We start from the raw sequence: 72089 nt of genomic DNA on the forward strand, positions 1-72089 counted from the left end.
AGAGACTGGCATTGTGTGGATAAGGTCCCTCAGGCTAAGATCTTTCCTGCTCCCCCCTCTCTTCCAGCTGACATCACTGTTAATCAGAAGGCATTAGTGGGATATACCTTCCCTGTTTCTTACCTCTGAGAAGGGTGTCCTCTGCCTGAAGGGAGCCTTGTCACTTAGGGCTCTTTACCCAGAAGAATGCTGTGCACCATCTGCAGTATGTCCAACTCCATTGGTGGGAAAGGCACAGGGAGAATGTCGGGGGATCAACATGGGGGTTTGAGGAGGTAGGAACCTCCATGGGTTGCACCCTGTTCCTGAACTAACTCTCTCTGTCTCTCTCTCTGTCTCTGTCTCTCTGTCTCTGTCTCTCTCTCTCTCTGCAGCCCAGAGGAGCAGACCAGAGGATGGTTAGTTGGTCTCGCCTAGCACCCTGAGGTTTAGCATTAGAGTCACCTGGACGGCCATTGGAGGCTGACATCTTGCAGGGATGCCAGAAGGAACAGGGATGCTCTTGGGATGGCTGAGGCAATTCCAGAACATTCCTTGTCATGTTGAAATCCTAGAAGCTACAGGTGGTACCTGCTGGAGTAAGGGAATGACCTAAGGATCCTGTGATCCACAGCAGTTCTCCCGACCCAATTTTAGACCTGCTTCTCTTTGACTCATGAATTACTAATAGATTCCAAAGTTATTTTCACCAATAAATTACTTGGGTTGTCATTTATGTTTGATAAACTGGAGGAGGATCAGACTTTCTTAAGATGAGAAGACTTGATGAGGTTTACTGTCTTCAGAGAGAGGGATGATTATTTCTTGATTTGCAGAGATGGTGAGTGAAAGAGAGATGACCCTACTTTTAACAAATAATGGTACTCCACCCACTCTGCTCAAATAGATTTTATAACTATTAATAATACATGCAAGTATTCAAAAATAAATAAGAAATACAACATATAAGTAAAGAAATCTGTTGGCACACATTGTTAGCAAATTGGCATGGTATACACACAATGATTAGGTTTCAATCCAGAGTCTTTGTCTGAATCAGGTGTGTAACGCTGAGCAATTTTCTTAACACTTCTACAGTTCTCAGTTTCCTCTGAAGACAATGGCGATAATAGTACTTCTCTGACAGACTTTTTTATACCGTGCAAAGGATTATTTAACACAACTCTTAAAGGTTGGAAATGGCAAAGCTGAGAGACCTGGTCCCAAAGTTCCTCATTTGCAAAATTTGATTTTGAAGGAAAAGACAGAGGTATGTAATGGGTATTAGATAAAGAAAGAAAGCAAGGAAGGTAGAGAGGTGGAGGGTAAGGGACAGGAAAGAAGAGGAGAGGGGAAAGAGAGATGACTGTATTTCCTAAGGGCCCCTTGGATTTGACTTGAGTTAACGTTTATAGCCGAGTTCTTTATGTAAGTAACTTCACTGTTGACACTGGGATGAGAACACATTTTGTCCTCCAAGTGTCAGCAAGGTGGTCCTCTTCCCACACATCGTGTGAACATCCAGCGTCCACCCTCTCTATAAACTTTCAGGCTCCCAGGAAATGGAGTTATCTTGACTTCCGCCCCGCCCGCCCCCGCCCCCCCCCCCCCCCCCCCCCCCCCCGCCCCGCTCCGCCCCGCTCCGCCCCGCCTCCGGTTTTGTGCGGTTTTCCCATCACACACACCCAGTCATGCCAGCTTCACAGACTAAGTATTTCTGGAATCCACTTCACCCCTTCTGTGCTGACTACCATGGCCCTAGTTCAGGGCCTCCTCATCTCCGCTGGATCATTACCACTCCTTCCCGACATAGCTGTCTTCCCCATTCTTGTTTGATTCAAACCCATCTTCTGCATTGCAGTCAGAGAAATTTCTCAACAAGTCCGAGCTGACCCTGTCACCTGCCTGCCTACAACACTTCAGCTTAGCAGGATAAGTCCCTGGTCCAACACACAGCCATCTCTTGCCCTCCAGACCCCTTCCTTGTTGTTCCATCCATTCCTTGATCCATGTGCAGTTACAGTATCAGTCTTCTGGTAATTTTCTCACACATCATCTTCTTCTCCCTGCAGGGCCTTTAGTCATCATTTTTACCTGGATACAGTGGACACCATTCTCAACAAAGCCATCACTTCAGTGAAAAGCCTTTCTGGATCCCTTCCACTGGGACAGGTGTCGCACCTGAGAGTCTCCTGAAACTGGCTGAGCCTCACTGATGATATCCATCCTCCCTCAGTGGGCTTTCCACTCACCTGCTTCTCCCCCAAGCCTGCAGCTCTTCCGCCACAGGGACTGTAGCTTCCCCATTCTGCACGTGGGACACGTGGCCAAGACCTGAACAGATCAGATGCGGAAATAGTATCTGTTGAATAAATAAATGGTTTAGGTTCCTAAATTCCGTTATCTTACATGAGCTTCACAACAGTCTTGTGACTTCCCGGGAGGAAGACCATTTTACCACCTCTGAGACAGAAGAAAAAAAAAAAAATAACACTTAACTGCAGTGCATTCTCTCTCCTTCCTCATTCCCCCACCCCACCCCTCACCGCCTGCTGCTGACTATTCTTGTGTGCTACTGAGTTGCATAATGGATAAAGAGGAGGACATAAAGAATTACAGAAATCCCAGATAGGTTAACACTAGGATGGACAGGACAACACTTGCAAAGGAAAACAACTGAGCTGGAAATGGGGAAGGATGGGCAAGAGAAACAAAAGCAGCAAACACTGAGCAAACACTGCTCTTCGGAGCATAAAGGAGCAAGTGAGGGAGAAATACAGGCAAGATGTGAGAAGAGAAGAGGGGAGAGGACAGGGCGGGAGAGGAGAGGACTGGAAGTTAAGGGCAGTGGCTATGCAAAGGTGACTACAAATTTAGGGAAATAGGTAAGGAAGATTTAAGCCTTTTTTTTTTTTTTGTCATGTTTCCAGTTTGCCACTTTTGTTTCAAATTTAAATTCAAATTAGCTAACATACAGCATAGTATTGGTTTCAGGAGTAGAATTGATTGGCTCATTCATCACTTACATACAACACCCAGTGCTCATCCCAAAAAGTGCCCTCCTTAATGTCCATCACCCATCTAGCCCATCCCTCCCCCACCTCCCCTCCAGCAACCCTCAGTTTGTTCTATTTAAGGGTCTCTTATGGTTTGCCTCCCTCTCTGTTTTTCTCTTATTTTCCTTTTCCTTCCCTTCTCCTGCGTTCATCTGTTTTGCTTCTAAATTCCACATAAGAGTGAAAGCATACATTTGTCTTCCTCTGACTGATTTATTTTGCTCAGCATAATACACTCCAATTCCATCCATGCTGCTGCAAATGCCAAGATTTCATTCTTTTTAATCACCAAGAAATATTCCCTTGTATATGCACCACATCTTCTTTATCCATTCATCAGGCGATGGGCATTTGTGCTCTTTCCATAATTTGGCTATTGTTGAGAGTGCTGCTGTAAACACTGGGTCCAGTTCGCCACTTTGGAAATACACATTTAAATTAACTTTAAGCATTTTAATGAATTTTAACATTGTTTTTCTTTCTGAGAACTTGTATTGGTTTTTTCTTTTGAATGCAACCCTGAGCTAAATCCAGAACAAGATTGTTCAGCCCTGTTTGAGGTCTATTTTGTGAATTATTGCTCAGGTTCGAGCAATAAAACCTCAGGTGCCAGTGTCATCTGAATCTTGAACTGAATCATGACCCTGGACTCAGCAAGGGGCCCCTGCCTACTATTAGCTGGGCTGTTAAAGTATGGAGAAGAGGACTGAGATTAATATCATGCTCACTGTGAATATACTTAGGCATCAAATGGACAGAAGTTGTAAAGACTACTCAAAAATCAGAAATATAATCTCAGGATCCTCCCAGTGTTAAGTGACATTTCTAAATGGACAATGCCTACAGTCTCCCTCATGAAATTAGAGAACAGGAAACTGCACTTTGCCCAGTGTCCACAGATATCAATAGTCCTAGGAAAGGAGTGTCTTCTGCTGCATGAAATGAGTGACCCGCATTCCTTTCCCTCCTGCTGCAGAGGTGCTGAGCACTCTGAAGCCTCCGCTTCTGCTCGAAGGCCACATGGACGGTGCGATTCTGGGCCAGGAATGTGGGAGGAGACAGACCCATGACTGAGTCATCCCACTGAAATGCAGCCCCAGGGCCCCGGCTAGTGACCAATGTGAAATGAGGGATGGCAGGGTCCTGCCATGGAATGGGAGCCTCAGACTCCACAGTCTGACCAACCCAGACCTCTGACTTCGATCAGATCCTGACCACAGCCAACCTCTGCTGAATCAAATGCCTTTTTGGGTAAACTATGTATGTTTACCAATGTGCTTGCCAACATTTTATTTTAATTTCTATGTCACATAAAGTCTTAGGAGCCCCTCAGTACAGGGAGTTTGTCTCATTCAGTCTGGGGCCTCAATGTCTACCCTAGAGCATCATGCATAATCAGGATCTGCTAGCACAGGTCAGGAATGGCCCTCTGGGTCTGCCCTATCTGCAGTCTCCCAGCACATGGTCCATGCAGGGAGACCAAGCAGGGAAGGAGCTAGAAGTTTTGTCATGTGAGGCCCCATGGACGTGCGCCTGGGAAAGAAGAGGAGGCCGGGTGAGTCAGGGCACCAGCTGTCCCACCTGATTCCCCCCCTCCCACCCTGGACTAAAGAGTGGAGCCACAGGCCCGCAGCTCAGGGCGCTGAGGTTTGCTAGGTTCAATGTAGAACAAGAAAGACATTTCCAAGTCAGAGTTGCCCCCAAGGCTGGGACTGTCACTGGTCGAGCCATGAAACTTCTGCCTGATGCAGAAATCGGGCTTTAAAGCGAGAACGTAGTTTTGAATCTTGAAATAGGGTCTTATAGGCAGCTGCAGGACTCCAAGTTACCTGAGGAACTGACAAGCACAGGGCTCCAGAAGCTCAGTGTCCTGGAAAAAAAGAGAAGCAAAAGGACACTTGAGAGATTTAATGTATTTTACTAGTTTTGTGTGGGCTTTTTGCTGCCATTTTTAAGTCGATAAATACAAAATTAAAGAAAGGGATGCTTCAAATGAGAGATTGGATATGATCCTTTACAATTTGGAATGAACCAACAAACAAACTGAAGCTTGGAATGTTTCTAACAGGTGTAGAAGAATTGCTAAATACAGCTCCTCAGGAGCCTTGTGAAGCCCGCATAGGCTGTGTATGTAAGAGCTAGGAGCTTTCCTACTGCTACCTATAGCTACCATCTCTCTCCCTAGGGCAGCTCCATGGTCTTTGATCAGCCTTGTGAGACAATCGTAGTGTGGGAGTGCCCAGGTGGGCTTGAGGAAAGAAGCTGAGCTGTCTGCCTAACTCTGGCATGACAGTGGGGTAAATCGGGTGTCATTTGTGACGAAAATGACAAGGCCAGGATAAAAGCTGTGCGAAACCATCCCTGTGATTTTCCACAAAAATATTTGAGAACTGGATTATGTGTGCCTGTGTGTTTATGTGAGGGTTTTGTCAGTATACCCGCAGGGTATATAGATTCTTATATTTGATATGTTAATTATACTTGGATAAAAAAAATAATAATAACAAGATGAAATCCTATCAGCCGGAATAATCACTATCAACATCTTGGTGTGTTGACTGCTTGACATTTTTTTCTTTAGTTTACTCTTTCTTTGCTTTAAGCTTTTGATTTTGAGAAATTTAAGACATATATGGAAATACTGAATATCTGCATCACTCAAAATGAGTAACTAGTGATATCATGTGATACCTGGTCAGAATTTTTCACCTGTAATTAATTTTTAAAATTACAAAATGCATTTATATTGTTTCATTTGAGAGAGAAATATAACTATAAAGAAAAGCCTAAGATACCTTTGACTCCTCTTCTAACTCATTCCCAGAATCAAATAATCATGAGTGTCACATACAGTATTTCATTTAAAAATGTACCTATTGAAGTATAAGTAGCATCGAGTGTTAGATTAGTTTCAGGTGTGCAATATAACGATTCAACACTTTGATACATTACTCAGTGCTCCTCACAATAAGTGTGTTCTCAATCCCCTTTATCTATTTTGCCCATCCCCCCACCCACCTTCCCCCTGGAGACCACTAGTTTGTTCTCTGTATTTAAGAGTCTATTTGTTTTTCTTCCTCTCCTTTTCTCTGTGTTTGTTCTTTTGTCTTGATTCTTAAATTCCGCGTATGAGTGAAATCCTGTGGTATCTGTCTTTCTCTGACTTCCTTCACTTAGCATTATACCCTGTAGCACCATCCATGTTGTTGCAAATGGCAAGATTTCATTCTTTATAATGGTTGAATAATATTCCATAATGTATATAAATTATATATAAATATATATAATCTGTACAATTTTATATATAAATCATTTATATATAATAAAATTTAATTATAGTTATATATTTATATAATATATAGTGTATAATTATAATTATATTGATATGATTATAATAATTATATTGATATAGTTATATATATAAATATATGGAATAACATATAATTTATATAAAATAAACACCCCACCCACCCACACACACACACGCACGTGTGTGTGTGTGTGTGTGTGTGTGTGTGTGTGTCTGTATACACATCTTCTTTATCCATTCATCTATCGATGGACACTTGAGTTGCTTCCATATCTTGGTTATTGTAAAGAATGTTGTAATAAACATCGGAGGACATATATCTCTTTTTTTTAAGATTTTATTTTTAAGTAATCTCTACATCCAACGTGGAGCTCCAACTCATAACCCTGAGTTCAAGAGTCGCATGCTCCACTGACTGAGCCAGCCAGGTGCCTCAGGAGTGCATATGTCTTTTTTGAACTAGTGTTTTCATTTTCTTTGGGTAATGGATGGATCCATTAAATCCAGTAGTGGATTTACTGGATCATATGGTAATTCTATTTTTACCTTTTTAAGGGACCTCCATATTGTTTTCCACAGTGGCAGCACCAATTTGCATTCCTACCAGCAGTGCACGTGGGTTCCTTTTCCTCCACGTCCTGGCCAACACTTGTTATTTCTTGTGTTTTTGATTTTAGCCATTCTGACAGGTATAGGGTGTAGTTTTGATTTGTATTTCCCTGATGCATAGTGATGTTGAAAATCTTTTCATCCGTTTGTTCCTCTTTGGAAAAATGTCTATTCAGGTCCTCTGACCATTTTTAATGGGATTATTTTTGCAGGTGAAGGCTTTAAAGATTTTGGATATTGACATTCTATCAGATACATCACTTGCAAATCTCTTCTCCCATTTCAGTAGCTTGTCTTTTCTGTTTTCTTGACGGCTTCCTTTTCTATGTTAAAATATTTTGTTTTATTACTATATGCTATTTTTATATATTTCATATATACATGTGCCTATAAAAATAAATAGTATTGATTTTTGTGTCTATTTTTGTTTTCATGGGCCACTATCTATCTAATCCATGTAGACACACACACACACACTCACACTCACACACACACACACACACACACAGATTTTATTTTTAAAAAGCTTTCGATGAATTTCTAAAGTTACTATCATTAGTTAATTAATTTTTCCTAAATTCTTCGTTTATTGTAAAAGATGTTACTTACAGGTAATGGCTAATTCAAGTCATTGGCTGTTAGGTATAGAGGATTTTTTGATGAAAACAAAACAGGGCAAACAAACAAAACAGGCTGTTCATGGACATAATCAACTGAATTAGGGATTTCAGCACATTTTTCTCAAACTCTATCTCCCTCACTCCCTCTTTTTCTGTATCTATTCACATATATAATATAATATATAATCAACCTATTAAAAAATCACATAATCCTGTTGAAATAAAAAAAAATAACATAATGGTTACACAGTATATACTACATAGAGTCAGATTTACATGCCTCTTTATGTACTAAAACATTATAGTTATTAATGTTTATTAAGTACCTACTAGGAGGCAGGCACTTCTCATTTAAAAAAAAAATTTTTTTAACGTTTATTTATTACTGAGAGACAGAGCATGAGCATGGGAGGGGCAGAGAGAGGAGGAGACACAGAATCTGAAGCAGGCTCCAGGCTCTGAGCTGTCAACAGGGTGTCTGATGTGGGGCTGAAACTCACAAACCAGGAGATCATGAGCTGAGCTGAAGTTGGACGCCCAACCTACTGAGCCACCCAGGCGCCCCAGGTACTTTTCACTTAAATTAATCATCATAGTAACTCTCAGGATAAATACATTATTTTCTCCATTTTCCAGAGAAGTGCAGAGGCATCGCCTGGTTAAATGACTCACATAGGATCAGTCATACAGGAAGCCGTAGATTGAGGCCTGTGTGTCTCCAAAGCCCCTGGGTTTCTGTTACATAACATGCAGCTGGCTCTGGTATCACGTCAGCTTCTATTCAGTCACATGCTCAGGATTTGGTTTCTCTGCCTGCCTGACCATGTATACAATCTATTTCCCTTCCTTAGTTTTCTTCTTTAGTATGCTTTATATAAATTGTACAAGTTTATACAAATTAAAAGAGGCAGCATGTGTCAACGGCAGACATGCTTACTCGTGTATTACACACGTGTTCCAGCACGGATCACATTTATTCTGGTGGTTTAACGTCCATTTGCCAGTTTGCAATGATTGGTCCAATACATATACGAGGAAATGCCAGCAGCTTTGTTGTCTTTGAAGAGTCTTTCCCCTCTGTCTTCATCATTTCCTGTGGATCATCTGCTCTGCCTCTTCCATCGTATTCCTCTTTTCCCCATGGCCCACCTTCCTGCACACTTGCCAACCAACATATGCTGCTTACTGGAAAGCTATTTCTCCCCAAGTGGGCTCACTGCCCATTGCATCTTTCTTTCCTTTTTTTTTTTTTTTTTTCCTTTGTCTTCTTGGATCCTTGAGTCTGACAACTGGTAAATGGTTCCCCACAAGGTGTTATATGGCTGGTATTAGTTAAACTTCTTCATTGTGAGGCATCTGGACATCACTGGTTCCTCTAAAGAATCTCATAAAATACTAATAATCTCATCATCAACACTAGGAACAAATTCACTGAGGAAAGCATGATACTGTCATGCTTTCATTACATTTATATTACATTCATTACATATGCATGTAATATAAAGCTACAGTCAATGGAAGGACTCACTGAGAGACTGCTAACAGTGATTCCCCAGGGTGGGAAATTGAGTGGCTGAAGGAAAGGAGTAAGGGGCCATTTTCATCGTGTATTATCTCTGCACCATTTGAATTTTGCCAAGTGTGCATTTCTTATCTACTCAAAGATTAAAAATATCCAAGAGCATTTGCTCATGCAAATAACAAGTTGTTGAACTAAGTAAGAGTCCTTTTCTCTCTCGATCTCTCATGAAATTTGTCTACCATGTACTTGCTCAGTGATCCTGGAGCTTTTGCGAGTGCTTGCACATTGGTTCGAAACCAAAAATTTAAAGACCCCAAACAGCAAACCTGCTAGTGACAGAGAAGAGAAAATGATTGTACCACTTTTTCAAACCAGGTTGTCCTAATGGAGTTTCCAGTTTAGCTGCCTAAACGTGATTGTTGGAAGGGTGGTAGTAGTTTTCTTTTTGCTTTCTGGGAATGTTCAGCAATGTTTCTCCTTATCCAGCTCTGAATTTCTTTCTGAGAAAATCATAGGGAGTTCATATACGTTTCACGGTAAAAGACTGACAGGGCAAGAGTTGAAGTGGGGAAGGAGAAAATAACTTTTCACCTATAAGTCTGTTGTAAGGAAAGATGAGTTAATGCACATAGGGTTCCTCACACAATGCTTGGCACATAGCAAACCTTCAGTTAGCTGTGCCTAAAATCTCAAACGGTAGTACAGTTGATTTCCTCTGCATGGTGTAAGAGATCCACATTTACATATGTATTTATATATACACACATGTAACTACATATACATTAAATATAAATGTAGTTATATTGTACACATGGTTTGTTACTTGCCCTTTTCATATAATACACACTCTTTTAGAAGATCACTTTTCATTTTTGCCTATTATTTTGTCATGTGGATCCATAAATGATCTAATCAGAAACCATCCCCATGAAAGCATTAAGAAAATATGTTTTGATCAACTCTTTCAGTGTTTGCTTGTTTTTCATAATATCTTGACATTTCTTAGGGCAGGCATTACTCATGACGTCATAGAAGCCCCAAACCCAGTAATGGTGAGCCAACTGCCTGAATACTCGAATGCTTTTGAATTTTGATCATTTTTGTCAGTTTCCTTATAGTGATGGTTACTTAGTAATACCCTTAATAATGAAAAGGAACACCTGTCTACTTGTTCTTGATGGAAGTAAACAATGGCTTCAAAGGTGCAAGGAAAATAGGCTGAGTGCTGGGGTTCTGCAGGAGGAAATCAAGAAGGTCAAGGGAGATTTGATGGCGTGGCTGGTAATTATTGACTTTAACAATGGAAAGCCCAGTGGAAGGTTCTAGGTCTTCTAAGTATTAGGAATAATTCTTGTCAATGTTAGCTGTAACTAATAACAGATGTACGAAGGCAGAGGACGCTGAGAAAATATTTTCCCGCATCACAAAGCTAGCTAGTGACGCCCCTAGGTTTAAACTCCTGTCTTTGGATGTCTCCTCTAGGACATTTCCAGTGTACTCTGCTGCTTCACTGAATATTGGAAGAGGTGCAAGGCAGGTGATGGCTGGTTACCGTGAGATGTGTAGATATTGATAACATTAATTAATCTATTAATGGATAGGATATTAATAAAAATAAATAAGGGGCTGTAAGCATAGTGATTACAGTACTAAAGGGTTTATGTAAGCTGTATTTAGAACTTACTGGGAGATTTTAATGCCAACCACCCTGCCTTTATTTAAACAAAACCACAGATGAGTTCACTTGGAAGGTGAGGAGGAATCAGTGGATTGAGTACTCCCAGGGATGTTAAGAAAAGGTAAGGCAGGGAGTTTTGAAGCCTCTGCTAACACCCTAACTCATGTTTCAGAAGTGATCGCAGGTCTGTTGAGTGACATTCAATAAAAACAAACATTTCAGTTTCTCTTAGTGAGCTATGAGTTGAAAATTCCCACAGGATTTCAAATAAGAGAATGAAAATCCTGGGACGAGCATATGGTAGAAAGTAACCTTGGCATTCTAGCAGACATTAAGTGGAAAATGGACCAGCCCCATGTCACCATTGACATGAGGCCACACAGTCTTGTTCTCTACAGAATAGCACAGCCTGTGTTGTGCTGGATCCTGGCTTCAGCTCCTGCACAGGGAGCCCTGTCGCTCCCTGTGGAGACCATGCATTCTCTTCATCCATATTAAAAGGAACCAGTTAATGTGAGCAGCCAGCCTTAGAGTAAGTGGAAGTGAGTTATAAGTGCCTGCGAGAGAGACAGAGCATAAGCCATGTTGCTAGCCTCTGAGAACCCAAGCTTCTGTCATTCTAGAACACAAAGCTAAATGACAGGCAGTTGAAAAGTAAATGGACACACAGGCTTCTGATACAGGCATGGGGCAGGGAGGTAGGTGAAGGTAAGCCCAATCAAGGAATGACCTCTTGGGCCCCCAGTTTGAGAACTGCCCCAATTCTTCATCTGTCACATGAAACTGGAACTGCTGGTCAAGAGAGAGCCTCAGGCAAATCACTGAGTTCTTGCCCCAATGGGGACAATCCCAGAGCAGGAAGTTTCCAGTAATCGAAGTGACAAGACATTTTGGGAATTTCAGGTGGATTGCATTTGGTTTCCAAACAACTGGTCCAGCCCAGCCTTAGGCTTCTTCACTTCCTGAAGGTGGGCGCCACCGAGCCATATAAAGGGGACACCTGCCACATTGTTGCCACCCTTTTCGTGCTCAGCTCCCCAACAGCTCTGGAGAATCAAGTGAATCTCATGGGGGGTGGGGTGGGTGGTTCTATATGCTTGGGGGATATGAGATGATGTTTGGAATTAATTTATAAGCAGCAATAGCTGGTTTTCCTCAACGACGTGCATACTCTTCCCTGGGGAATTGAAAGTTGTCAGGCCAAGGATGTAAGTGAGCTAATTTTTGTTGATGAAGTATGTGTCTTTCTATTACAAGGTTGAAATTCTTAAGCAAAACCTAATTAAGGGAATAATATTGAGCTGAAAGCAAGTGAGGGCAAGAGTTTCTCTTTGGTCATGACATATTAATATAAGAGAGAGCATCCTAATGTATTGCCAGGCTCTCCATGAGCCCTTTGAGGGCAGGCCTACACTTTGGCAATTCTCCCTGAATAGACTTTGTCTTAGCACCCAAAGCAGCTTACTTCAATCTTAATCAGGGCCTCATGGGAACTGATGTGGTAGAGACTTGCTTTGGTATTGGCCAGGAATTCAGCATCTTTTTTCTTGAGATTGTATTTGCATACATCCACTGTCTGTTGCTATCTCAAGACAGAGAAGACAATTTTGTCATTGAAAGAGGTCAAGAGAAGGTGAGATAAAGTGGCCCCAAATGGACAGGATACTGATGAGGCATGATCCTAACAAGAACAAAAAGGGGAGCCACACAGTCTAAAGGAGAGAGTCAGAGACCAAAGTTTGTCCTTGGAAATAATTGATGGGTTTTGGCTTGCTCTATCTGCAAGAGTGATCCTCTTGTAAACAATGACACTTGCATTTTGACCTTTGCATTTTTTTTAGGTTCTCTGATATCCAGAAAGATGTCCTATCAGCAGCAGCAGCAATAGTGCAAGCAGCCCTGCCAACGACCTCTTGTGCTCCCACCTCCCAAGTGCCCAACGCCATGCCCACCGCCGAAGTGCCCAGTGCCATGCCCACCTCCAAAGTTTCCACCTCAACTCTGCCAGCAGCAGTGTCCCCCTGTGCAGCCACCACCGTGCCAGCAGAAGTGACCACCCAGAAGCAGTAAGAGCAAAAGCCATCAAGACCATCGTGCAAACAAATCACAGGTCTCCCCCATGCTCCAGCAGCACATCTTCTCTCCGAAGCCTGCCCTGGTGGCAGATGGCATTCTCTGAATCTCTACTCTGCTCTTCCTGGGCTGAGGTTTGCCATAGAAGAGACTTAATCCTGAAGTTGTTCTCTTTCCTCTTAGGGTCAGGCTCCTCTCTGAATTAGGACCACTCTCCCCCAGAGCCCCAGGAAAAGCATCAGGAACAAGTCTACCTTTCTTAAAATACAGCCTTTCTTCGATCTGTGCCTAAGACCTGGGCAAGGATTATTTTCTTTTCCTTTCTTCTTCTTTTTTTTTTTTGGGGGGGGGGAGTGGGGGGATTTGGATAAATAAAACTTTACTTCTCCTTCCCTAATAAAGCATTGTTGATGATGGAACATAAGTGTCTTTCTTCTTTTTTTTTTTCTTATTCTGAATTTTATTAACTACATCTTGCAGCCTTTGTATAAGCCACAGAAGTTGGTGTGCCAATGAAACAAACTTAATTGCCAATCCTAATAAAATATAAAAATCAAAAAGATTATTTGGGTTGTATTTGTTACAAGCATCTAGATTGAAAATACCGTATTTTCTTTTTTTTTTCTTTTTTTTTTTAATATATGAAATTTACTGTCAAATTGGTTTCCATACAACACCCAGTGCTCATCCCAAAAGGTGCCCTCCTCAATACCCATCACCCTCCCTCCCCTCCCTCCCCCCATCAACCCTCAGTTTGTTCTCAGTTTTTAACAGTCTCTTATGCTTTGGCTCTCTCCCACTCTAACCTCCTTTTTTTTTTTTTTTTCCTTCCCCTCCCCCATGGGTTTCTGTTACGTTTCTCAGGATCCACATAAGAGTGAAACCATATGGTATCTGTCTTTCTCTGTATGGCTTATTTCACTTAGCATCACACTCTCCAGTTCCATCCACATTGCTACAAAAGGCCACATTTCATTTTTTCTCATTGCCACGTAGTATTCCATTGTGTATATAAACCACAATTTCTTTATCCATTCATCAGTTGATGGACATTTAGGCTCTTTCCATAATTTGGCTATTGTTGAGAGTGCTGCTCTAAACATTGGGGTACAAGTGCCCCTATGCATCAGTACTCCTGTATCCCTTGGATAAATTCCTAGCAGTGCTATTGCTGGGTCATAGGGTAGGTCTATTTTTAATTTTCTGAGGAACCTCCACACTGCTTTCCAGAGCGGCTGCACCAATTTGCATTCCCACCAACAGTGCAAGAGGGTTCCCGTTTCTCCACATCCTCTCCAGCATCTATAGTCTCCTGATTTGTTCATTTTGGCCACTCTGACTGGCATGAGGTGATATCTGAGTGTGGTTTTGATTTGTATTTCCCTGATGAGGAGCGACGTTGAACATCTTTTCATGTGCCTGTTGGCCATCCGGATGTCTTCTCTAGAAAAGTGTCTATTCATGTTTTCTGCCCATTTCTTCACTGGGTTATTTGTTTTTTGGGTGTGGAGTTTGATGAGCTCTTTATAGATTTTGGATACTAGCCCTTTGTCCGATATGTCAGTTGCAAATATCTTTTCCCATTCCGAAGTTGGTTGCCTTTTAGTTTTGTTGGTTGTTTCCTTTGCTGTGCAGAAGCTTTTTATCTTCATAAGGTCCCAGTAATTCACTTTTGCTTTTAATTCCCTTGCCTTTGGGGATGTGCCGAGTAAGAGATTGCTACGGTGAGGTCAGAGAGGTCTTTTCCTGCTTTCTCCTCTAAGGTTTTGATGGTTTCCTGTCTCACATTCAGGTCCTTTATCCATTTTGAGTTTATTTTTGTGAATGGTGTGAGAAAGTGGTCTAGTTTCAACCTTCTGCATGTTGCTGTCCAGTTCTCCCAGCACCCTTTGTTAAAGAGACTGTCTTTTTTCCATTGGATGTTCTTTCCTGCTTTGTCAAAGATGAGTTGGCCATACGTTTGTGGGTCTAGTCCTGGGGTTTCTATTCTATTCCATTGGTCTATGTGTCTGTTTTTGTGCCAATACCATGCTGTCTTGATGATCACAGCTTTGTGGTAGAGGCTAAAGTCTGGGATTGTGATGCCTCCTGCTTTGGTCTTCTTCTTCAAAATTACTTTGGCTATTCGGGGCCTTTTGTGGTTCCATATGAATTTTAGGATTGCTTGTTCTAGTTTTGAGAAGAATGCTGGTGCAATTTTGATTGGGATTGCATTGAATGTGTAGATAGCTTTGGGTAGTATTGACATTTTGACAATATTTATTCTTCCAATCCATGAGCAGGGAATGTCTTTCCATTTCTTTATATCTTCTTCAATTACCTGCATAAGCTTTCTATAGTTTTCAGCATACAGATCTTTTACATCTTTGGTTAGATTTATTCCTAGGTATTTTATGCTTCTTGGTGCAATTGTGAATGGGATCAGTTTCTTTATTTGTCTTTCTGTTGCTTCATTGTTAGTGTATAAGAATGCAACTGATTTCTGTACATTGATTTTGTATCCTGCAACTTTGCTGAATTCATGTATCAGTTCTAGCAGACTTTTGGTGGAGTCTATCGGATTTTCCATGTATAATATCATGTCATCTGCAAAAAGCGAAAGCTTGACTTCATCTTTGCCAATTTTGATGCCTTTGATTTCCTTTTGTTGTCTGATTGCTGATGCTAGAACTTCCAGCACTATGTTAAACAACAGCGGTGAGAGTGGGCATCCCTGTCGTGTTCCTGATCTCAGGGAAAAAGCTCTCAGTTTTTCCCCGTTGAGGATGATGTTAGCTGTGGGCTTTTCATAAATGGCTTTTATGATCTTTAAGTATGTTCCTTCTATCCCGACTTTCTCCAGGGTTTTTATTAAGAAAGGGTGCTGGATTTTGTCAAAGGCCTTTTCTGCATTGATTGACAGGATCATATGGTTCTTCTCTTTTTTTTTGTTAATGTGATGTATCACGTTGATCGATTTGCGAATGTTGAACCAGCCCTGCATCCCAGGAATGAATCCCACTTGATCATGGTGAATAATTCTTTTTATATGCTGTTGAATTCGATTTGCTAGTATCTTATTGAGAATTTTTGCATCCATATTCATCAGGGATATTGGCCTGTAGTTCTCTTTTTTTACTGGGTCTCTGTCTGGTTTAGGAATCAAAGTAATACTGGCTTCATAGAATGAGTCTGGAAGTTTTCCTTCCCTTTCTATTTCTTGGAATAGCTTGAGAAGGATAGGTATTATCTCTGCTTTAAACGTCTGGTAGAACTCCCCTGGGAAGGCATCTGGTCCTGGACTCTTATTTGTTGGGAGATGTTTGATAACCGATTCAATTTCTTCGCTGGTTATGGGTCTGTTCAAGCTTTCTATTTCCTCCTGATTGAGTTTTGGAAGAGTGTGGGTGTTTAGGAATTTGTCCATTTCTTCCAGGTTGTCCAATTTGTTGGCATATAATTTTTTATAGTATTCCCTGATAATTGCTTGTATCTCTGAGGGATTGGTTGTAATCATTCCATTTTCATTCATGATTTTATCTATTTGGGTCTTCTCCCTTTTCTTTTTGAGAAGCCTGGCTAGAGGTTTGTCAATTTTGTTTATTTTTTCAAAAAACCAACTCTTGGTTTCGTTGATCTGCTCTACAGTTTTTTTAGATTCTATATTGTTTATTTCTGCTCTGATCTTTATTATTTCTCTTCTTCTGCTGGGTTTAGGCTGCCTTTGCTGTTCTGCTTCTATTTCCTTTAGGTGTGCTGTTAGATTTTGTATTTGGGATTTTTCTTGTTTCTTGAGATAGGCCTGGATTGCAATGTATTTTCCTCTCAGGACTGCCTTCGCTGCGTCCCAAAGCGTTTGGAGTGTTGTATTTTCATTTTCGTTTGTTTCCATATATTTTTTAATTTCTTCTCTACTTGCCTGGTTGACCCACTCATTCGTTAGTAGGGTGTTCTTTAACCTCCATGCTTTTGGAGGTTTTCCAGACTTTTTCCTGTGGTTGATTTCAAGCTTCATAGCATTGTGGTCTGAAAGTATGCATGGTATAATTCCAATTCTTGTAAACTTATGAAGGGCTGTTTTGTGACCCAGTATATGATCTATCTTGGAGAATGTTCCATGTGCACTCGAGAAGAAAGTATATTCTGTTGCTTTGGGATGCAGAGTTCTAAATATATCTGTCAAGTCCATCTGATCCAACGTATCATTCAGGGCCCTTGTTTCTTTATTGACTGTGTGTCTAGATGATCTATCCATTTCTGTAAGTGGGGTGTTAAAGTCCCCTGCAATGACCACATTCTTATCAATAAGGTTGCTTATGTTTATGAGTAATTGTTTTATATATCTGGGGGCTCCGGTATTCAGCGCATAGACATTTATAATCGTTAGCTCTTCCTTATGGATAGACCCTGTAATTATTATATAATGCCCTTCTTCATCTCTTGTTACAGCCTTTAACTTAAAGTCTAGTTTGTCTGATATAAGTATGGCTACTCCAGCTTTCTTTTGGCTTCCAGTAGCATGATAAATAGTTCTCCATCCCCTCACTCTCAATCTAAAGGTGTCCTCAGATCTAAAATGAGTCTCTTGTAGACAGCAAATAGATGGGTCTTGTTTTTTTATCCATTCTGATACCCTATGTCTTTTGGTTGGCGCATTTAATCCATTTACATTCAGTGTTATTATAGAAAGATACGGGTTTAGAGTCATTGTGATGTCTGTATGTTTTATGCTTGTAGTGATGTCTCTGATACTTTGTCTCACAGGATCCCCCTTAGGATCTCTTGTAGGGCTGGTTTCGTGGTGACAAATTCCTTCAGTTTTTGTTTGTTTGGGAAGACCTTTATCTCTCCTTCTATTCTAAATGACAGACTTGCTGGATAAAGGATTCTCGGCTGCATATTTTTTCTGTTTAGCACACTGAAGATATCGTGCCAAGCCTTTCTGGCCTGCCAAGTTTCAAAAGAGAGATCAGTCACGAGTCTTATAGGTCTCCCTTTATATGTGAGGGCACGTTTATCCCTTGCTGCTTTCAGAATTTTCTCTTTATCCTTGTATTTTGCCAGTTTCACTATGATATGTCGTGCAGAAGATCGATTCAAGTTACGTCTGAAGGAAGTTCTCTGTGCCTCTTGGATTTCAATGCCTTTTTCCTTCCCCAGTTCAGGGAAGTTCTCAGCTATAATTTCTTCAAGTACCCCTTCAGCACCTTTCCCTCTCTCTTCCTCCTCTGGGATACCAATTATGCGTATATTATTTCTTTTTAGTGTATCACTTAGTTCTCTAATTTTTCCCTCATACTCCTGGATTTTTTTATCTCTCTTTCTCTCAGCTTCCTCTTTTTCCATAACTTTATCTTCTAGTTCACCTATTCTCTCCTCTGCCTCTTCAATCCGAGCTGTCGTCGTTTCCATTTTGTTATGCATTTCGTTTAAAGCGCTTTTCAGCTCCTCGTGACTGTTCCTTAGTCCCTTGATCTCTGTGGCAAGAGATTCTCTGCTGTCCTGTATACTGTTTTCAAGCCCAGCGATTAATTTTATGACTATTATTCTAAATTCACTTTCTGTTATATTATTTAAATCCTTTTTGATCAGTTCATTAGCTGTTGTTATTTCCTGGAGATTCTTCTGAGGGGAATTCTTCCGTTTGGTCATTTTGGATAGTCCCTGGAGTGGTGAGGATCTGCAGGGCACTTCCCCTGTGCTGTGGTGTATAACTGGAATTGGTGGGCGGGGCCGCAGTCTGACCTGATGTCTGCCCCCAGCCCACCGCTGGGGCCACAGTCAGACTGGTGTGTGCCTTCTCTTCCCCTTTCCTAGGGGCGGGATTCCCTGTGGGTTGGCGTGGCCCGTCTGGGCTACTTGCACACTGCCAGGCTTGTGGTGCTGGGATCTGGCGTATTAGCTGGGGTGGGTAGGCAAGGTGCACGGGGGCAGGAGGGGCAGGCTTAGCTCGCTTCTCCTTAGGTGATCCACTTCAGGAGGGAGTCAGATCCGCTGCCGGAGGTTTGGCTCCGCAGAAGCACAGAGTTGGGTGTTTGCGCCGAGCGAGCAAGTTCCCCGGCAGGAACTGGTTCTCTTTGGGATTTTGGCTGGGGGATGGGCGGGGGAGATGGCGCTGGCGAGCGCCTTTGTTCCCCACCAAGCTGAGGTCTGCCGTCTGGGGGCTCAGCAGCTCTCCCTCCCTTTGTCCTCCAGCCTTCCCGCTTTCTGAGCAGAGCTGTTAACTTCTGACCTCCCAGATGCTAAGTCACGCTTGCTGTCGGAACACAGTCCCTCCGGCCCCTCCGCTTTTGCCAGCCAGACTCGGGGGCTCTGCTTGGCCTGCGAGCCGCCCCTCCGCCCCGGCTCCCTCCCGCCAGTCCGTGGAGCGCGCACCGCCTCGCCGCCCTTCCTACCCTCTTCCGTGGGCCTCTCCTCTGCGCTTGGCTCTGGAGACACCATTCTGCTAATCCTCTGGTGGTTTTCTGGGTTATTTAGGCAGGTGTAGGTGGAATCTAAGTGATCAGCAGGACGCGCGGTGAGCCCAGCGTCCTCCTACGCCGCCATCTTCCCTCTCTCCAAGTGTCTTTCTTCTTTAATCTTGGTTGTTAACTGTATCAGATTAGTGGGAAATTGTTTTCATTTGGTTTTTCTGTCAGGAATTAACCACTGAATTCTAAAGGATACAGTCACAGTTAATCGTGTTTGATTTGAAACGTGTCTGTTTAGGTTGAGTAAAGAAATAAGTTTGTTTGTGTGCTTGTTTGTTTTAATTAGGCCAAATGCCAGCTCTGCTACTTACAAGTGATGTGTTCTTTCTTTGCTAGAAAATGACATCTTCAGCTCAGGGTTGTCTAAGAATCTACCCATTTGTTCGGTCATCCAAAATATGTACTTTCACAGGAAAACATATTAAATACATGTACCCATAAAGTGTGTACTTTATGCCTGGCTTCCTGCTGTGCAAGGGGTATACAGTGGTGGGCAAAATACCAACACTTTGTCTTTGTGGAGCTTAAATGATGTGGGAAGGAAAAGTTAATGAACAAATGAATATAAATCAGTGTATCATATCAGGTAGTAATAAATGTGCTTGAGAATAGTTATTAAGTGGATTTGGAGGACAAAGAACAATGGGCAAGGGAGGTGGGGTCTGCTAGTCTCAGAGCCCTGAGTGAAATAAGTGAGCCATGGGAATAGGAGGAGTAGGTCCATCCAAGCAGAGGGAAGAGTAAGGAAGATGTGTGGTCATAGGACATCAACGTGGCCAGTGGCTGCATTAGAACGAGTGGGAGGGAGCATGGACGAAATGAAGATAGTGAGAGAGTCACAGGCCAGATCACGCAGGGGCTTGTTGAACTCGGTAAACATTTGGGACTTTGTTCAAGTATTATGGGAATAGTACGCACTAAATTTTATGCCTACGAAATTCTCCTCTATCATATACCATTGCTTGTGCTACATAAGCTTGCTTATGTAGCATATCCTAAGAGAATAAATTATGCTTGCAACATTTTGCCTTGAAAAGGTATTGGGTTATTTATTTGTTGGTTTGTTTATAAAGCTTATTCATAAAGTTTATTATTTATTTTCAGAGAGAGAGAGAGAGAGAGAGAGAGAGAGAGAGAGAACCCCAAGCAGGCTCCATGCTCACCACGGAGCCTGAGCGGAGCTTGATCTCATGACCATGAGATCATGGCCTGAGCTGATATCAAGAGTTGGATGCTTCACCGACTGAGCCACCGAGGCATCCCAATATTTGGTTATTAAAAGGTTTGGATAAAAAGATTTAAATATCAAAGAGTTAAGTTTTAAAGTTCATTGGCAAACATGGAAGTTTCTTTCTAACTGCTAACAGGTAAGACGTTTGTCAATTGTCCCACCTTGAAAGGAAATTTAACCAGTTCATCTTCAGTATTAAATCTATGGTTTCTCATGGCTCACAGAGCTGTTCCTGCTGAGGACCATATGGCCAGGGGATGCTGGAGTGTAGAGGTACATGAGTCTACGTGAAATGCTCCAAGTTGTGGGGTTTTGAAGGTAGATGAGACCACCACCGGACGCTGATAGTTACTTTGTATTGTTGAGGCTCACATCTAACTTTCTTTTAATCACCGCATCAAATGGGATAATGTGTGTCATGTGTCCGGCATAGTTCCTGCACACGGGACTTTCAACCAGGAGCAGTTCCCATTTTATAATCAATGTCAGTGTTAGAGCAAGCACCTAGTTAGGCTTTACCAGGATGCATGCCGTCCAGCAAAGCAGGAGTCAGAGCCTGTTATCAGGAACCTCAGCAGCCTGTCCTGGCAGCACCCCACATACAAGGACACCAGAAACCGGGCCAAATCAGACAGGCCTGCGACAAAGGAGGCCAGAGACCCTGACATAAGGGAGGAAAGGCTTGAAAACTTGCCCCCCTCCCCCAAATCTCCCCCCCCAGGTAGTGAGCAGCCCATCCCCTAGTTAACTACTGTCAAACTCTGGGGTGCACAGGTCTCCCTTGACCTGCCCACTCTCCCATCTCTGGAGTGCACCTTCTCTCCCAGAAGCTCTTCACTTGCACCGCTCAGCTCAACCACTGTCTGTGAATTCTTTTCAGGGATGAGACTAAGACCCTCCGGTGACATACCCAGGGACAGGCCTCAGGGCCTGGAAGTCTCCCCAGTCTACCCGGCAGCATCAGCCTATGACCTGAGTGAGGACGATAGGGAGTCAGTGTTAACACAGGGAACAGGGTTTCTCACATTTCTACCCCTAACCCCTCACTCCCATGCCCCCCAGGACCTGCTCTCAACATCCATACCGTGGGTTGCCCACGCTCTGCCACCTCGACACTGCTGTTCTGAGCTCTGCTGCCGTGGGGTCCCCCACAGATTCTTTCTCAAGTCAGAGAAGCAGTGGGGGAAGATGGAAGGGTTCCTGTAAGTACAGAGATCCTCTCGCCTCATTTTTTCCAACGTACTCTTCTGAATCTCACAATCAGGTGCAAAAAAAAACCTTGATTTTATTTTTTTTAATTTGAAGTATAGTTGACACACAATGTTACATAGGTTTTCAGGTATACAACATAGTGATGAGAGAAGGGATTTCCTTCCAAGCCCACAGGACTGTGTATAAACTCTGTTCAAACCGCAATCCTGACTTAAGACCACTAGGCTGGCTTCGTGCACGTGCTTGGTTCATGCATAGCCTCAGGGTAAACCATCTTGTCCTTGAGATATGAATCAATGCCCCTGTTTCCTGGGGAACTCGGGATTTCTGCCCATGTGCTAATCTATATCTTTTCCCCTTTTACAAGATGTAAGAAAGTATATAACCCTGCAAAAGTGTTCGCTCCTCAAATCACTTTCTTCCCTATGAAGGTTGTGTTTCCTGGGCAGCTGTACAAACTCGGGCTCAAATAAAACTCTTTCTTACTTGAGGAGATTCTAAAAGGTTTGTTCAATTTGCATTGATACCGGAGACTCAACAACTCCTCTACCTGTTATGCTCAGCTCACAAGTGTGGTTGTGGTCTGTCACCACGCATGTGGCCCCACTGCAGCGGCTAGCCACCAGTGTGGTTGTGGTCTGTCACCACGCGTCCAGCCCCACTGCAGTGCCATCCACTAGACTCCCTTGGCTGTGCTTTTCCTCCCTGTGACTTACTCATTCCAGAACTGGAAGAACGGGACCACCCTGCTCCCCTCACCCACTTTTCCCTTCCCCCTAGTGCCCTCCCCTCTGTCAACCACCAGTTGTCTGTCTTTTGGGGTCTGTTTTTTGCTTTGTTTGCTCACTTGATTTGTTTTTGAGAGTCCACACAAGGTTGAAATCTGTGTTTCTTTGGGTTCTCCCCTGAAATCAGTACCTTGAGTTGTCTGACTTTCCAGTGTTTTTGTTCTTTTGTTAATTTTTTAATGTTTATTTATGTATTTTGAGACAGAGAGAAAGCCAGTGGGGAAGGGAGAGAGAGAATCCCAAGCAGGCTCTGCCCTGTCAGCACAGAGCCAGATGCAGGGCTCAGTCTCTCAGACCATGACATCATGACCTGAGTGGAAACCAAGAGTCAGAGGCTTAACCTACTGAGCCGTCACCCAGGCACCCCAATGTGTGTCGATAAGTATAAATGAAAACCTCTCCTGGAAAACATGTGGGAAAATTGTACAGTTAAAGGGAAAGGATGTAACAATTAACATTCCTACTTATTTCCAACTGATGCATTTGCTTTCTAGCATTGACCATGGTTACTCAGATTGTTTTAACAACACTCCTTCACCTAGGTGCAGAGTTGATCAAAGCCCTCCTGAAAGCTACTGGAGGGTGTGAGAACAGCTTTGTGGGTACATTGTAGTCTTTGGGAGATCCCACTCCCCCATCTCTTCCGTTTATTCCCTCCTATTCCTTTTCTTTATTTTCTGCTTTATCGCACTGCCTGGGACTTCCAGTATGATGTTAATACAAGTGGCCAAAGAGGAAAACTTTGCCTTGTTCCTGATCCCAGGGGGGAAGCAGTCCGATTTTCACCTTTAAAACATGATGTTAGCTGTATTTCAAAGATGACTTTTATCAAGTTGAGAAAGTTACCTTTGATTCCTAGTTTGTTGAGAATGCTTTTTAATTTACAAATGGATGTTGACTTTCACCAGATGTCTCTTTCTCCTTATATCGTGGTGATTTTGTGTTTTTGTTCTTTAGTTTACTCCTATGATGAGCTCCATGGATTGGTTTGTAAATGTCAAGCCAGCCTTTGGCCACCGGGATGGATCCCACTGAGGCATGCTGTATTACACTTTTACACATCGGTGATTTTCACTTGCTAATATTTGTTGAGAAATTTTGCATCTTTGTTCAGGAGAGATATTGGCCAGTTTTTCCCTGTAATGTCTTTGTTTTTGTTATGAGGACAGTACTGGCTTTGTAAGAATGAGTTGGAGGGTATGCTCTCCTTTTCTTTTCTTCCAAAGATGTTGTGTAGAATTGATTTATTTTTCTAAATGTGTGGTAAAATCTGACAATGAACCTGTCTGTGCCTGGACTGCCATTGTTGCAAGGGTTTTAGCTGTTTTAGCTACATATTCAATTTCTTTGGTTGACATAGTGTAACTCAGGTTATCTATGTCTTCTTGGACAAGGTTAGATGATTTATTTCATTCGGTGAACTGGTCCATTCATTTACGTTATTGCACTTATGGGCATGGATTTATTTGTATTACTACCTAATTATCTTTCAAAAGCCTGTGGGGTCTGCACTGAGGGGAAGTGCTACAGATTAAATGTTTGTGTCTCCTCCCCCCCCCCCCACACACACACCCCAAATTCAGATATTGGAATCCAAACCCTCAATGTGATGGTATTAGGAAGGGGGCCTTAGGTGAGTGATTAGGTCATGAATGAGATCAGTGCCCTTGTACAACAGACCCTGGAGAGTCCCCTCACCCCTTCCACCATGGGAGGACACAGAGAGAAGACAGCAGTCTAGCGGCACTAGGAAGTGGCCTCCCACCAGACACCAACTCTGCCGGCACCTGGATCTTGGACGTCCCCACCTCCAGAACTGTGAGAACTAAATATTTGCTGTTCAAGCCACTCTGTCTGTGGTATTTTTGTCACAGCAACCTTCGATGACTAAGGCAGGAAGTATGTTTGAGTAATGTCTGAGAATGAGCATGGAGATATGACCAGTTTGCTAGGCTCTAAGAGGCAAATTTTCTATTGGCTCTACACAAAACTGAATGACAAAGGGGGCCAACCAGTTCTGTAATGTGGAAGGCTCTAAGGAAGGGGACAAGGATGAGGTGATACTATCCTCAGCCAGGAGGAAAAATCTTTTGGACCAGTTAGCGACTTGCCCACATTTTTCAGCGGCTACCGTGAACTGAAACTCTCAGATGGGGTACATCTACAAGTGAGTCGTAAAGAGCGTGTAGGACAAACCACTGTGGGAATTACAGGAGAAGTTCACTGTGGTTGGGAAATGACTGCCCGGTACAGGCCAGTCTTGTGATGCTCTGCCTTTGTTGAAGGGACAACAAGGTCCCATAAAGGGCACCCTGCCATTCCACCGCCGTCCTTTTTTTTTTTTTTTTTTTTTTAATTTCTTATGATATTTGACCTATGTCGCATATCAGGTGAGTCTGATTTCCTGAAGGTCGTGCCTGTTTTGGAGGATTACAGTGGGAAAACAAACAAACAAACAACTGTTGTTACCCACTGATATATGCTTGATTTCTTTACTTCAACGTGGGGCAGAAGTTGCCAGCATGGAGGTGCTGTTAATGGCATTCTTATTTTAGCATTTTCGGGGACTACATTCAAATGTATATGGAAAACACCTACGGGGCAATGTTGAATTGAGAGAAACTGAGGAAGGGGAATTCTCTGCTGGCTGTGTCTATGCTAACAGGAGAATCTCCCGCTGCAGTTGCAAGGGTTCTGGATGTATGTGTAGGCCTCTTGAAGGCAGAATCCCAGCCTGGCAATTATCCCTCTGAACCACAGGCGGGTATACCATCATTTTGTTCCTTATGATGATGAGCCTGTTTAGGAATTGCTTGTGTGGGCTTAGCCAGGATTGCAGCAACTTGGTCTTTCCTTCTCAACGTGGCAGTGTGTCCATTCACCCTTTTTTTTTTTTTTTTTTTTTTTTTTTTTTTTTGATGCTAAAGGACAGAGGCACTTCTCTCTCTGGAAAGAGGCATGTGAAATGATCGACCTCGGCAGAGAAGCCCACGGAGGTGCCAATACCAGGATAAGGGGAAGAGCGGGGAAGTAGAGAAAAGGACCGATTCGGTGGCAGGAGTTCAGAGCACGTGCTTGGTGAGGGAGAGATCGTGTTGAAGCGCATTAGCACCGTGGATTATTAGGTAAGCAAAGGAATCCCACGTAAACGTTGTCACACGGTGCCTTCAGGTTCCTGGGCACCTAGGAAAGAAGTCCTACTAGCGGCAGCAATGCAAACAGCCCTGCCAGCCACCGGCCGTGAGTCCACCTGACTGCCCTGAGCCTTGCTCACCAGTGAAGCGCCTAGGACCACGTCTATTAGCACAGCGCCCTAGGCCACACCCACCACCAGAGTGTCCTGCGCTGTGCCTGTTGGGGAACATCAGCAAAAAGCCGTGACTGCCGCTTGACCCGGGCTTTCGGAGGCTCCTCACCCCATCCCCTGTCCCGGGAACCGGGTCCTGCCTTCCTTTCCTGCCCCCAAAGGCTGCTCGGAGGACTCAGCCTTGAGATGCCACGCGGTGTTGAGAACACCCGCCCGGAAGCCGGTCAAGGCCTCCCTGCAGGTGAACTTTCAGGGGCTGGGACCATCCATCCCTCTTGCTGCGGCTGCACACAAGCCTCTTATGCAAGTCCCTTTTACTTGTTCTAAGGGCCACCTACCAACCGGAGTGGCCTGCCTGTCCCTTAGATCGTTCCCTGCCCTCCCAGGAAGGGCCGCTTCCAGGTTACACCGCAGAGGGTCCTGTAGGGTTACCCACCACCAACGTGCCCACCAACCAAGTGTTCCCCTCAGCCATGCAGCAGTGTCCTGCCGTGTGGCCACCTCAACCCTGCCAGCTCGGCTGCCCACCTGGGTCGCGGCGCCTGGGTTCTTTGGGGAGCCTTCCTCGGACTCAGCGCTGTCTTCTCTTCTCCAAATGCCCCTGGGGGAACAACCGGCTTTTCCTTCAGCTTCAGCTTGCTCTGCCTGGGAGGACACGGGGCATGAGAGAGGCTGGATGATTGCAGCTTTTCTCCTGCTTTTTGGAGTCGGCTTCTCTTTCCTGGAGGCGGCGAGCACGTAGCATCCCTAGTGCGCTGGCTTCTTAGAGCCCGGAAACCCAGAGCAGCGGGATCTAGCTCAGCTCTGTCCTGTGGCCACGGGTGTCTTGTCTCCCTGTGCTGTGCACACCCTGGGCCCTACTCCCATCCCCAGGCTGCCATGTTTCATTAATAAAACACATTTCTGTGGGACACAGATCCTCGCTTCTGCTTCTTTGTAGTCTCTTTGTCGGTTATATCCAATCACAATACAGTTAGTCTCCTCCTCTCCCCTTCTCCCACTCTCAAGTGCTCTTTAAATTCAAAATTTCATCCTCAAGGTGAGCTGGATTGAGTGTGACAAGACGCTTTCTGCTGTTGGAATCTATTCTGCTGTGTTACTTAGTCCCTCTGAGATTGAGCTTTGTCGTCCCTCAAATCGGGAAAAAAACAAAACCAAACAACCCAAACACCTTTCTTTCACGGAGTTTTAGAAATCTACCAAATTGTAAGAAAAATTACATAGTGGTCGAAATGATGCAATGTTTAATATTTAGAAATTGTTTATCATCTTATCACTTGGGAAACATTAGTACATCTATTTATTTTGGTATATGTGTATCCATGGACATCTATCTATCCAAAGGAAATAAACCCATTATTTCTAAGAGATAGGTGTTCTCCTATGTTCCTTGTAGCATTCATTATTCACGAGAGCCGAGGTACAGAAACAAGCTGACTATGGCAGAGGACTGGGTAAAGAAAATGTATATGTAATCCAATACTATTCCAGCTTTAAAGAGGAGGAAATCCTGCACTCTGTGACAACATGGATGAGACTTATTTTTGCTGCAATGCTAAGCGAAGTAAGCTAATAGAGAAAGATAAATACTGCATGATATCACTAACATGTGGAATTAAAAAAAAAAAGACTTTTTTATACCCATGGTAACAGAAAGTAGAAGAGTGGTTGCAAGGGCCTGGGGAGTGGGGGAATAGGTAAAAGCGTCTGGTAAAAGAGACGCTGGTAAAAGAGAGTCTGGTAAAAGCGTCCAACATTTCAGTTATAAGGTTGAGTAAAGCCTAAGGATCTAGTGTGTAACATGGTGACTCTAGCTGAAACACTATATTGTATCATTGGAATTTGATAAGAGAGTAAGCAAAAATTAAATATGTGAGGGGAGAGATGTGTTAATTAACTTGATTGGGAGAATCCTTTCACAATGTACATGTGTATCAAACCCTCAAGGTCTTGCAGCTGGACTGGGAATTAAATTGAGAAGAGTCAAATAATTAGGGGAAAAAAAGAAGCCACAGTTTTCTTACAGGAGCACAGAGGCCCAGGAAGGAAATTGAGACCCAAACAAATGACTGATGCAGGCAGTTTTTATACCTTTTAGACAAAGAGACAATAAATCTGTGAGGCATTGACAGGACAAAGAAAACTTAATGTTGGGAGCTTCAATTCATTAAGGGATTCTAAACAGATTTTGGGCCGGGGTGGTAGATTAGTAAAAAAGTAACAAGGGTTGTTATACAGCCTCCTCTGCCCTAAATTTCCCACCTCTGGTGATAAGGGTGTCTCCTTGTCTCCTGCTACAGGGAGGGTACCTTTCTCATGGGGGATGTATTCCTTCTCTCAGGGGGGAGGGTCTGAATGTCCTTCCTACATAGGCTCTCTCTAAAGTGACTTTTAGTTAAAATAATCAGTATGCCCAAGAGGCACATTTTGGGGTGGTCTTCCCTTGGCCCCTACAGTTTATAGACAGAATTTATTTTTATATCATTGTCCACTTGTATATCATGATGAATTCACTTATTAATTCTAATTTATTTCATTGTAGATTATTTTGGATGTTCTACATGCCCCATTAGGTGATCTGTGAATAACAATGCTTTTATCAGTTCCTTTCCAGTCCTTATGTCTTTTCTTCTTGATGCTTGTTTGTTTGACTATTTATTTTGCCTATTTGCACTGGCCAGAATTTCTAGTCAATGTTGAAGAAGTTGTGATATTGGGTATTTCTGCCTCATTCTTAAGCTCAGAGGGAAAATGTTTGTCATGTCACAATTGCATAGGGTTTACTAAACAGACCTTCTTCATCAGGTTAAATGTTATTCCTTCTATCCCTAGTTTCCTAAGAGGTTTATAAAAATCATTCATGATGTTCAATTTTGTCAAATGTCTTTCTGAATCCACTGAGGTGATAAGATGATTTTTTTTTTTTGCTTTTATTCTGTTAATGTGATGAATTATATTGATTGATATTTAAACATTGAACCAAACTCACATTCTTGAAAGAACCCAATTTGGTTATATTATTCTTTTTATATATTCTTGGATATTACTTGCTAATATTTGCTTAAATTTTTTTCCTCTATCTTTTCTAATTTTTATTTCTTATAATGTCCTCATCAGTTTTGAATTTATTGTGGAGTATTTTCAGTTTTTTTTCTATTTCCTGTAAAGTAATTAAAGTGAGATTGATATTATTTCTTAAATGTCTGAAAGAATTTTCTTTTGAAGTTATCTGACCCTGGTAGTTTATTTTAATTTAATTAGAGTTTTAATTTCTTAAAAGCTATATAACTATAAGAATTTTATATTTCTTATTGATCACTTTTAGTAAGTTGTTACGTTATAAGCATTTATTGATTTTCTCTACATTTTAAGTTTTTTAAGTTCATTTATTTTGAGAAAGACAGAGAGAGTCAGAGAGAGAGAGAGAGAGAGAGAGAGCAGGTGAAGGGCAGAGAGAGAAAAGAGAGAGAATCCCAAGTAGGCTCTGCACTGTCAGTACAGAGCCTGATGTGGGGCTCGAACTCATGAACTATGAGATCATCACCCGAGCTGAAACCAAGAGTTGGACATTTAACGGACTGAGCCACCCAGCTGTCCCTGATTTTCTACACATTTCAAATTTATGTAATATAATTCCTTATAACAGGCTTGGCAAACTTTGTATAAAGGAGCAGCTAGAAAATATTTTATGTGTTGAGTCAATCTGGTCTCTGTTGCAACTATTCAACAAAGCAGCCATAGACCAGATATAAATGACTGGGTGTGGCTGTCTTCCAATAGAATTTTACTTACAAAAATAATTTTTTAAGTTTTAGAAAACAGGTAGTAGGCTAGATTCGGCCAATAGACTGTACAATATCTGTCTGTTTTCCTTTTCATTTCCAACAGTAGCAATGTGTGCTTTCTTCTGTTTTTGCTGATTAGTTTTCATAGAAGTCTATCAATTAGGCAAGCCTTTTCAAAGAACTGATTTGTATCTTTGTTAATTTTCTCTGTTCTTTCTACTTTGGTGGGGTTTACCTTGCTGCTTGCTCCTTTACTAGCTTCAGAACATGCTGTACAAGCTTAGGTTATTGATTTTCCTGCCTTTTCTGTCTAAATTATGCATTTATGGCTATAATTAGCTGTATCTCATAAATTTTGATGTATTTTAACTTTGCTATTATTCAGCTATGGCTAAAAAAAATAAATTCCACTGTGATTCCTTCTTTGACTCAAGGGTTCTTCAGAAGTGTATTGCTGTACTTCCAAGCAACTGAGGATTTTTTAGTTATATATGTATTTTTAAATTTGCAGCTTTATTCTAAGTGGTTATATAATATTCTGAATGATTCAAACTTTAGCATTTTGAAACTGGGTTTATACCAGGCATGTGGTCATTAAAAAAAAGAGTTCTACATGCATTAATTTTTTTTTAATGTTTATTTATTTTTGAGGGAGAGAGTGAGAGAGAGAGAGAGGGAGGAAGGGAGGGAGGGAGGAGCAGAGAGAGAGGAAGACAGAATCCGAAGCAGGCTCCAGCCTCTGAGCTGTCAGCACAGAGCTCGACGCAGGGCTCAAACTCACTAACTGTAAGATCATGACTGAGCCACCCAGGTGCTCCTACATGCATTTTAAAAGAATGTGTCTTCTTTAAGTGTGTGTGTGTGTGTGTGTGTGTGTGTGTGTGTGTTGTGTGTGATATTCTTAACCTGTCAATTAGGTCATGTGCTAATTACGTGTTTCAAATCCTTTCCATCTTTACTGACTTTAGCCTATTTATCCTATCAGTTTTTGCAAAAGATGTTAAGGTTCTCCCACTATGATTGTGGATTTGTCTATTTCTTCTTTTATTCCTGTCAATTATCATTTAAATATTTTAAGTTATGTAATATGGTTCATGCAAATTTAGAATTGTTATATTTCCTGAGATTGACCTTTTCTTATTTTTGAAATATCCTTTTTTATTGTCTGAGGTAAGCAGTTTTTATGTCTAGAAAACGGCATGCCTCTTTTGCTAGGCTGTTAGTATGGAGACTGAGTCCATTGACTAAGGAGTTGAGGTGAATTAGGGATTTGTTATTGTTATGGTTATGTCTGCACACAGATTTCAAATTCTTCTAGTCTTACCTTGTGCTTAGGATGGTGGCTGGCATGCTGGAGGGTTTTCTTAATTTTTCTACTCAACGCTCAGCTTTGGGTCTTCCTGGTACATCTAGGCCACAAAGTTGGTATCTTTCTTAGCTCTCATCTTCTCTAGTGAAGACAACTACTCCTGTTGCTTGGTGGGGCACAAGGGCATTGTCTACTGTCTTGCTTCATCCTCAGTCTCAGGTAGACCTCCAGCACCTGTGTCTTGAGTATAGGGCTTTCTCAGTGATCATGTACCTCCCTCCTGTGGCAGCCAAACTCTTCCTGGTATTGATGGTAGCTCTTATGTGAGAAAGAATTTCTGCCCTCATCTAGTGTACTGATAGTATCTCTAATAATGGTGATGATAATAATGACAAAGACGATGATACTCCAAATGATATTGGTATAGGAATTTGGGACCAAGACTTTTCCTCAGTCTCCCTTAGGAGTAGAGGACTTTTTCCTTCTACTTTTTCCCCAGCCTTGATTGTCTTTCTGTGTGCAATGAGGGCAACAGAACTTGCCGTGCCTTTCTAGCAGCTTAAGGCTCTTGTTTCCCATGGAGGAGAAGAGTTTTAGTGGGGCTTCGTGCCTTTACAGTCATGGCTGCTCCCCTCCCTTAAGTCAGCACCACTGAGGGAGGCATTTTCTTCTCCATCCACTTCCCTGTTGCCAGCATTTCTCACGAGAACACAGTGGACAAATGAGAAGGATGTTCAAGTGGGTGCAAAGTCCCCTGTTTCTGTGACACTTAGGGCCTCCAGAGTGTCATGTGGCCCATGCTCAGGCTTGGGCAATTTGGTAGGCACTTTTACTGAGTTCTTCTTGTTCAGTGTATGGCCTCTAATATCCTTCTCAGAGGTCTGACTCAGAAAGGGCCTCAGAAAGGGCCAGCTTTCTGCACCCTCAGTGAAAGTGAAACTTCTCTCTCCCTCTGATATCCCTTTATATCTTCTCTCTTGCCTCCTTTTTGATTGTTTTTATTATTCCCCCCTTCTCAATTTTTTTTAGGATTTTTAAAATAATTATTTTAAAAAATGCTCTAGAAATTATAACAAACATCCTTGGCTTATAATCTAATAAGCATTAGTGCTTATACTCTTTCTCAGAAAACACTGTGAAACTTAGAATGCTTTACTTTTGTTAATTTAACCCCAGGCTCTTGAGTTATTGTTGTCATGCAATTTAATATAAATTTTAAACCTCACACATCATTATTATTAGCATACTGTGAATATTGATTTACATTTATCCACATCTAGATCCCATTGCTCTGTATTTCTCACTCTCTGCTAGGAAGAGTTTCTCCTCACATTTGTATTTGGGCCCAATCTGGAGGGGCTGTTGTGATGGAGAAGTTTATTTTTGGCTTCTATTAGCTTACTGAGTGGCTATTCATGAATCCACCATGGGCATCCCCCTCCCCAATCCCCATTAGCCAAGGAGGAGGTGTTGGTGAACTGCAGGTTTCAGGCACCAACTTGACTAGGCCGCTGTATCAGCCACCTGTAGGCTCTTCGCTGGAGCTGCACTACAGCTGCTCTTGTGGTTGACTCAGTGCCCCAGGAAAGGTTCATAGATCCTGGAGGACCAGGTACGCGTTTTGGTCTGAGGGGTTTGGGCACTAAACTTGAACATCAGCGTCTTCACTGTCACGCACAGCATCCACTTTTGGGAGGTGTGTCCCGATCCAGCTTTAAGAGAATGATTCACAAGTTCTAAATGGGAGTCAGGCCTTCTTTTAAGAAATTATATTTTGGGTGTGTTATAGGATACAAGGAGTAATTTTCTATTAGGGAAAGTCCCTCAGCATGTCCTAGAGTCTATGCTTCAATGATTATGGACTCAATTGTGATGCTATGGTTTGCGGATTCCTGTTCTTCAGCTTTTAAACATGGCAGCTTTAATCCTGGCATTCATGACCAATACTGATTTCACATAAAACCCTCTACTTCCTGGCATTGGATGGGTGTCAGGTACTTGCTTTTCTGAGTGGGAGCTTAGATGGTTTAGTGTTTCTTCCCTGCCTAGACTTCACCTGGAGAGCAAGGGGGATGGGTGCTCCTTCCTCGCACAGTTCTGCTCATATTTCTTCTCCCTTTGGAAAACTACATTCTAGAAAAGATTTTTGATGATTTCACTAGATCAAGTAAATTCCAGTAGGGTCACTTCTGAGTTTGAGGAAAGAAAAATAGATTACATCATTTATGAATTAATTCACTAAACCTTTACTATATGCCAGACTATATTCTAGATCATGCGGATATATCAGTTAAAGATGAAGAAGTTCTTAGCTCTGTCCTTTTAGAGAGTACATTTGGTGGTGGTGGTACAGTGTCTTTGTGTTTGACTGCTGGGGTATATAAAGAGAAAACAGATATTCAACAGGCAGGTAATATTAAACATGAAACCCCCACCTTTGAGGGACTTATAACCTAAGTTTGGAAAGAGAAAGCATACACCAGTCTTGCAGGCATTAGACCTCTTTGCTGTACTATACCTGTTCCTCTCATAAATCCATACTCAGTCCTGTATGCGTCTATGTGTGAATGTAAAATATCATCTTACACTTTTCTTAGGTTTTGTGTAGGTTGGACCTTGTTTTATTCCTGGAGTTTAGGAATCATCCAGGACATGAGGTATGCACAGGGTGTCCTGAGGTTCAGTGATGGGGGTAGCCCTCATTTTGCACTTGTTTTTTTAAGCTTATTTATTTTGAGAAAGAGAGAGAAAGAACATGAGCAGGGGAGGGGCAGAGAGAGACAGAGAGGGAGAATCCCAAGCAGTCTCCATGCTGTCAGTGTGGAGCCCGACGTGGGGCTCAAAGTCATGAACCATGAGATCATGACCTGAGCAGAAATCAAGAGTCTGATGCTGAACTGATTGAGTCACCCAGGTGCCCCCTCCCTTTTGCACTTTCTTAAATAAGCTAAGGATCCTCAACTATCCACAGCAAAAATGGAACAGCCTTGGTGACTGAAGGCATAAGGAGGAAAAGCAGCCATGGTGAATTCTGGGCCAGAATAAGAGAGAAAAACTGCAGTGGTCTTTTGGTGGTGGGTAAGTTTCTCAGGAGGCAGAAATTACGTTATTCTGGAAGGACCTGAGGATATATTAGGGAGGTTTCCCAAACTTTCCTGAGTTCCATATCACTTTTCTTATTTTTGCATATTGCCAGCATTATTGCATACTTAAATAGTTTTCATTAAAACTGCCTTCAAATCAATACACTTTAAAAACTTACAGTAATTCAGTTGTACTATATATTACATGACAAGTTTTAAATTTAACTTAAGAATTTTTCAAATTTAGGGGCACTTGGGTGACTCAGTTGTTGAGTGCCCAACTTTGGCTCAGGTCATGATCTCTCGGCTCGTGGGTTGGAGCCCTGCGTTGGGCTGTGTGCTGACAGCTCAGAGCCTGGAGCTGCTTCGGATTGTGTTTCTGTCTCTCTCTCTCTGCCCTTTCCTGCTCATGCTCTCTCTCTGTCTCTCTCTGTAAAAAAAAAAAAAAAAATCAATATTTTAAAAAATTTAAAGAATTTTTCAAATTTAGATTGAGATAGATAAGCATTAAAATGTAAAAATTGTTTGCCATGTAGGCTCATCTTCTGTAATAAGTCACACTATTGCAACTGTTGGGAAATACTGCTACAGGAATTAATGCTTATAAATGGAGCATTGCCTTCCATGGACAGATTCTTCCCTTTCCAAAAACTTCCATCCTCTTCTTTGATTCTTCTTTATAAGGTAACTCTCCCAGCATGGAGTAGAAATGAAAGTCTGGGAAGTGTACATTTCACGTGAGCACAGGAAGAGAGATGCATTGGTTCTTGTTATTCTTCCCAGGTGAAATGCAGGCTGAGGCCATGGGAAGAGGGTCAGGGGTAGTAGGACCTATTGGAGCTACAGGGATGAAACAGACCTGTTGGGGGTCCTGGCTCCCCCCACCCACGCTGCACCAAGAGCACCGTACCAGGTAGCCCACACTGTCATCAGCCTTGGCCTTTCCGGTAGTCTGTAGTTGTTGAAGGTCTTCTTAAAAAGAACATACTCGGGGGGGCGCCTGGGTGGCTCAGTCGGTTAAGCGTAGGACTTCAGCTCAGGTCAGATCTTGCGGTCCGTGAGTTCGAGCCCCGCGTTGGGCTCTGGGCTGATGGCTCAGAGCCTGGAGCCTGCTTCCGATTCTGTGTCTCCCTCTCTCTCTGCCCCTCCCCCGTTCATGCTCTGTCTCTCTCTGTCTCTCTCTGTCTCAAAAATAAATAAACGTTAAAAAAAAAAAAAAAAAAAAAACCATACTCGGGGCGCCTGGGTGGCTCAGTCGGTTAAGTGGCCGACTTCGGCTCAGGTCATGATCTCACAGACTGTGAGTTGGAGCCCCGCATCCGGCTCTGTGCTGACCGCTCAGAGCCTGGAGCCTGTTTCAGATTCTGTGTCTCCCTCTTTCTGACCCTCCCTCGTTCATGCTCTCTCTCTGTTTCAAAAATAAATAAACGTTAAAAAAATTAAAAAAAAAAAGAACATACTCATGCTTCTATAAGTAGTTATTCAATATTAAAAAAATCTCTATAGTAAGTATAAATAGTGAAATTATTAAAGTTACTAAAAAGAAACTGTCATTAGTAGCCATTCTAGAGAAGAGTAAGGATGGAGCAAGCTGAGGAGTGGGGGTACCAATCTGCAGGAAGTCCTGGGGAGAGATGGTCTTCCTAGGAAAAGATTGGAGACAAAATCACTAAAAGAGCATGAAAAATAAGCTACATCTGATGTCTCATTGCAAGCAAGGAGACCCGGGAGGCTGTGTCAGAGAAAGGTTCCATGTGATCTCACCCTACAGCCATACTGCCAAGAGTATATGAAAAAGTAGGGCAAGAAATAGGTGATAATAAGTCTCCTTGAAGAGTATGAACACTAGGAACAACACTGAGTGTCACAAAAATTGGTGACAATAATTTAGCAATAGTTAATGGCCAAATGTTCTCTATTGAATGGTAGTTAATAATAACAACTGACTCATGAGTAACCTGACATAAATCTTCCTTGAACTTATTCCTGGTTTCCTTGCCAACTACACTGTCATTATTTAAATACGTAAATTAATTAAAATAGCAAGTATATTAGTACTTTAACAGCTGACTAAAAAGGTTATTTAAACATTTGATTTTTCAGAGATGGGATATCAGGCCAAAATGTTTATCTTTCAAATGTCGAAGAAATCAAAGGAGGTCATTTGGGATTAATTCGACAGGAAGAAGTAGTGAGTAATAGGATGGGAGAATCATGAGGACAACTTACTCATGGTGCCAGCCCTGGGTTGGGGCTTAGAGACCTGAAAGGCAGAAGGTCTTGGGATTCTGGCAAATCCCAAATAGCCACAGTGGTGAAGCTTTACTAAAACTACACTGTGAAGCTCAGAGCATATCTGTGTCCTATCTAGCGGAATGCAGTATTTGAAAATATGGTACTGGTAGTCACTGTTGGGGGTGTTCATATGTCTCTAATTGTAAACAAAGTTGAAGGAGAATATTTACACATAAACTCATTAGTGATCATTAACATGATCACTGAGACTAAAGGGGAGCAGCCTGAGGAGGAATGGGCTACAAGTATGACTTGGGCAGCTATCTAGGGTGGACCAGGTATCCAATTATATAGGCAATGAGATCTAAAAACAGTGGCCAGGCTTACGACACAGATAACCTGAGGGGATGTTGAAGGAGTGCTAACACCCTTCATTCAAGCACTCCACTGACTTCCAGTCAGAGAACTCTGCAATCTCCAAACTGAGATAAAGCCCTGAATGTTTCTGGTAAGGCAGGGCCCTAGTTAAAAAGAGTTCAGGTGAATTGCATTCGAATGGTGCACTATGCGAACCTGCCCAGGCTTGGGCTGTTCTGTTCTAGACTAGGGCTCTCTGCAAGATGGCCACTATCTCAGCCCCCCAGCAACTTTGGGGAATCTGGAGAGTCTGATTCGTGGGATGCAGGGGGAGGGTCATCTCTTGCTTTAGGTACTTCAAAGTGTTTGATTTAATCTGGAAGTCCAAACTGTGTTGGCCTGTTTAACATCATTCGGTCGATGGAAATGGCAGATGGTGATAGGTTATTTTTGTCTGTTGTTTTTTTTTTTTTTTTTCATTTTTGGATAATTGCATTAAAGTTCACAGGAGAAAATAAATTGATAGGAAATTAAGACTCTTTCCTTTCTCATGGTCATTTAAAGAGTATGTAGAAATGTGATTTCAAAAAGTTGGGACAGTTCTTGTACCAAGGAGACACATGGAGTTGACATTGTCCTCTTTTAGGACAGCTCCTCTCATTTCAGTAGACCCTTCTCTCACCTGTGCTCAAGGGCAACTCTTAAAGAAAAGCTGCACCAGTTGCAGAGGAAGAGACAACAGTCCCAAACCAAGAGATGGTCATCAAGGGATACTCCTACAGGCAGAGAAGCCCAAGTTCATGCAATTATCCCTTTGATTTTCAAGGGTCTGCTTTAATTTCTTAACACCTTCTTTATGATGGTCTAGATTCCACACTCTTCTCCTGAGGCATAGCAGTCCTGGAGAGCCACCTGCTCTATTCCCCTCAAGATTCCTGAACTATGACCACTTCCAAGTGCCCACCTGTGCTGTGCCAGCAGAAAGGCCTTTCTGTGCAGAAACCTTCATCATGACAGAAAAAAAGGCCCACCCACGATCACTTTCAGTCCCCAGACACATTCAGGACTATAAAACAAGAACAAATATTTTATGCTGATAAAATATTTGTTCTGAGTCCTACTATCATATATATATATATATATATATATATATATATATATGTATATATATATATATGGTAAATACATATTTTATAATTAAAAATATATTATATGTAAATAATATATATATATAAACAAAATATATATATAAATATATGCTGATAAAATATTTGTCTGAGTTCTACTATCATATATATATATGGTAAAATATATATTTTATAATTAAAAATATTATATATATAATATATATGTAAATAAAAATATATATATATATAAATTTTATCCTTGCCAATTTTCATATCTGCTCTACCTGGAACAAAGTGTGACAGAGAAGTGGCTTCTTTTATGTAGGGGTCATACTGTTTCTCTCTGACCAAGAACCACCTTTGATTCCAAGCTTTCTAAATTCTCAGATAGAAGAGCAAGATCAAACCTTACTGTGTACCTTCTGTCTACCATATAGGCAGGATTTCTGTGCCCTGAGTAATATACCTTCCTGGCAGGATAATAAATAAAGACCATGCCTTATGGTCAAATGTAAATTCATTTTCTCTCTATATCTCTCTTTTTTAAAATTTGCTTTTGGTAACTTTTGCTGATCAGTGTTTTGTTGTGGTGGGGGTGGAAATGGTAGTGGTATGGATGTGTGTGAAAATCTTTTAATCCTTTTCCCATTGGATCCAGAGTTTTGGGGCCTTGTAATAAATGTTTTATGAATCTTGTTTAAATTAGATCTGATATAACGGTACACCAAAGAATATTTCTTCATTGCTTCAAAGCCACGTTCTACTGCTTACATTCATTGTGACTCCTAGGCAAGTTTCTTCCTTGATCTGAACTTCAATTTTCCCAGCTTCAAAGTGAGAAATATATACCTACATCACAATCTTCCTATTCAGTAAGATGGGATAGTGTGAGTAAAATTCTTAGCATAGTTAGGGCCTGGAACTGAATTAACAAGAAAATTTTGTTGTTGGTATCATTAATGTTTTTTCTCTAGCCAAAAAAAAACAGGTAAGAACAGGTTCAATGCAATATGTGTCAAAACACCATCAGCATTTTTTCACAGAGCTAGATCAAACAATTCTAAAATTTGTATGGCTCCACAAAAGACCCCAAATAGTCAAAGCAATCTGGAAAAAGAAAGCAAAGCTGGAGGCACCACAATTCCAGACTTCAAGCTATGTTACAGAGCTGTAGTCATCAAGACAGTATGGCACTGACACAAAAACTGACACAGAGGTCTACGGAACAGAATAGAAAACCCAGAAATGGACACACAACTATATGGTCAACTAATCTTCAGCAAAGCAGGAAAAAATATCTAGTGGAAAAAAGGCAGTCTCTGCAACAAATGTTGTTGGGAAAACTGGACAGCAACATGCAGAAGAATGAAACTAGACCACTTCCTTACACTATACACACACACATGCAAAAACTCAAAATAGATTAAAAACCTAAATGTGAAACCTGAAACCATAAAAATCCTGGAAGACAACAGAGGCAGCAATTTCTCTGATATCTGCATAGGAACATTTTTTCTAGATATATCTCCTGTGGCAAGGGAAATAAAAGCAAAAACAAACTATTGGGACTATATCAAAATAAAAACCTTTTGCACAGTGAAGGAAACAATCAATAAAACTAAAAGACAACCTACGGAATGGGAGAAGATATTTGCAATATCAACAACATATCTAATAAAGGGTTATTATCCAAAATATGTAAAGAACGTGTACAACTCAACATCCAAGAAACAAATTATCTAATTAAAAAATGGGCAGAAGACATGAACAGACATTTCTCCAAAGATGACATCCAGACGGCCAACAGACATGAGAAGATACTCAACATCACTCATCATCAGGGAAATGTAAATCAAAACTACAAATGAGATATCACCTCACACCTGTCAGAATAGCTAAAATAAAAACACGAGAAACAACAAGTGTTGGTGAGGATGTGGAGAAAAAGGAACCCTCTTGCACTGCTAGTGGGAATGCAAACTGATGCAGTCACTGTAGAAAACAGTATGAAGGCTCCTCAAAAATTTAAAATAGAACTACCTTATGATCCAATAATCGCACTACTGGATATTTACCCCCCAACATACAAAAACACTGATTCAAAGGAATACATGCACGCCTATCTTTGTAGCAGCGTTATTTACAATACCCAAGATATGGAAGCAGTCCAAGTGTCCATTGATTGATGAATGGGCAAAGAAGGTGTGCAATAAAATATTATTCAGCCGTAAAAAAGAATGAAATCTTGTCACTCTCAACGACATGGATGGAACTAGAAAGTATAATGTTAAGTGAAATAAGTCAGTCAGAGAAAGACAAATACCATATGATTTCATTCATATTTCAAACTTGAGAAACAAAACAAAACAAAAAAAATGAGCAAAGAAAAACAGAGAGAGAGAGAGAGACAAAGAGAGAGAGAGAAACCAAGAAACAGACTCTTTACTAGAGAGAACAGACTGATGTTTGCGAGTGGGAAGGGGGTGAGGGGATGGGTTAAATAGATGATTAAGGAGTGCACTTGTGATGAGCACTGGGTGAAGTGTGGAATTGTTGGATCAGTGTATTGTATACCTGAAATTAATATAACATTGCATGTTAACTATATTGGAATTTAAAATCACAAAATAAAATTATATATATACATATAAAATAAAATATATAAAAATAAAATAAAATATAAAATAAAATAACATAGAAAGCCTTATAAAAAAATAAAGAAGGTTCTTAAACTTGGTTACCCTTCCACATCCTGATTATTCTTCTTCCCTTCCAATCCAATTCAATTTACATCTGCTGCTTTTAGGACTTATGGGGGGGGGGGGGTGAGTATGCAATCTGAAAACAAGGGTGAAAGGCAATTGAAGTAAGGTCCCTGGATGTATCTAAATATTCATCACTCCCCCACATGGACATCAATTCCACAGAACTGGATCAACCGTAACCCTTGGTTCAAGACACATCGCAATTGTTGGTCCACATAGGACTAACTGATATTTTATGTAAAAATATTTTCAAGTCTTATGTACCCACCAAGAACTAGAACTGACAATAAGTTATATTCACCTAAGTATCAGCCTATCCCCCACTCTTCCTGAAGTTTATGTTTATTGTTTCATAGCTTTTCATTTCAGAGTTTTATTATTATGTTAATGGTTCTTGAACATAAAATAAATGAGTATTTTCTTATATGTAGCTTTCTGGGTCATGCTTTCTTTCACGAATACTATATTGCCAGGATTTATCATACCACATACCTATATTCATTTTTTGTGCTATATGATTTCCATCATTTCACTAAACCACATTTTACTACCCATTCCCTTATCAATAAAATTTAAGTTGTTTCCAGTTTTGGCTCTTACAATCAAAGCTGCTATGAGCATTCCTATATATGTATCCTGGTACATATATACAAATATTTCTCTTTATATACCCTGAGGAATAGAATTGTTGGTTATAATATGTGCGGGTATTACATTTTGCCTTATTGTCTTATTTTCCCAAGTAATTGTACTATTTCACATTCCATTAACAATCCAAACAGATCCAATTAATCCATATTGTCTTCAATATTTGGCACTATTGGATTTCTTAACTTTTGCCAATCAAATAATACAAAATAGTGTTTCATTGTGATCTTGATTTATATTACCCTAGTTACTATGTGTTTGAGCATCACTGTATATATATCAGCCATAAGTGTTTCTTTATCTGTGCAATAACTTATGATTTTTTACCAAATTTTTATTAGAAAAATTTTTTCTCTTTTTAGAAAACACTTTTAATGTTTATTTATTTTTGAGAGGAAGGGAAGGGACAGAGAGAGTGGAATACAGAATCTGAATCAGGCTTGGTGCTGTCAGCCAAATCCTGACGTGGGGCTCGAACCCACAAACTGTGAGATCATGACCTGAGCTGAAGTTGGATGCCAATCAACTGAGCCGCCCAGGCACCCCAGAAAATGTTTTTTTTTTTTTTCTTATTTATGTGTAGAAGTTGACATTGTTGGAGAAAAACATTTATTGAAAACTTGGAGAACTTGATAAAAATATAATTGGGGGCTTCATTGCGGGCCTGTTTTGATTGACAACATAACTTAAAATATTTTAAATTATAATTTCAATTCATTTAATAATTATAGATAATCAAGATTTGTATTACTGCTAGAGGAAGATTTTTTTTTTTTTAACAACCAATTAATTTTTATTTTAAAATTCTGGCTAACCAAAACCTGTGAAACCTGAGTAAGCTTCTGGAATAAAAATCATTAATGGAAAATTCTTAATGTTCTAGACATCTTTTCCTTCCCTACTCAGCTTTTAAAATAATAAGCTTTTCCATTCTGGTAAAATATATATAACATAAAATTTTCCCTTTTAGAAAATGATGTTAAGTGTACGATTCAGTGGCATTAAGTACATTCGCAATATTATGCAAAATATTGCCACTATCCATTTCTAGATCTTTTACATCATCTCAAACAGAAACTCCTGTACCCATCACATAATAATTCCCCATTCCTCCCTCCCTCTAGCCTTTGGTAACCTCTACTCTGCTTCCTGTCTCTATGAATTGGACTCTTCTAGGTACCTCATATAAGTGGAACCATACAATATCCCTTTGTGTCTGACTTGTTTCGCTTAGCATAATGTTTCCAGGGTTCATCCACGTAGCATGTATCAGGACTTCATTCCTTTTCATGGCTGAATAATATTCCATGGTATGGATATATCACATTTTGTTTATCCACTCATTTGTTGGTGAACACTTGTGTTGTTTCCACCATTTGGCTATTGTGAATAACATGCTATAAACATTGGTGTACAAATGTCTATTTCAGTCCTTGCTTTCATCTGGCTATATATCTAAAAGTATAATTGCCAGATCATATGGTAGTTCTGCTTAACTTTTTGAGGGACCACCAAACTGTTTCCCACAGTAGTTGCACTATTATACAGTTCTACCAGGAATGCAAAATGGATTTAATTCTCCACATCATCACCAACACTTGTTACTTTCTGTTTGTTTTATTTGGTTTGGTAATTGCCATCCTATTGAGTGTACATTGGTGTCTCACTGGGGTCCTTCTTTTTATTTATTTATTTATTTTTAATTTTTTAAAATTATTTTCTATATATGAAGTTTATTATCAAATTGGTTTCCATACAACACCCAGTGCTCATCCCAAAAGGTGCCCTCCTCAATACCCATCACCCACCCTCCCCGCCCTCCCACCCCCCATCAACCCTCAGTTTGTTCTCAGTTTCTAAGAGTCTCTTATGCTTTGGCTCTCTTCCACTGTAACCTCTTTTTTTTTTTTCTTCCCCTCCCCCATGGGTTTCCGTTAAGTTTCTCAGGATCCACATAAGAGTGAAAACATATGGTATCTGTCTTTCTCTGTATGGCTTATTTCACTTAGCATAACACTCTCCAGTTCCATCCATGTTGCTACAAAGGGCCATATTTCATTCTTTCTCATTGCCACGTAGTACTCCATTGTGTATATAAACCACAATTTCTTTATCCATTCATCAGTTGATGGACATTTAGGCTCTTTCCATAATTTGGCTATTGTTGAGAGTGCTGCTATAAACATTGGGGTACAAGTGCCCCTATGCATCAGTACTCCTGTATACCTTGGGTAAATTCCTAGCAGTGCTATTGCTGGGTCATAGGGTAGGTCTATTTTTAATTTTTTGAGGAACCTCCACACTGTTTTCCAGAGTGGCTGCACCAGTTTGCATTCCCACCAACAGTGCAAGAGGGTTCCTGTTTCTCCACATCCTCTCCAGCATCTATAGTCTCCTGATTTGTTCATTTTGGCCACTCTGACTGGCATGAGGTGATATCTGAGTGTGGTTTTGATTTGTATTTCCCTGATGAGGAGCGACGTTGAGCATCTTTTCATGTGCCTGTTGGCCATCTGGATGTCTTCTTTAGAGAAGTGTCTATTCATGTTTTCTGCCCATTTCTTCACTGGGTTATTTGTCTTTCGGGTGTGGAGTTTGGTGAGCCCTTTATAGATTTTGGATACTAGCCCTTTGTCCGATATGTCAGTTGCAAATATCTTTTCCCATTCCATTGGTTGCCTTTTAGTTTTGTTGGTTGTTTGCTTTGCTGTGCAGAAGCTTTTTATCTTCATAAGGTCCCAGTAGTTCATTTTTGCTTTTAATTCCCTTGCCTTTGGGGATGTGTCAAGTAAGAGATTGCTACGGCTGAGGTCAGAGAGGTCTTTTCCTGCTTTCTCCTCTAGGATTTTGATGGTTTCCTGTCTCACACTCAGGTCCTTTATCCATTTTGAGTTTATTTTTGTGAATGGTGTGAGAAAGTGGTCTAGTTTCAATCTTCTGCATGTTGCTGTCCAGTTCTCCCAGCACCCTTTGTTAAAGAGACTGTCTTTTTTCCATTGGATGTTCTTTCCTGCTTTGTCAAAGATGAGTTGGCCATACGTTTGTGGGTCTCGTTCTGGGGTTTCTATTCTATTCCATTGGTCTATGTGTCTGTTTTTGTGCCAATACCATGCTGTCTTGATGATCACAGCTTTGTAGTAGAGGCTAAAGTCTGGGATTGTGATGCCTCCTGCTTTGGTCTTCTTCTTCAAAATTACTTTGGCTATTCGGGGCCTTTTGTGGTTCCATATGAATTTTAGGATTGCTTGTTCTAGTTTCAAGAAGAATGCTGGTGCAATTTTGATTGGGATTGCATTGAATGTGTAGATAGCTTTGGGTAGTATTGACATTTTGACAATATTTATTCTTCCGATCCACGAGCACGGAATGTTTTTCCATTTCTTTATGTCTTCTTCAGTTTCCTTCATAAGCTTTCTATAGTTTTCAGCATACAGATCTTTTACATCTTTGGTTAGATTTATTCCTAGGTATGTTATGCTTCTTGGTGCAATTGTGAATGGGATCAGTTTCTTTATTTGTCTTTCTGTTGCTTCTTTATTAGTATATAAGAATGCAACTGATTTCTGTACATTGATTTTGTATCCTGCAACTTTGCTGAATTCATGTATCAGTTCTAGCAGACTTCTGGTGGAGTCTATCGGATTTTCCATGTATAGTATCATGTCATCTGCAAAAGGCGAAAGCTTGACTTCATCTTTGCCAATTTTGATGCCTTTGATTTCCTTTTGTTGTCTGATTGCTGATGCTAGAACTTCCAACACTATGTTAAACAACAGCGGTGAGAGTGGACATCCCTGTCGTGTTCCTGATCTCAGGGAAATAGCTCTCAGTTTTTCCCCGTTTTGGATGATGTTAGCTGTGGGCTTTTCATAAATGGCTTTTATGATCTTTAAGTATGTTCCTTCTATCCCGACTTTCTCGAGGGTTTTTATTAAGAAAGTGTGCTCGATTTTGTAAAATGCCTTTTCTGCATCGATTGACAGGATCATATGGTTCTTATCTTTTCTTTTATTAATGTGATGTATCACACTGATGATTTGCGAATGTTGAACCAGCCCTGCATCCCAGGAATGAATCCCACTTGATCATGGTGAATAATTCTTTTTGTATGCTGTTGAATTCGATTTGCTAGTATCTTATTGAGAATTTTTGCATCCATATTCATCAGGGATATTGGCTTGTAGTTCTCTTTTTTTACTGGGTCTCTGTCTGGTTTAGGAATCAAAGTAATACTGGCTTCATAGAATGAGTCTGGAAGTTTTCCTTCCCTTTCTATTTCTTGGAATAGCTTGAGAAGGATAGGTATTATCTCTGCTTTAAACGTCTGGTAGAACTCCCCTGGGAAGGCATCTGGTCCTGGACTCTTATTTGTTGGGAGATTTTTGATGACTGATTCAATTTCTTCACTGGTTATGGGTCTGTTCAAGCTTTCTATTTCCTCCTGATTGAGTTTTGGAAGCGTGTGGGTGTTTAGGAATTTGTCCATTTCTTCCAGGTTGCCCAGTTTGTTGGCATATAGTTTTTCCTAGTATTCCCTGATAATTGCTTGTATCTCTGAGGGATTGGTTGTAATCATTCCATTTTCATTCATGATTTTATCTATTTGGGTCTTCTCCCTTTTCTTTTTGAGAAGCCTGGCTAGAGGTTTGTCAATTTTGTTTATTTTTTCAAAAAACCAACTCTTGGTTTCGTTGATCTGCTCTACAGTTTTTTTAGATTCTATATTGTTTATTTCTGCTCTGATCTTTATTATTTCTCTTCTTCTGCTGGGTTTAGGCTGCCTTTGCTGTTCTGCTTCTATTTCCTTTAGGTGTGCTGTTAGATTTTGTATTTGGGATTTTTCTTGTTTCTTGAGATAGGCCTGGATTGCAATGTATTTTCCTCTCAGGACTGCCTTCGCTGCGTCCCAAAGCGTTTGGAGTGTTGTATTTTCATTTTCGTTTGTTTCCATATATTTTTTTAATTTCTTCTCTAATTGCCTGGTCGACCCATTCATTCGTTAGTAGGGTGTTCTTTAACCTCCATGCTTTGGGAGGTTTTCCAGACTTTTTCCTGTGGTTGATTTCAAGCTTCATAGCATTGTGGTCTGAAAGTATGCATGGTATGATTTCAATTCTTGTATACTTATGAAGGGCTGTTTTGTGACCCAGTATGTGATCTATCTTGGAGAATGTTCCATGTGCACTCGAGAAGAAAGTATATTCTGTTGCTTTGGGATGCAGAGTTCTAAATATATCTGTCAAGTCCATCTGATCCAATGTATCGTTCAGGGCCCTTGTTTCTTTATTGACCATGTGTCTAGATGATCTATCCATTTCTGTAAGTGGAGTGTTAAAGTCCCCTGCAATTACCACATTCTTATCAGTAATGTTGCTTAAGTTTGTGAGTAATTGTTTTATATATTTGGGGGCTCCTGTATTCGGCACATAGACATTTATAATTGTTAGCTCTTCCTGATGGATAGACCCTGTGATTATTATATAATGACCTTCTTCATCTCTTGTTACAGCCTTTAACTTAAAGTCTAGTTTGTCTGATATAGGTATGGCTACTCCAGCTTTCTTTTGACTTCCAGTGGCATGATTAATAGTTCTCCATCCCCTCACTCTCAATCTGAAGGTGTCCTCAAGGTCTAAAATGAGTCTCTTGTAGACAGCAAATAGATGGGTCTTGTTTTTTTGTCCATTCTGATACCCTATGTCTTTTGGTTGGAGCATTTAGTCCATTTACATTCAGTGTTATAGAAAGATATGGGTTTAGAGTCATTGTGATGTCTGTAGGTTTCATGCTTGTAGCGATGTCTCTGGTACTTTGTCTCACAGGATCCCCCTTAGGATGTCTTGTAGGGCTGGTTTAGTGGTGACGAATTCCTTCAGTTTTTGTGTGTTTGGGAAGACCTTTATCTCTCCTTCTATTCTAAATGACAGACTTGCTGGATAAAGGATTCTCGGCTGCATATTTTTTTCTGTTCATCACATGGACGATCTCCTGCCATTCCTTTCTGGCCTGCCAAGTTACAGTAGAGAGATCAGTCAGGAGTCTTATAGGTCTCCCTTTATATGTGAGGGCACATTTATCCCTTGCTGCTTTCAGAATTTTCTCTTTATCCTTGTATTTTGCCAGTTTCACTATGATATGTCGTGCAGAAGATCGATTCAAGTTCTGTCTGAAGGGAGTTCTCTGTGCCTCTTGGATTTCAATGCCTTTTTCCTTCCCCAGATCCGGGAAGTTCTCAGCTATTATTTCTTCAAGTACACCTTCAGCACCTTTCCCTCTCTCTTCCTCCTCTGGAATACCAATATGCGTATATTATTTCTCTTTAGTGCATCACTTAGTTCTCTAATTTTCCCCTCATACTCCTGGATTATTTTATCTCTCTTTTTCTCAGCTTCTTCTTTTTCTGTAATTTTATCATCTAGTTCACCTATTCTCTCCTCTGCCTCTTCAATCCGAGCCGTAGTTGTCTCCATTTTCTTTTGCAGTTCATTGATCGCATTTTTTAGCTCCTCCTGGCTGTTCCTTAGTCCCTTGATCTCTGTAGCAAGAGATTCTCTGCTGTCCTTTATACTGTTTTCAGGCCGAGCGATTAATTTTATGACTATTATTCTAAATTCACTTTCTGTTATATTGTTTAAATCATTTTTGATCAGTTCGTTAGCTGTTGTTATTTCCTGGACATTTTTCTAAGGGGAATTCTTCCGTTTTGTCATTTTGGATAGTCCCTGGAGTGGTGCGGCACTGCGTGGCACTTCCCCTGTGCTGTCGTGAATAACTTGCGTTGGTGGGTGGGGCCGCAGTCAGACCTGATGTCTGCCCCCAGCCCACCGCTGGGGCCACAGTCAGACTGGTGTGTGCCTTCTCTTCCCCTCTCCTAGGGGCCGGTGGGATTCACTGTGGGGTGGCGTGGCCCGTCTGGGCTACTTGCACACTGCCAGGCTTGTTGTGCTGGGGATCTGGCGTATTAGCTGGGGCGGATCGGCCAGGTGCACAGGGGTGGGAGGAGCAGGCTCAGCTCGCTTTTCCTTCGGAGATCCGCTTCGGAGGGGCCCTGCAGCACCAGGCGGGGAGTCAGACCCGCTGGAGGGACAGATCTGCAGAAGCACAGCGTTGGGTGTTTGTGCGGTGCAAGCAAGTTCCCTGGCAGGAACTGGTTCCCTTTGGGATTTTGGCTGGGGGATGGGCGAGGGAGATGGCGCTGGCGAGCGCCTTTGTTCCCCGCCAAGCTGAGCTCTGTCGTCCGGGGCTCAACAACTCTCCCTCCCGTTGTCCTCCAGCCCTCCCTTTCTCCGAGCAGAGCTGTTAGCTTACACCCTTCCAGATGTCAAGTCCCACTTGCTGTCAGAATGTAAGGGTTAAATTGTAGTGTAGGGCTAATGCTTAGCTTGAAAAATAACAGCTTTGTGTTGACATTGAAGGTTAAGAGATAACAGCCTTGCTTTACTCTTATAAATTACGCCTCATACTCTTGTAAATTAGGCTTCACCAATTAAGGAAGCAAAAGTTCAAAGAAAAGAGCATCAGAGGCAGGGTCAAGGAGATCCACTGGTTGCAACTTAGAGGCAGAAAGTCTAAAGTAAACACCTCATTAGGCAACTGTTTCTAACTCATCTGGAAATTGTTTCTTTGTTCTGTTCCCAGGTGATGATAAAACGATGTGATCAGTTATAAAAACTCTGTACCCCGGCTGTTCGGGGCCGCACTCTTATCAAGAGTGTTGGTCCCGATCGGTCGGCCTTGCCTCTCATTGTAATAAACTTTGTTGTGACTGTCACTGGTGCCTGTAGCATTCTGTTTCAGGAGTCGTGTGGATGCAACAAGAACACACTCCGTCTGGCCCCTCCACTTTTGCCAGTCAGACTCGGGGGGCTCTGCTTGGCCAGAGGGCCGCCCCTCTGCCCCGGCTCCCTCCCGCCAGTCCGTGGAGCGCACATCGCCTCTCCGCCCTTCCTACCGGCTTCCGTGGGCCTCTAGTCTGTGCTTGGCTCCGGAGACTCCGTTCTGCTAGTCTTCTGGCGGTTTTCTGGGTTATTTAGGCAGGTGCAGGTGGAATCTAAGTGATCAGCAGGACGCGCGGTGAGCCCAGCGTCCTCCTATGCCGCCATCTTCCCAGGATTCCTCACTGGGGTCTTGAGTGGCATTTCTCTGATGATTAGTGATGATGAACATTTTTTCATGTGTTTATTGGCCATTTGTACATCTTCTTTGGAGACATACCTGTTTAAGCCCTTTGCTTATTTATTAATTGGGTGTTTGGTTTGTTTTAGAAGTTTTTATATATTCTGGATATTAATCTCTTATAGCATATGTTTCGCAAATATTTTCTCTCATTCCGTGGGTTGTTTTTTCACTTCCTCTGCAGTGTCCTTTGACGCATAAAAGTTTTTCATTTCAATGAAGTTCAAGGTATCTATTTTTTCTTTTGTTGCCTGTGTATTTAGCATTGTATCCAAATAATCATTGCCAAACCCAGTGTCATGAAGCTTTCCCCCTGTGCTTTCTTCTAAGAGATTTATAGTTGTATCTCTTCCATTTAGGTCTCTGCGTTTTGAGTTAATTTCCATATAGGATGTGGGGCACTTCATTCTGTTGCATGTGGGTGTCCCCCTCTTCCAGCACCATTGTTGAGAACACCATCAGTTTCCCTACTGAACGGTCTTGACAGCTTTGTCAAAACCAATTGACTATATACGATATTTAGCTCTAGAAAATCTTGAGTTTTGGTAGGTCAGAGTTTTCTAAGAGTTTTATACGTCATTTAACTTTCTCAAACTTATCCTCTTAAAATTCTGCCAGCTCTTTCTGTCCAGGCAACCGTCACCTCCTCCTCCTCCCTGTCCATCATGCTGACGTTCACACAGCTTTATCTCTGAGTTTTCACAGTGTTTACCCAGATTTCCTGGTGCTCTTTTATCACCTTTGTGGAGGGATCCAACAACCCATGTACTTGGAGAGACTTTTGTGAGAGGTGTCTGACTTATTCCACTGCACTTTTTTCTCATCAGTTGCAGGAAGGTATTATTACTTTTATATTTTTTCTTTTTTTTTTTTTTTGAGAGAGAGAGAGAGAGAGAGAGAGAGAGCACACAAGTGGGGGCAGGGCAGAGAGAAGGAGAGACAGAATCCCAAGCAGGCTCTGTGCCATCGGCACAGGGCCCAATGAGGGGCTTGAACTCATCATGAACCATGAGATCACGATCTGAGCCAAGATCAAGAGTCAGATGCTTAACTGACTGGACCACCCAGGCACCTCCAGGGGAGGGTATTGTTATTATTGCCAGGTTCTATTATCCTTGTTATCTCTCTCACTACCATTCACTTTTTCCTGGTTAACCGTAGACTGGACCATTTTAGCATTTCTTTTTATCTGACTCTTGGATATTGGGCAGACTCCTCCCTTATATTTTAAATAAGTGAGTATGATTCCCCACGTTTAGTTGAACTGTGGCTCTTGTGTGTATGTCAATTCTGGAATGAGAATCTCACTGGGATTTTTCTTCAGGATAGATTATAATTGGAATGCAATCAAATGTGGGGGAGTAACAATAAAACAACAGCCCCAGATTTGGTGCCAGGCCAGAAATGCTGGTGCAGAACCTCAGATGCAGAAAAGGAAAAGAGTATTTTCTCCCTGAGCAATGGAGAGACATGTTTTTTTGTCACTTTTTTTACAGTAACATTTTAAGATACTTTATTCAGTAAAAGTCTTTGGAGAATCTTTTGAAAAGAAAAACAAAAAAGTAAAACTCCTCTGTAATTACTCTATCCAGAGGTAATATTGCTCTTAACAAATGGTTATGTGTGTGTTCTATCTTTTCTTGAATATATATGAAAATCTCATTATGCTCTACATATGTCTTTTAAAATTGTGATTTGAATGCTTTGATAATATTAAATCAACTTAAAAAACATCCTCCAAACATCCTCCCCGCCCAAGTTTTTATTTAATATACAGTGTAATGTACAGTTAGCTAATATATAGCATGATATTTCAGGTGTACAATTTAGCGATTCATCCCTTACATATAACACCCAGTGCTCATCACAACAAGTGCCCTCCTTAATGTCCATCACCTATGTAGCCCATCCTCCGTCCCAACTTCCCTCTGGTAACCCTAAGTTTATTTTCTGTAGTTAAAAGTCTATTTCCTGGTTTGCCTCTCTTTTTTCCAATGTTCATCCGTTTTGTTTATTAAATTCCAAATATGAGTGAAATCATATGGTATTCGTGTTTCTCTGACTGACTTATTTTGCTTAGCATAATACACTCTAGCTCCAACTGTGTTGTTGCCAGCAATTGCACTACTAAGTGTTGACCCAAAGGATACAAAACTACTGATTCAAAGGGGTTCATGCACCCTGATGTTGGTAGCAGCATTATCAGCAATAGCAAAATTTTAGACAGATCCCAATGTCCATTGGCTGTTGAATGGATAAAGATGTGGTATAGATATACAATGGAATATTACTCAGCTATCAAAATGAATGAAATCTTGCCATTTGCAAAAACATCCTTTTAAATTATCTTAAGAATTCCACCATATGAATCTACTCTAATTTATCCGATTCAGCAAAGTTATGGAAGAATGATGTAGACTGAACCTTTCACTCAGAAATAAAGACCAAAGGCAGAAATTCAAGGGGATTTGCAATTATCATGTATCTAAGTATATCAGGAATATTTTACCATAATTCTTATTTATTTGTCTTTATTTCTTCATTAATTTGTTGTAGAATCTTGATTTGCAGGGACTATTTTGTTCAATGCTGTATAACATATAGTAGCAAAATGTGAAATGAAACATTGAATCAAGATCTGGGCAAAATTTTGTTCTTTCCTGTTATTTGTCCCATAATGATGGTACATGGTAAAATCCTTAACAAATTAGGGAGTGGAAATCCTAGGACTGAACCCTGGGGCTATCTGACTTTTAAAGTCCATAAAACCAAGCTCTTTAGGTATGTAGATAGATGATAGATAGACAGATAGATAGATGATAAATAGATAATAGATAGATGATAGCTAGATGATAGCTAGCTAGCTAGATACAAATGATAGATGATAGCTAGCTAGCTAGATGATAAATAGATAGATAGAGAGAGAGAGAGATGATATAAATTATAGATATAGAGTTAGAGATAAATATAGATATAGTTGACAGAGATAGAGATAGGACATGAGGGGTATGTTTGTGTGTGTGTGTGTGTGTGTGTGTGTGTGTGTGTGTGAAGTATTCTTGGTTCCATGTCTCAGGTCACAGATGTCCACACGGGAGGAATTTTGATTGTTATGTGCCATTCTTCATCTTACGACAACTCTTTATGTAGTTGTGATCTTGAGGTGGTCTGAGAGTTCAGGTTTACTATTGCAGTCTATAAAGTGACTTCTGCCTGACACGTTGGGGGTACTGGAGCTGCTATGACTTAGCTACCTGCATTAGCATGGTTTGCAACCTTTATGAGAGGGGTGTCCTCAGAGAGTCTCAAAATGTGACCAAAACTGGGGTTTCTGACATTGCAATCCCATTTGAGCAGGTAATTATCAAATTTTGGATGACAGAAATCAGACATTTCTCTAATGATTTATGTTTTAGATGTGATGTGAGGCCATGGGAGTAGTAAGTGATTTACTGAGTAAAGTCTCTTCTCTTTGCCCTCTGAAATAGTCTGTATGAACCTTTTGGTGATGACACTGTTTGCAGACACTTGGCCTCAAGGTGCTGTCATGCTGGTGCCATCCCTGTGTAGTCACAGACAGTGGGGGTGTTGGCCAAAAGTTCTTCCTGACCAGCAAGAGTGATGACAGTTCTGGAAACTGAAACTTTGTAACCAAATGGATGTGATGTTGGGTTGACCCAGCGCTCCTTTATCCACCATAGCATAGCCAGGGACTGGCTCAGAGGTTTCAGTGTCTCCTCTTCCTCTTCCATTTCCTCCTTCTTCTCCTCCTCTTCCTCCATTTCCAATTATAACCCACATTCTTGGAAAGCTTCCTGGTTATTTGGCTAGGACAAAGAAGCTCTAGCAACATCACTTTAAATGTTTACTGCATATAACATTTAGTCAGCCCCACCAATTGCAAAAAGAGGTAAAAAAAGATATGAAAGGACTATTCATATAAATAATCATCATCATGATAATCACTAAATGCATTGATGTGTCTGGAGTAACTGATATGTACCAGATTGCACAGATAAGAGATACATGCAGGAGAAGGAGAAGATAATGTGGCAGGTTGAGGGGTAGGGGCTTAAGGAAAAGACAGAATAAACATGCAGATACATTTTTTAAATTATTGTCTTTCAAAGACCTGTAATTTGTTTGGAAAGAGAGTGGGAGAAAAATATATGGGGTTAGCCTAAGTGTCTATTTCCTCTGGATTTCAGACTTCTAGGGCTGTGATTCCTTTTTCTCTCCCCAAAATCTACTCTAAATCATTTAAATGCAATGTTGTGAATCTAAAATGGTATCTTATATTTATTTTGGGTTTTCTGAAATTGAAACCTGGTATTTACTTATGGAACGAAAAGGGTTTATTTCCTGATGAAGAAGTTTAGAGGCCATACCTGCAGTCCAAGGGGGGTTAGGGTCAGATGAGATGGGGACATCCAAGTCCCATGAACAAATGTGTTCCCGCAGTCTACAGTGACATAAAGCCAGTGTTGTAACTTCATTCCTAAACGAGATGGGGCCCCTTCACCAGCCATGGCCCAAAAAGAAAAGCTTCAGTGCCCAAGGAGACAGAAACAAAACAAAACAAAACAAAACCTAAACCATGGTTTCACCACCATGTTCACTGCAGCATTATTTACAATAACCAAGACATGGAAAAAAGAAAATGTTATATATATATATATATATATATATAGCCCTAAAAAGAGGGAAATCCTGCTATTTGTGACAACATAGGTGGACCTTGAAGGCATTATGTTTGTGGAATAAGTCAGACAATGAAAGACAAATACCATAGGATCTCAGTTATATGTAGAATCTAAAACAAAAACAAAAGGAAAAAAAACCATCAGGAGTATAGGTATAGAAAACAGATTTGTGGTTGCTAAAGGTGAGGTGTGAGGAGTGGATAAGATGGGTAAAGGGGGTCTAAAGGTACAAGCTTTCTGTTTTAAACTAAATAAGTAATGGAAATGTAGTGCACAGCATGGTGAATGCAGTTAATAATACTGTACTACAAACCATATGAGACTCTTAATGATAGAAAGCAAACTGAAGGTTGATGAAAGGGAGGTGGCTGGGGGGATGGGCTACATGGATGATGGGCACTAAGGAGGCACTTGTGATGAGCACTGGGTGTTTTATGTAAGTGATGAATCACTAAATTCTACTCCTGAAACCAGTATTATGCTATATGTTAACTAACTAGAATTTAAATAAAAACCTGAAACAAACAAACAAAAATAATACTGTTCTACATCTTTGAAAGTTGCTAAGAGAGTAGATCTCACAAGTTCTCATCACAAGAAAAAAAATTGTGGCTATGTATGGTGACGAATGTCAACAAGACATATTGTGGTGATTCCTTTGCAATGCATACAAATATCAAATAATTATGCTGTACACCTGAAACTAATATGTTATATGCCAATTTACACCTCAATTTAAAAAAAGAAACTAGTAGTTGCTTTTAGAACATTTTCATTGTGGGCTGGTAACCATGTTCAAAAGGCTTTTCATAAATTAATGCATCTTCGTGAGGTCATCTCTCATTTATGGGACAGCAGGCCTCAGAACAGGGAGTGTGTGTTCCCGAGGAGACATTAGCTAGTATGTAATGTTCTTCCCTGATGGTATTTGCTGGCCTAGATGCTGAAGGAGGGTCCAGGATTGAGGAAAACTCCATTTGGAGCCAATGGAAAGATAAAAGCAGAGAGCACATTTCCTAGGAGTTCAGTTGCCATCTCTGGGTAGATCCCAGAACAGTGTACCCTGTAGCTTGTGTATTTGTCTGTGTTCCCCATTAACTTACAAACAAGGCACGGGCCTCATCTTGTTCTCTATTGTGGGGAACATCACTGGAAACCATATGGGTATGTATCAATAAATGTTGAATAAATGCTTGCGATTTTTGTTTACTTCACTCCATTTCTGTTAAGTGGTGACTAGGAGTACATTTATGAAAAATAAAAGGGCTCAAGTGTGTATCCTTGTGGACAGCAAGGAGGAAAAATGCTAAGGAAACTAGATCCCACTCTGAAATCTCTCCTTGGAGAGAAACATCTCTGGGAATGGGGTGGAGAAGACAGCTTCAAAGTGGCAGGAAATATTGGTCATATCTTTGGTTCTATGGAATGGAAGAAAGAGAAGGAGAGAACTTCAGGCATGAACAGGGTCAAGAGATGCTATCAGCCTGCATCCCAAGAAGCAGGTGTCATTCTCCCTTGTTTATAGGGGAAGACTGCCTGTGGTCACTTGGTTTGTCACAGATAGAACTGGGACAAGACCTCCTTTCACCTCACCTTCTGTATTAGGGCTCTCCAAAGACACAGAACTAATAAGATATATGATCTCTCTATCTATCTCACATCTATAGCTTTACTTTTCTATATATTTGTATCTGTGTCTATCATTGCTCTCTCTCATATCTAGATCTACCTTTATCTATTTGTCTATCTATAGAGAAAGAGAGAGAGAAATTTATTATAAGAATTAGCTCATGTGATTATGAAAGCTAGCAAGTCCAAGCTCTGCAGAGGCAATGTTTCATTGGGCAGGAGAATTCAGGGGGATTATCTCTTACTTGGGGGAGGGTCAGCCTTTTGTTCTCTTCAGACCTTCAACGGATTGGATGAGACCCCTACACACATTACAGAAGGTAATCTGTTTTACTCAGCCTACTGATTTAAATGTTAATCACATCCAAAACCACCCTCTCAGAAACATTCAGAATAATGTTTGACCTGGTGGCCAGTCAAGTTGACACAAACCAACCACCTTCTTTCTACCACAATGACAAATTGTATGAAGAAAGCAGAGGTGGAGATAGATATATTTGACATCTATTCCACTGTGATCAATATGGAAAAAATCTTTAAAAATAAGTAAAAATTATTATGTAATCATTATTAATGATTAAGAAGTTGTAAGCAGGGCACCTGGGTGGCTCAGTTAATTGTTTGACTTTGGCTCAGGTCATGATCTGTGGTCCATGAGTTCGAGCCCAGTGTTGGGGTGTGTACTGACAGCTCAGAGCCTGGAGTCTGCTTCAGATTCTGCACCTCTGTCTCTCTGTCCCTTCTCCACTTGTGCTCTGTCTCCCTCTCAAAATAAATAAACATTTTTTAAAAAATTAAAAAAAAGAAGTTGTAAGCAAATGGCAATTAACTTGTGACTGAATTATTAATAAAGTTATTTAAGTTGTGTCTTGAATTTACCAATAGATTCTATGTCAAATAAAATGTGTTTAAACAATTATTTTTTTTCTCAATGTTCATTTGTTTTTGAGAAATAGAGAGAGAGAGAGAACAAGCAGGGGAGGAGGGGCAGAGAGAGAGAGAGAGAGAGAGAGAGAGACAGAATCTGAAGCAAGCTTCAGGCTTTGAGCTGTCAGCACAGAGCCCATTGAGGGGTTCAAACCCACGAACCGTGAGATCATGACCTGAGCAGAAGTCGGACGCTTAACCAACTAAGCCACCCAGGTGTCCCTTAAATAATTATTAAGTATAAAATATGTACATATAAAATTGGTTGTTTGGATGGCATTGCTTATTAGATTGGGTTTCCCAGTGATTTCAAAGGGGCAGGAAGCCAGAAGATTTCTTTTTTTTTTTTTTTCAGAAGATTTTTAACTATCCTCTAAATTATCCTCAGTAGTTGAAGAAATAGAAAGAGTTAGGAGATATTATGTAGGAGCAGCAGGTTGTATGTCATGCTGGGGAGTCATGAGCAAAAGTTTACTTTCTGTTGTAATTCTAGGCCTTGAGCTGCCAGAAGATGTGAATTACAACAGGTGATACTGTGATCCTAGTGGATTCCATCTGATCCAAGATGGTACAGATTTCTAAAGGCGACAGGAATCAGTTTGATGTCCTCTATTGGAACAAATAAAGCAATGAAACTAGGAGTCTGGAGGTCAATATTTTCCTGAATGTTTCTAAGTATCATGAGGGGAAGACCAATGAGATGGTCTGCAACCTCACCTCAGTCCATGTTAGAAAAAAGAAAAGAATACTTAGATTAGCAAGCTATAGCATCAAAAGGAAATTTATTAAAAGAAGCATTTGGGACAAAGAATGCTGGTGTCATCAGGTAGCAAGGCTCTTTTCAACCCAGCATGTACAACAGAATACCAGCCAGCGAAAGTGGAACACGGTAGGCAGTATTATGATTCAGGAAACACGAAAGATAAAAGAGAGAATCATCTTTCCCAATCAAAAAGAGCCTTTGACCACCATTTAGAGAATCCCTGAAATTCCTCTGCTATAGCAAGTCACTTAAACTAAGAGCTTAGGGTTTCTGTGTCATGAACACGTAACCCAGTGAAGAAATCTTAGAGCAGGATATTTCCTATTTGCAGAGTCCCTGTCAAGCAAGTTATGGGTGGATTTGCATTTTAGTTGGGAAATTATTGGACCAGGCCAGTTTTAGGCAATCCCACTTCCTCCTGGGTGGGGCAGCAAGCCCTATAAAGAGATCCCCTGCCATGAGACTACTACCATCCTTCTGGTACTCGAGTCCTGATCTATTTCGGAGAGGTTGGTGAGTCTGATTTCTTGAGTTCTGTTTTTTGGTGCTCTCAAATGTTGAATTTAATCTGTGGCCAGCAAGTTCAGTTGCTCCAAAGTTAGGATCATTGGTTCAACGCTCCGTAGGTGATGGAAACTTGGTATCTGGGCACAATGATATACTGTTTTCATTTGTTTTTTCGGTAGATAGTTTGACATCCCCTATGGAAAAAGAAATTAATAGTAAAGCTTTGATAAGAGGAAAAAAGAACAAAGTACTTTTCTCTTTTCTATATATTTTTGGTGTCCCTCCTACTGTGATTTCAAAGATTTATGTCTTAGAAGGTATGAAGCCATTGTATTCTTATTGAGTGGCCCTTTGTTCTGTACCTATGCCAGTTCATTGGGACCTCACAAGAGATAATGATGGTGGAGATTGTTTGTGAGGCTGCCCAGGATTTCAGAACGTGTGACTGCCTTTCTCAAAGATGTTTCTGTCATGCAAATAACATTACTTAGTTCTTTCAAACAGAGATATTTTCTTTGGAAAAATGATATGAGAAAATAGAGCACTTTCTGTGGGCTGATGAAGCAATTTGCTAAAGAGGAAGAGAGAAGCCAGAAAGTCATAAAAAGGGAGTTACAAGGTTAAAGGATATTCTTAGAGATTGGAGAGAGAATATGTCAAAGTTTTACATAAGCTTTGCTTTCTCGCTCTGGGAAAGTCCCTTCTTTTGAACACTGTCACATGTTTTCTTTCAGATTCTAAAATCCCAGAAAGATGTCTTATCAACAGCAGCAGTGCAAGCAACCATGCCAGCCACCTCCCATGTGCCCACCTAAGTGCCCTGAGCCTTGCCCACCTCCAAAGTGTCCAGAGCCTTGCCCACCTCCAAAGTGCCCAGAGCCTTGCCTACCACCAAGGTGCCCTGAGCCATGCCCACCTCCAAAGTGCCAGCAGAAGTGCCCATTCAAGAACAAGTAGCAGCTTCAGGACTCACCAGGACCAGGAAGGATAAAGACACTGGCTCACCTAATTCCACAGCTCCACTTACCTTCTTTTCAAAGCCTAACCTGGGTACAGAGGAAGCTTCTCTCTGTAGCCTGTACCATATCTGTGACAACTACTGCATCACAGAGGGAAAGGTTTCCTCCCAAGGCTGTGATACCATTACTCTCCCAGAGGCAGCTGCAAAAGGGTGGTCCTCAGCTGTGCCAGACCCCAGGGCCTCAGAAGGAAGGGCAGCAGCTCTCTGTGGGGTGTCAGCAAAGGATTCTCTGGATGTCTCCTGCGACTGTCTGTGCCCAGACCAGGACTTTCTACTTCCTGGGCCACTGTCACTTTTCTTTAATTTCTGAATAAAGTGCATTTTTGTTGTGATGGGATAAATATTTTCTTTCTTTTTACACCTGGTTTTTAGCGATATCATACCATCATTGTGGTTTATTTCTGTCCTTTCATCCCAAGGCCTAAGGTATCATAATCAGTGTTATCTGAATTTTGGATCACATCAAAGATTACTTCTATGTAATTTAAAATCTGTTATTTTCCTTAATTACTATTGATTGATTTGGAGAGCAAATTATTTAACATCTCAGGATTTTAATTCCTTTACTACAAAGTGGAGAAAATAATATTTACATTACAAACTTGCCAGGCATAAAATTGAATGAATGTGTCTAATTTAATTGGCACAAAGCCTGGCACATAATAAGCACTCAATGAAGCAGCAGACTGTCATTGTCTCATCACCATCACCATCACCACCACCATTTCCATCGCCACCACCACCAGGTTTGCTCCAACCTGAAAGTGGCTCAGACATAACTAGTGTAGGAAACATGAAGATTCTTGAATTTTATTACCCTTTTATATTCCATTGTTCTCTTTCCTTTCTAATTCACTTTATTTTTTTATGTGATATTTCAGAGAAACTTTTGTATTAGTGGAGTATTCTGCATAAAATTATAGTTGTTCTTAAAACATGGGGAAACAACAGAAAGGGAAATAATAAGGCTCCTTACAAGGCAAAGTGTTCTCTCCTCTCCATGCATATCACATGTTTTTCTTACTCCGGCAACCCACCAAAATTCAGGGTCCTGTCATGTTTGTTCACCTCTGAAATTGCTTTTTGGAGTGTTGTAACCCTACATTTGAGAAATATTTGGGTTTACATGTCTATTTAGATTTGCAAAGTTATTGCTGCTCTGTACCTTATTTTGTAATTGCTTAGCCAACTGGTCAAGTAAGCTGAAAAAAGAGGGTTATGTTCTTTAAGTGTATCATTTCTTGTGGTGCTAAGTGTTCACAAACAGAATACTTAACTGAGATATCACACACACACACACACACACACACACACACACACACACACGCAGAGAGAGAGAGAGAACATTATTTTTTTATTTTTTTTAACGTTTATTTATTTTTGAGACAGAGAGAGACAGAGCATGAACGGGGGAGGGGCAGAGAGAGAGGGAGACACAGAACGGGAAGCAGGCTCCAGGCTCTGAGCCATCAGCCCAGAGCCCGACGCGGGGCTCGAACTCACGGACCGCAAGATCGTGACCTGAGCTGAAGTCGGATGCTTAACCGACTGAGCCACCCAGCACCCCAAGAACATTATTTTTTAAAGCAACAAAGTCTTCATATTAAATCAACTACACTGCACATTTTAAGAGGCTCTTCCTTTTCTATATCCTCCAGTAACAAAACTAGAAGTGAAGGACCCCAAGATGATAGAACTACAGGTGTAAGCGTATTCCAGATTACTGCTCATCCCTCTTCATGCTGTGGTGAGAGTGAAAAGTAACCCACAGAAGACTTCCACTCAAGTTACACACTGCACATGCTGAGATGCACACTTGGGAGAAAAGTGAGACAGAAAAAGAAAAATAACCACTGAAGGGAGGAGTTAAGATGGCAGGGAAGTAGGGGAACCCTGGGCTTTCCTCATCCTTCAAACACAGTTGTATTGAGGTCAGATCACTTGGAACACCCAGAAAATTGATCTGTGGGTTGCAGAAGGATCTCCATGGTTGGAGGCAGACAATATGGTAGGTGTGAGGTGTGTGGAAGTGAATTAGTGGAGAGAAAAATCCTGAGGAAGGGAGGGAATCTTTTCTGTGGAGAGACGAAAGAGAGAGAACTAGAGAAGGGTTTAGAAAGTGCAACATCAGGTTTGCACAAGAGGAAAACCTCTCTGGACCATGGACTGGGGAACTGGAAGTACTGAGTGTCACAGGTTTGTTTTTGTTTTTGTTTTTGTTTTTTGCAAACAGCATTTAGAGCTCAAACTCTGAGGTTTTGGAAGTGCATGACTTTCTCCAGAGCGGATCTGTGGCACCTGCTTCTGGGGAGAAGGAGGGAGCTGGGCCCGTAGTTCACAGTGTGGTGTAGGGATCACTGGGCACACTGAGAGAAAATATTCCCCTTCCTGGAGTACTTTTGGAAGACAGCATATTGCCTCCCCAAGGATAAAAGGCTGCTGGAGCCAGGAAAAAGCCTTTCATCAACAGGAGACAGAAGCAAATCCAGAGGGAATGTAACAATATTCCTGCTTTTAGAGTGCTACACCATAGATTCCACGCACTATATAGATGTGGAACTGTTTTCTTGTGACAATGGACTTAAGACACAGCATGGAGAGGTATCCGGTGCTGGGTCCTTTAAGAATTTTGAATCCTAGCCAAGCGCCAACAGAAAAACACAGGAGAGCTGTGGTACAGGGCATGCTGATTGCCCTCACTATTCTGAGAAGACTGCCTGAGCAGCAAGGGGTGTGATATCTCCTGTCCGAGAACAAGAGGCTGGGGTGGTGCCATTTTCCCCATGAACATCAACACTGTGAGACTTCAGAGACCAGCATAGTGGCCACCAGGGAAGACTGGACCGCTTACCCTAAAACCCTCCCCTCTGTGCCTGGCTACTACTTATTTACTGGGGCAAGACTGACGGAGCCAAAGAGTGGGCCTCTCCTCCAGAAGACCAGCACAGGTAGCCAAGTGTGCAGAAAACTGAGTGCTTCAAAATGACACCTGTATTTTCATTTCCTTTTCTCTCTCTCTACCTCCTTTTTTTTTTTTTTTTTTTTTTTTTTTTGAAATCAGGCTTCATTGTTTCTTTTCTTTTTCTTTCTTTCCTTTTTTTCCCTTTCTTTTTCTTTGGAATCAGCCTTATAGTTTTTTGATTCACTGTTTGGCCTCTTTTGTTCCCTTTCCTTTTCTCTTCTCTTTTTTTTTGGGGGGGGGGGAGAGGGGATCAGGCTTTTTACCCCACTTTTTTCAGGGTTACTTCAACAAACAAATCACAGCACTCTTAGTTAAAGGTCCAAACACTCCACCACTTCAAGCAAGGAAGATCTCTGCAAAGGACTGACCAATGGAAAAGAGCAGCCAAAACGCAAGGGTAGAGTGCACGCAGCAGACAACAGAAACACTTCCTGAAGTCCCAGGCCATGGACTGTATACGACCCATTTGCAATTGCACCCAAAACAATAAAATGCTTAGGAATAAGCCTAAGTAAGGACGTAAAATATCTGTACTCTGAAAACTATAGAACACTTAGGAAATAAATTGAAGAGGACACAAAGAAATGGAAAAGCATTCCATGCTCGTGGATGGAAGAACAAACGTTGTTAAAATGTCTATACTACCCCGAGCAATCTACACATTTAATGCAATCCCTATCAAAATACCACCAGCCTTCTTCACAGAGCTAGGTGAAAAAAATCCTAAAATTACACGGAGCCACCAAAGACCCTGAATAGCCAAAGCAATCCTGAAAAAGAAAAACAGAACTGAAGGTATCACAAACCCAGGTTTCAAGCTATATTACAAAGCTGTAGTGATCAAGACAGTATGGTACTAGCACAACACAAACACATAGAGCAATGGAACAGAACAGAAAACCCAGAAATGGACCCACAGCTATATATTTACCTCATCTTTGACAAAGCAGGAAAGAATATCTAATGGGTAAAAGACCATCTCTTCAACAAATAGTGTTGGGAAAACTGGACAGCAACATGCAGAAGAATGAAACTGGACCACTTTCTTACACCATACACCAAAATAAATTCAAAATGGATGAAAGACCTAAATGTGAGACAGGAAACCATCAAAGTCCTCCAGGAGAACACAGGTAGCAGCCTCTTTGACTTAGGCTACAGAAACGTCTTTCTAGACACATCACCAACAGCAAGGGAAATGAAAGCAAACATGATTTATTGGGACTTCAACAAGATAAAATGCTCCTGCACAGCAAAGGAAACAATCAATAAAACTAAACGGCAACAGACATGATGGGAGAAGATATTTGCAATGACATATCAGGTAAAGGGTTAGTATCCAAAATCTATAAAGAACTCATCAGACTCAACACCCTAAAAAACAAATAATCCAGTTAATTAATGGGGAGAAGACATAAATAGACACTTTTCCAAAAGACATCCACATGGCTAACAGACACATGAAAAGATGCTCAACATCACTCTTCATCAGAGAAATACATCAAAACCATGATGAGATACCAACTCACACCTGTCAGAATGGCTAAAATTAAAAACTCATGAAACAACAGGTGTTAGCGAGGATGCAGAGAGAGGCGAACACTCTTGCACTGCTGGTGGGAACGCAAACTGATGCAGCCACTCTGGAGAACAGTATGGAGCTTCCTCAAAAAACTAAAAATAGAACTACCCTACAATCCACCAATTGCACTATTAGGTATTTACCCAAATGATACAAAAATACAGATTCAAAGGGATACATGCACCTCAATATTTATAGCAGCATTATCAACAATAACCGAACTATGGAGAGAGCCCAAACGTCCATCGACTGATGGAGGTTTGATGGATGGAGGTGGGTATGAGATGGACTAGATGGGTGATGGGTGTTATGGAGGGACCTTGTGATTTGCACTGGGTGTTGCATGTAAGTGATGAATCACTGAATTCTACTTCTGAAACCAATATTGCACTGTATATTAACTAACTAAAATATAAATAAATAATTAAATAATTAAATAAAAAATGAAAAGTAATCACCAACACTTGGGAGTTGTTTCTACTACAGCTAGTGTTATTTGACCTAATGCTGAAACTAATTTCTTGAAGTGATCAAAACAATAAAGTTAGTTAACACATCCATCACTTCACATAATTACAATTATGTCTGTGTGTGTGTGTGTGTGTGTGTGTGAGTGTGTGTGTGTGTGTGCGTGCGTGGTGAAAACTTTTAAGATTTACTCTTTCTCAGTGACTTTCAAATATACAGCAGTTTGTTAACTATAGTCATCATTCTGGATCACCAAAATTATTAATCTTATAACTGTAATTTTGTCTTTGGTTTTCTGCAAGCTGATGATTGCTCGCATGGATTTGTTTTTCTTTATTTGTATTTTTTTCAGAGGTTATAGTGCTTCTTTTAAAAAAAATTTTTTAATGTTTCTTTATTTTTGAGAGGAGTGAGACAGAGCGTGAGTGGGGGAGGGCCAGAGAGAGGGAGACACAGAATCTGAAGCAGGCTCCAGGCTCTGAGCTGTCAGCACAGAGCCCGATGTGGGACTCGAACCACAAACCGTGAGAACATGACCTGAGCCAAAGTCGGACTCCTAACCAACTGAGCCACCCAGGCACCCCTAGAGTGCTTCTTAAATATCCAGTTTGATTTCTTTTTTCACGTTAGGAAATTATCAGCTATTGTCTCTTCATGTATCATTTTTACACCATTCTTTCTCTGTCCTCTCTTTCTGGAACTCTAATTACTTGTTAAATATTTCACTTTGTCCCATAAATTTGTTACACTCTTGTCTTCATTTTCCATCTTTTCTTTCTTCAGAAATTCAGTATACCAGCTTTTATTAAACTTTCTACTTTCTTAATCCTTCCTCTAGCTGTTCTAATTTGCTATTAAATATATCGACTGAGTCCTTATTTAAGTTCTTATTTTTATAATTTTTGTTCATTATTTTAATAAATACATTCCAATTTTCTGATTAAATTCTCAATCTTGTCATTTATTTTTATTTTTATTTTATTTTTAAAGCATATTCTTTTAGTGCTTGATGATTGATTCCATTTACATTCCAAGACCAGTGAATATTAGTCATTTTATAATGATTGCCAGCATCATTTTTGCCAATTTGAGAGACAAAGAGATAACTTTCTTTCTTCTTTTTTTTAAATATAATTTACTGTCAAATTGGTTTCCATACAACACCCAGTGCTCATCCCAACAAGTGCCCTCCTCCCTGCCCATCACCCACGTTCCCCTCTCCCCCACCCCCCATCTACCCTTAGTTTGTTCTCAGTCCTTAAGAGTCTCTTATGGTTTGCCTCCCTCCCTCTCTGTAACTTTTTTTTCCTCCTTCTCCTCCCCCATGGTCTTCTGTTAAGTTTCTCAAGATCCACATATGAGTGAGAACATGTGGTATCTGTCTCTCTCTGCCTGGCTTATTTCACTTAGCATTTAAAATTCCATGTCCAATAATTGGTGGATAATTGGTAATGTGATCTTATTTTCTTGTTTTTTTCCCCCTTTTGGTTTAGTTTCTTGGTATTTATTATCATTTTTTATTGAAAGCTAGATATTTTGTATGGAAAATTATAGGGGCTGTGCATGATCTTTCTTCTTTTAGATAATATTCATTTTATTTTCTATAAGAGTTTGATTAGGAAATAATCACCTTAATAATAATCTAATCGTGGAATAATATGATTAGAGTATATGTTTCAGTAAGTATAAGCTATGGTCTACTTTTGACTCTTCCTCATCCTAAGGACTCATAAGATCAGTTTAAGAGTCTGAGGTTTTTAACAAAATCTCCTTAGTCTTGGCAGGCTCTATAATCCAAATTTTATCTCCTCAGCATCTTTGAATGGGTAAGGCATCCATTAGCTTCTAGGTCTACTAAAAGCCGCTTTCTGTTCATCTTGTAGTACTTATATATCGGAACATACCTCAAGAGGAAGGGTGATATAGAGTATTGAATTCACCTCCTTGCAATTCGTTTTATAGAATCTCAGACCTTCAAGTATCTTGACTTTCCTGGACCTACTCAATGAACAGAACATTTCCTATAAATAATATCAATGTGATATGCCATTTTTAGAAGATCAAATAGATTACATTTTGTTTGAAAATAATTAGATCAGTTCCTCTTGAATACCTTGCACCTCCATGAATGAGGCAGTGTGGAGGGATTGTGCCTCAAAAATAACATTATGTGAGTACTCAATCCCCATCTGCTCTAGAAAATCAGGTGAATGATTTCTTGGGATCATTCTTATTTGAGGCAGGTTGATGTTATTTAGAATCATTCTGGAGGCAGAAAAAGACTATTGTTAATAATGATTTGGAACTTATTCTTATCTAATATATGGAAGCTGCCAAATGGGGAGTGTTACATATTACACGGCTTATTTTATAGTGTATTTTATTAAAATCCACATGAGAAAAAAGAATAAAGAGTTAAAAGGGGGAATTATGGATACAATTTGAATGAGAAGAAAGGATTCTTTTATTCTCTATGACATTTAAGACACAGTATCCCATTGAATCTCAAAGGCTTGTATATTAAATCACAAATCCTCAAAGGATCTGGGTCTCAGCAATTATCTATCTTGGAGTATCACTTGGGTCCTTTCCCAAGAAACTTAGATCCTCAATGGTGCTTCAAAGGACGCAATGTTGAAAAAATGTTTTTAAAGCATTGATCAGAATATCATGAAGTGAGTCTGCTTTTCTGAGGATCCTTTTTGACCATCCAACATTTGTTGCTCCTACAGTAGATTGGAGTTTTCTGTGGTAAGTGTCATGAGGAAGGGAGTTTTGCCAATGAAGGACAAATTGATGATAAGATGCTAAAAAGGAAGGGAGGGGAGCTATCCAATTTCCTAATGATAGTATTTTGAGATCAAATAATATTCTTGGGATTGAAGCAATAAAGGCGCACCTTATCAGATGGACTTTGACTTGCTCCAAGTGCAGAAAAGTTCTCCCTGTTAATGTTTTCAATGAAAGGTTTTTCAGATTTTCCAAGACACAGGAAGCATCTTTCATTAGCAGGACTGTGCAAGTTGCCTTCCTAAAACCTTCTGTGTCCCTAACCAGGCCTATTTAGCTTCACAGCCAAATTCTACCAAACACTTGAAGAAGAATTAACACATATCCTTCACAAAATCTTGAAATAAAAAGATAGAAAAAAAGGTTTTAATACCACTGAACTGTACACTTAAAAATAGCTAAGATAATTAATTTTACATTGTGTGTATTTTAATAATTTTAAAAAGTAGAAGAGAAAGAGATATTTATCAACTCATTTCTATGAAGCCAGCACTATGCCACTACCAAAACCAGGGAATAAAAGTACACATGAATATCTCTTAAGGATATAGATAAAAAATTCTTAAATTTCATATAAAAAAATTCTTAATAAATGCTGGCAAATCAAATCCATTAACTTAAAAGAAAGACTATACACCATGAGAGGGATTTACCTTAAAAATGAAAGATTAGCTTACCGTAAAAATTAATCAGTATAATATACCATATTCATAGGATAAGGACAAGCAACACATATTCATCTCAATAAACTTAGAAAAAACATTCAACAAAATGCAACAACTTTTCATGATAAGGAAAAAAAACCCACTCAACAGCCTTGGAATATCCTCAACCTGATAAAGACCATCCATGAAAAACTCATAGGTAACATCATGTTTAATGTGAAAGACTGGATTCATTCCCACAAAGATCAGCCATAAGACAAATTTGTGCATTCTTGACATTCTATTGAACTACTGAACATTGTACTGGAGGTATTGCTAGAGCAATTAGACAAGGGGGGAATTAGGCAACTGGCAAAAAGGCATCCAGGTTGGAAAGGTAACTCTATTTCTTTTTTTTTTTAATTTTTTTGTTAATGTTTATTTATTTTTGAGAGACAGAGATAGAGTGTGAGTGTGGAAGGGGCAGAGAGAGAGGGAGACACAGAATCTGAAGCAGGATCCGGGCTCTGAGCTGTCAGCACAGAGCCCAATGCAGGGCTTGAACTCATGGATCATGAGATCATGACCTGAGCCGAAGTTGGACACAACCAACTAGGCCACTTAGGTGCCCCAAGGTAACTCTATTTCTATTCCCAGATAGTATGATTTTGTATATAGAAAATTCTAAGGAATTCACACACACACACACACACACACACACACACACACACACCTATCAGAACTAATGAACAAGTTTACCAAGATTGCAGGATATAAGATCAATACACAAAAATTAATTATATTCTATACACAGTGAACAACCTGAATGTGAAAATAGAACAATTACTTTCACAACAGCATCAAAAAGAATAAAACACTCAGGAATAAAATCAACAAAAGAAGTGCTACACTTGTACACTGAAAACTACAAATGTCACTGAAGTAAATTAAAAGAAGACATGAATAAATGAAAAAATATTCCGTGCTCATGGGTTAGATTAATATTAACATGGCAATGCTCCCCAAATTGATCAACAGACTCACAATCCCTGTCAAAATCCTAGCTGCCTTTTTTGCAGAAGTTGATATGTGAATCCTAAAATTCAAAAGGAAATGTGAGGGACCCAACTAGCCAAACAGTCTGGAAAAAGTAACATTGAGTTGGAGGATTCACACTTCCCCAAATTTTAAAACTTGCTACAAAGTTACACTACTCAAAGACAGTCTGATATTACATAAGGAGAAATTCCTGGAACAAATCTTTACATTTATGGTCAATTGATTTTTGACAAAAGTGGCAAGACAACTAGATATCCATACGTAAATAATAAAGTTGGACCACTACCTCATGCTATACAGAAAAATTAACTCAAAATGGATCATAGACCGAAATGTAAGTGCAACAACTATGAAACTCTCAAAAATGTTAGTATGAACTCTATTACTTCATATTAGACAATAGTTTCTTAGCTATGACTTCGAAGCCTCAATTGACAAAAGGAAAAAAAATAGACAAATGAGACCTTAGAAAAATTGAAAACTTTTGTACTTTAAAGGACACCCATGGAAAGAGTGAAAAGATAACCCACAGAATAGGAAAGTATTTGTAAATTATATATCTGATTGAGAATTTTTATCAGAGTATATAAAGAACACAATTCAACAATAAAATGAAAAATAACCTAATTAAAAATGGGCAAAGACTAGTACTCTAGATAGCACTCTGAAGAAACTATACAATTGGACAATAAGCACATGAAAAGATGTTTACCGTCAGTACTTGTTATGGAAATGTAAACTAATTAAAACCATAACAAATACCACTTCATTACAACTGAGAGGGCTATAAAAAGACAGGCAATAAAAAGTCTCACTGAGGTTACAGAGAGTTGGAACCCTCATACATTGCTGGTGAGAATGTAAAATGGTGCAGTTACTTTGGAAAACATTTTGGCAGTTCCTCAAAAGTGAAATATAGAGTTAACATATGGCACAGCAATTCCATTCCCAGCTATGTACCTAAGTGAATTAAAAACGTGTGTGCACATAAAATTTGTATGTGAATGTTCATAACAGCATTATTCATAATAGCTAAAGATGGAAACAACCAAAATACACATCAGCTGATGAATGTGGGATGTCCACGTGCTATAATATTATTTGGCAATATAATATTATTTGAAATACTAATATATGCTACAACATGGATCAACCTTTAAAATACTATGCTAAGTTAAAGAATCACACACAAAAGGCCACATATGGTATGACACCATTTACATGCAGTGTCCAGAATAGGCAAAGGTATAAAGGTAGACTCGTGTTTGCCAAGGGCTGGCAAAACTCATCCATATGGAGTTTCTTTTTGGAGTAATTAAAGTATTTCAAAATTAGATAGTGATGATGATTGTGCAAGTCTGTGACTCTACTAAAAACTACAAAACTTTCTCAACTTATGATGGGGTTACATTTCAATAAACCTTTTGTAAACTGAAAAGATAACTTGAAAATGTATGTAATACACCTAATCTACTGAACACATAGCTTAGATAGCCTCACTTAAACAGACAAACTCATCTATCTAACACAAAACCTATTTTATTATAAATTCTTGCATATATTGTAATTTATTGAATACTGTACTGAAAGTGTAGAACAGAATGGTCATACAGAATGTTGGTACAGAATGTTGGCAGTGTATGGGTGTTGACCATCATGATTATATGGCTTACTGGGAGCTGTGGCTGCTGTGTCCAGCATCATGAGAGAGCGTGCACTGCATTTCACTAGCCCAGTGAAAGATCTAACTTCAAAATTTGAAGTGTGGTTTCTACTGAATACATATGGCTTTTGCACGACTGTAAAATTAAAAAAAAAAAATGTGTCAAATCATTGTAAGTTGGGGACTGTCCATATTGAAATATACATTTTGAAAGTATGAAATTCAAGAGAGGAGTTAAGATGGCAGAGTAGTAGGAGGACCCTATGCTTGCCTCATCCCTTGAAAACAGCTAGATAAATATAAAATCATTCTGAACACCCAAGAGATTGATCTGAGGACTGAAAGGACAAACTGCACATCTAGAAGGAGAAAAACAGCCAGCCACATCATGGAGATGGGTGCTGTGGAGAGTTGATTCGGGGAAGAAAAGAACTGTGGGTGCTGTGGAAGGGAGGGAGCTCTGATCACAGAAAGAGAGTGAGAGTGAGAGAGCAAGAGAGAGAGAAAGCATGTACAGGGGATTACACAAGAAAAACTTTCCCCCAAAACCATTGATTGTGAAAAGGAGGGGGGCTGATTATTGCAAGTTTTTATAAGCAGTGGAACTCAAAGTCTGAAGTTTTATAAGTCCCCACCACCACCACTGGGTGGAGCCTGGTGGGTGTAGGGGTGCTCCTGTGGGAAAGGAGGGCTGAGGCCCGGAGCAGACAGTATGGTTTGAGGATCCCGTGGATCACTCCGGGAGAAACAGTTCTGCTCTTTGAGTACATTTGGGAGAGGTGGCACCGCCTCTCAGGGGATAAATGAGATAGCGGGTGCCAAAAGAGATGGCAGGCACCATCGACCAGCCTCGTTGATGAGCATAGCAGCAGAGGCACATGCTGAAGGCAGCTAACCTAAAAGTCAGCCTTTGGCCATGCTTTACCATAAACTACGAGCCCCTGTGCAGTCATGCCACTGCTTTTCTGGGACAGACCAGCACCAGCCACAGTGCAGTGAGACCCTCCCCCAGAATATCAGTGCAGGTCCTTTCCATGGCCCTAAGATGTAGACTTTTGAAACCCAGTTGCATGCCTGAGATAAAACATAGGAATACTGAGCCACCAGGCAGAAAAATGGCTTGGACACAGACAGGGTGAAGGAAGGGATCTGGTGGACGCCTGGGACATGAGAGGAGATAGTTTGCTCTTCTGTGAGGGCTTCCTGATCAGTGGTGGGTGTGAACTTCCTGCTCTGGGGATGAGAGAGCTGGCTGATGCCCTTGTTTCCCCACACATCAGCACAGACAGACTTCAGTGAGCAACACAGTGCCCCCAGGGGAGGCTGCAGTCATTACACCAAGCCCTGCCCCACTGCACCCTGCAGGTGCATCTTTACTAGGGTAAGTCTGCCTGAGAACCAGTGCAGCAGGGCCCTCCTCCAGAAGACAAGCACAAACCCTCACATGCACCAAATCTACTGATTATACAGTGCTGCAAAGCTTCTGCTCTAGGGGAGATAAGATCAACCTTCGTTTAAGAAGCAGACCAAAACCTACCTAGTTAAAACTTATCACAAAGTGGACAAGGTCCAAACACCCCCACTGCAGGCAAGGAGAAAACCTGCAGAGGACTAATCTGAGGGAAAGAGCAGGCAGAAATCAACAGCAGAGTGCACACAGCATACACTAAAAAAACTTCCTGAAGCGGCAGGACCTGTACAGTATATGACCTCTTGTTAACATAACCATTACTCTCAGGAACAGGAAACATAACAGATTTTCCTAACACACAGAAGACAGAGGTCTAGGCAAAATGCCAAGATGGAGAAATTCATCACAGAAGAGATAACAAGAAGAGGTCATAGCCAAGGATCTAATCAAAACAGATATAGCAATATGCCGGAACCAGAATTTAAAACAAGAATCATAAAGTTGCTAGTTATGTATGACAAAAACATAGAAGACACTAAGGAATCCCTTACTGCAGGGAAAAAGGAAATAAAAACTAGTCAGGCCAAAATAAAAAAATGCTATAACTGAGATACAAAACTGACTGGATATATTGACAACAAG

At 40.6% G+C, this 72089-nt stretch overlaps 2 long non-coding RNA genes across 2 annotated transcripts; both read left to right on the plus strand.

The window, feature by feature from the left end:
- Positions 1–12446: 12446 nt before the first annotated feature.
- LOC128774647 (uncharacterized) lies at positions 12447–13141 on the plus strand. Its single transcript, XR_008419077.1, has 2 exons — positions 12447–12884; positions 13031–13141. It is a non-coding gene; the product is annotated as an uncharacterized LOC128774647 (long non-coding RNA).
- A 7280-nt stretch (positions 13142–20421) lies between these two features.
- LOC109260894 (uncharacterized) lies at positions 20422–26751 on the plus strand. Its single transcript, XR_002077191.2, has 2 exons — positions 20422–20663; positions 25455–26751. It is a non-coding gene; the product is annotated as an uncharacterized LOC109260894 (long non-coding RNA).
- The last annotated feature ends 45338 nt before the right edge of the window (positions 26752–72089 follow it).

This window comes from Panthera pardus, unplaced genomic scaffold (genome assembly GCF_024362965.1).
Source record: "Panthera pardus isolate Hobbes unplaced genomic scaffold, ASM2436296v1 HiC_scaffold_357, whole genome shotgun sequence".
NCBI classification, from domain to species: domain Eukaryota; kingdom Metazoa; phylum Chordata; class Mammalia; order Carnivora; family Felidae; genus Panthera; species Panthera pardus.